The 70959-nt window shown below is 44.0% G+C and overlaps 2 protein-coding genes and 2 long non-coding RNA genes across 6 annotated transcripts; 1 reads left to right on the top strand and 3 right to left on the bottom strand.

The window, feature by feature from the left end:
* The first annotated feature begins 25473 nt into the window (after nt 1-25473).
* Nucleotides 25474-53534, top strand: PAIP2B (poly(A) binding protein interacting protein 2B). Of its 2 annotated transcripts, XR_006741445.1 has the most exons (6): nt 25474-25650; nt 26310-26398; nt 42523-42671; nt 45780-45956; nt 47166-47965; nt 51911-53534. XR_006741445.1 is itself a non-coding variant. In XM_036435665.2 (5 exons), the coding sequence occupies exons 3-5, from the start codon at nt 42534-42536 to the stop codon at nt 47220-47222; spliced, it is 372 nt and encodes a 123-aa protein (XP_036291558.1). In that variant the 5' UTR covers nt 25474-25650; nt 26310-26398; nt 42523-42533; the 3' UTR covers nt 47223-48328. The 2 variants fall into 2 exon arrangements, 1 of the variants encoding a protein (XP_036291558.1); XM_036435665.2 differs by lacking the exon at nt 51911-53534 and having other exon boundaries at nt 47166-48328.
* LOC118717515 lies at nt 41387-42047 on the bottom strand. Its single transcript, XR_004987511.2, has 2 exons — nt 41909-42047; nt 41387-41663 (listed from the first exon to the last, which is right to left on the bottom strand). It is a non-coding gene; the product is annotated as an uncharacterized LOC118717515 (long non-coding RNA).
* Nucleotides 53535-56044: 2510 nt separating the features above from the next.
* On the bottom strand, nt 56045-65345 carry NAGK (N-acetylglucosamine kinase). 2 transcript variants are annotated; one of them, XM_045580884.1, is made up of 11 exons: nt 65182-65345; nt 64805-64963; nt 63316-63400; nt 63092-63190; nt 62194-62335; nt 61450-61560; nt 60565-60677; nt 58812-58899; nt 57827-57924; nt 57010-57088; nt 56045-56374 (listed from the first exon to the last, which is right to left on the bottom strand). In XM_045580884.1, the coding sequence occupies exons 1-11, from the start codon at nt 65208-65210 to the stop codon at nt 56187-56189; spliced, it is 1191 nt and encodes a 396-aa protein (XP_045436840.1). In that variant the 5' UTR covers nt 65211-65345; the 3' UTR covers nt 56045-56186. The 2 variants fall into 2 exon arrangements, with proteins under 2 accessions (XP_045436840.1, XP_036291554.1); XM_036435661.2 differs by lacking the exon at nt 64805-64963 and having other exon boundaries at nt 65182-65328.
* Nucleotides 63531-64739, bottom strand: LOC118717514. The gene is made up of 2 exons (XR_004987510.2): nt 64525-64739; nt 63531-64476 (listed from the first exon to the last, which is right to left on the bottom strand). It is a non-coding gene; the product is annotated as an uncharacterized LOC118717514 (long non-coding RNA).
* Nucleotides 65346-70959: the final 5614 nt, after the last annotated feature.

Here is a 70959-nt window from a genome sequence, read left to right as displayed (position 1 = left end):
AAAATTATTAAAGTGTTGTATCATCACTTCCCTTTCTTGGAGGAAAAATGCCATAACAGTCTCTGCTGGTGCTGACATTTCAATAAAGGAAAGTAAACATTTTAATACAACTTATAAGCTCCCATTCCCAGAAATTGTACATTCAACACTATTAATGTCATTCCAAATTTGGAACCTGGGTACGTAGTGGTGGGTGAAAACAATCCTAAGTATATTGGGGAAAAAAACAATCTTTCAAACAACATACTTTTTTTCCCTGCATTTTTCAAATTTTCTTTAATGAAAGAAAGTTATTACCACAAAATAAGAAAGCTCAAAACTTATTATTTAAGAAATATAAAGTGTCGTCATTGCATTCAAATTATTACCCTTGTGGACGAAAGGGGCCACGTGCTAACCTGACAAACTCAGGGAAGGTCTGCATGGCGGTCTTGCAAACTCAGAGACCCAAAGTAACCACAAAGGGTGGTCTGAAATTAAACTTTATCTAAACGCAGTTATGGTGGGCAGTTACATCCTAGGCCGGTATCTTCACTGACGAGGTCAACCTTTACCTTAATTGAGCCTATCTGTCTTTTTGCATCTGTGATAACATACAGAAACCACAAATTCCTTCACTATCATGTTAATTGTTCCTGCACCCACCTAAGTATGTGTCTATTATTTTACTTTTTATCCAGTCCCAGAGGTTTCCCTGCTTTGCTTTCTCTGGCCTCTCTAGTCTGTCACCAATGGATTTTATGTAACCCCTTTCCTTTAATTACAATGTATAAATACAGATGTAACCCGCCAATCTCCGGAACATTATCCCAATTCGTTGAGGTTCTGCTTTCTGGCATATGTTGACAGTTTGGCTCAAATAAGCTAACAAAAATTCTTTACAGGTTTTCAATGGTTTGTTTACGTTAACACCCTAACATCAAAAACTACCTTTGGCCCTGACAAGTGTGGCTCCATTGGTTGGAGCAACAGCTGGTGCACAGAAGGGCCTAGGGATTGATTCCTGATCAGGGCACAAATCCAGGTTTCTAGTTGGTTCCCCAGTTGTGGGGGCCAGAACGGGAGACAATCAATTGATGTTTCTCTCTCTCTCTCTCTCTCTCTCTCTCTCTCTCTCTCTCTCTCTGTCTAAAAATCAATAAACATATCCTCTGGCGAGGATCTTTTTTTTAAAAGCAAACAAACTATTTTTAAAACAAATACAGCATACTATACAATTCTAGAAATCATAATGAATACAATGTAACTTAAAAAAAACAATCCCAATAAATTCTTTAATTTAAATTATCCTATTTTCATATATCAATACTAAATAAGTTTTTTGGCCACCACAAAACATCCCAGAGAAAAAGGAGAATTACTACATTTTATAGCTTGTTCTCCACTCCCCTCCCTAAAATACCCTTAAAGTTCAAATAAGAAGTCACTATGAATCCTGACAACTAGGGTACCCACGTCATGTAAATATATGCAAAAATAGTTATAAAAGAGATAAATTAAAGGTGCTTTTGACTGTACAAGAGAATTCATAGTAACATTTGGAATTTTAAAGGATGCATTTCCTAATTACTGAACTAAAGAGTGGCATTTCCATTTTCCAATCCCCTAATAAGACTAATAATTACAATATTCTAGTCTCCAACATGCCCCCATTCTTTAAAAAAAACACACACACACATAATCTTCTGATCCTCAGAAGGCGACACACTAAATTCCTTACACCTTTTTCTGAAGACAGCAATCACTTTTCTTAATCCTTAGGCAGCAGTCAGCAAACTGCGGCTCTCGAGCCACAAGCGGCTCTTCGGCCCCTTGAGTTTTTAGCAAAAGCCAGCTTAGGAGTACCCTAATTACGTCAATAACACTAAACCTACCTATATAGTTTAAGTTTTAAAAATTTGACTCTCCAAAGAAATTTCAATCGTTGTACTGTTGATATTTGGCTCTGTTGACTAATGAGTTTGTCGACCACTGCCTTAGGGGATAAGAAATAGGCACTCCTTTTTGACGCAAACTAACCCATGGAGACTTGGAAAAGGGCAAAGCTGGCTGAATCAACATCATCGGAACTTAGAAACCAGCGCCAAGAAGCATGGCATAACTTTAGAGAGGTCCGTTCTGCAAAATGTCTACCATTCTCTCCATTCCCGGCTCCCACCAACTCGCATAAAAGGCCACAAAACACTGGGAGAGGGCGGCACAGTACTGGTATCGCGTTGTCAGAGCAATCTGCTCAGCCTGCTGCAGGCTGAACGGACTCGGGCCACCGGGATGAAAAGAAAGAGCTGTTGCTACTATGAAGGGTCCCCAGGCTGAAACGTGAGTAGAGTCTCAACAAGCATGCAGCTAGGCTGCCTGGGACTCTTGTGACACGCAAATCACTGCAATGAACCCCAGACAGCCCCAGGTCTACAGGCCTGGCGAGGGTCCGGGGCGTGGCCGGCGTTCCCTGGGCGGCCGGACCGCACGGGGGTGGAGGCCCACGCGCTGCTGACACCATCCCAAAATCTGGAGCCTGGGCGTGCAGTTGTGACAGCGAGCCTAAGCCAACGGGGGCGGGAATCCCTCGAAACTTGATGATGACTCAAGACACTATGCATGTCTTCTTTCCTTTATATTTCTGTACTTTGAGAAATTCCTTTTAATGAAAAATCTTAAAATAAGATTTAAAATAAGACAGCTCAAAAACTTGTTTAGGAAACAAAAAAAATGCCAACGTTGCATTTGAATGACTACGCAGCCACCAAAAACTATTTTTGGATGACATACAGAATATTATGCAATTGTACGATGTCATTAAAAAAAAAAAAAAAAAAAAAGAGGAATCTTTTAAAAGAGCTCCTGTTGCTCGGAGCTCTTGTCCCTGAATTAGAAGCGAACAGGAAACCCTTTGACGTAGTCTCATCACCACCCCCCCCGCCCCCACCGCCAAGCCCCAATACCCCTGCAGAATATATATGATCGTTTACTAAATCTTGGGCTCCCAAGATCCAGCCGCCCTGCGCCGCGGCCCCCGAGCCCGTCCCGGTCCGGAGAAGAGTTGCCAGCGCCGTGAAGCCCGGCAACAAGTGCCCGGCGGCGACCCACGGCGGCGTGACCCGCGAGCGCCTCCGCGCACACAGTTTGGCGAGCGCCGAAGCCCGGGGAGTGACGGTCACCCGGAGATGGGGGGCGGGGCGGAGGGATCGGGCCCTGCTGCACCCCGATAAGCCGGGATGTCCGGGCGCAGACCCGCCCGCCGCCCGCCGCGCCCGCAGCCCCGTGGCCAGCGGTCCCTGCGCCCCGGCGAGCGCGCAAGCCCGGGCGGCGCTCACCTTTTCAGCGGGTCCGGAGCCTGCGCCGCCGCGGCCGTCCCGGAGCCGGAGCTGGGCTCCGCGGCCCCGGCGGCCGCCCGGGTGGCAGCCCCGGCAGGAACGCGGTCCCCGGACATCGCCGGCGGCGCGCACTCAGCACCCGCGTCCCGCGCGCCGCCCTGGGCCCCGGGGCGCGAGGCTCCGCCCGGCGGGCGCGGCCGCCCCCGCGGCGGTCAATGGGCGCGGAGCGCGGGAACCGGGGGCGGGGCGGGCGGCCCAGCGCGGACACTGGCTCCGCGGTCCTCGCCCGCCCGGAGAGAGGGCTGTCACCCGGCTTGGAAACGTGTCTCAGGTGGGCGAGGAGGGGAACGGGAAAAGATAATGTTGCAAACAAAAGATGTGCTGGTGTGTAAGACGTTTGGGACCCTTCTGATTTTTTTCGGGACTTCTCTCTTTTTTTCTTTTTAAGACGAATATTCCTCCGTAGTTTATAGGACACCTACGGAGGGCCAGCCACAGTGCTGGGGACACACGGGAGTGAGAAGCATCCTCTGCTTCTGAGGATTTCCCAGTCAGTAGGGAGAAGGAGCAGATAAGAAAGCAGGTGAGTAGGGGAGCCCACAATAAGGCACATTCCGATATCAAAAGCCCTATATTTTGCAGCGCGAGGAGGGGGCGGGTTTTTCAGCCAGAGGTGAACTAAAAGGCTTGTTACCCTGACATGCTGGTGGCCATGATTCACAGTACAGAGCAGAACACATCTCTCTCTCTCTCTCTCTCTCTCTCTCTCTCTCTCTCTCTCTCTCTCTCTTTGCTTAAAGACTAATTAATATGTATGACAGTTAAAATTACCAGTAGCGTCAAAAATACATGCTATGCAATGAAAATAAAGTCTCCATTATCCTCTGTCCTCAGTTTTCTTTTAGGCTAGTTCTGTTAACTGATTTCTTGCATATCCTTTCAGAGACTATATATATATATATATATATATATATATATATATATATATATATATATATATATTCCACTGTAAATAAATTAGTTATCTTTTACCCACACTGTCTTTTGTCTTTGATAATTGTATTTTTACAATGAATCATGTTTTATTTTCATATATTCGCATTAATTGCTTTTTATTTGTTTCTAGATTTCTTTTTTTATCTTAGAAAAGTTGTCACTATCCCCAACTTTTTTCCATGTTTGCTGCTAGTATGTTTGATACCTATCTACATGATTAATCCACATTCAGATAATCTACAATAAAAGTAATATATGGGAGGGTTGGAGAGGGTTGGAAGAGGTTAATGGGGGGGAAAGGAGGACCTATGTAATACTTTCAACAATAAAGATTAAAAGAAAAAAGAAAAAAGGTAATATCTCTCTATATAAAAGCCTAAGTGACCATTATGACCAGATCATAGGCCAGGAGCTATGACACACACTGACCACCAGGGGGAAGATGCTTAATGCAGGAGCTGCCCCCTGGTGGTCAGTGCTCCCACAGCCCACCTCCCTTGGTTGCTCCTCCTGGCTGGTGGGCCCTGATTGGGACTGGGCAAGAGGGCCTGACTGCCGGCCAGGCTGAGGGACTCCACCTGCGCATGAATTTGTGCATCGGGACTCTAGTGTTATAATAAAGAAATAAATTAAGGCAAAGGATATGCATACACAGGTCTCCAAAGAAGATGTGCAAGTGATCAATAAGCATGATCTAAATGACCAATGAATGCCGAAACCGGTTTGGCTCAGTGGATAGAGTGCCAGCCTGCGGACTGAAGGGTTCCAGTCAAGGGCATGTACCTTGGTTGCAGGCACATCCCCAGTGGGGGGTGTGCAGGAGGCGGCTGGTCAATGTTTCTCTCTCATCGATGTTTCTGACTCTATCCCTCTTCCTTCCTCTCTGTGGAAAATCAATAAAATATATTTAACAATAAAAAATAAGTAAAATAACCAATGAAAAGATGTTCAAAGTCAGTAGCTATTAAGAAAATGAAAATCAAGACCATAATTAGATACTGTGTTATACCCACTAGAATGGCTATAATAAAAATTGACAGATAATGATAAGCATTGGAGTCTTAATCCCTTCAAGTTGCTATAAAAAAAAAAAATACCATTGTCTGGGCGGCTTAAACAATAAACATTTATTTCTCACAGTTCTGGAGGCTGGGAAGTCCAAGATCAAGGCGCTAGGCAGATTCAGTGTCTGAGGACTTTCTTCCTGGTTCACAAACAGCTGTCTTCTCCCCACATGGCAGAAGGGGTGAGGGAGTTCTTTGGGATCTCTTTTTATTGTTTTGTGTTTGTTGTTGCTGCTATTGTTGTGATTAATCCTCACCTGAAGATATTTTTCATTGATTTTTAGGGAGAGTAGAAGAGAGAGGGAAAGACAGAGAGAAACATCAATGAGAGAAAAAGAAATCGTTTGGTTGCCTCCCGCATGAGGTTGCTTCTCAGGGCCAGGGCTGGGGAGGAGCTTGCAACCAAGGTACTTGCCCTTGACTGGAATCGAACCCGGAACCCTTTAGTCCCCAGGCCTATGCTCTATCCACTAAGCCAAACTGGCTAGGGATAGGTTCTTTTTTAAAGGGCATCAAGTCCATCCATAAGGTCTCTGCCTTTATGACCTAACCACCTGCAAATATTACCACATGATGGGTTACGTGATGAATTTTAATCTGCAGTAGTTGGCAAGTGTTATGAACTGAATTGTGTTTCCTCAAATTTATGTATTGAGACCCTATCCCCAATGTGACTGTATTTGCAGATAGGGCCATGAGAGAGGTAATGAAAGAAATGAGGTCATAAGGGTGACAGCCTAATCTAATATGACGGATGTCCTTGTAAAAAGAGAAAGAGACGGCAGGGATATGCGCATACAGAAAAGGCTATGTGAGGACACAGAGAGGATGTGATCATCTGGAAGCCAAGGAGAGAAACCTCAGGAGAAACCAAGCCTGCTGACATCTTGAGCTGGGACTTCCTACTTCAGAACTGTGAGAAAATATCTCTCTGATGTTTAATCCACTCGGTCTGTTTGGGCAGTCCTAGCAAACCGACGCAGCAAGAATGTGGAGAAAACGGAACCCTCAGACCCTGCCGGTGGGAATGTAAAATGGTGCAGCCACATTGGGAAACAGTCTGGTAGCTCTTTAGACAGTGAAACATGGAGTTATCCTGTGACTCCAGCAATATACCCTGAAGCACATGCCCACATAAAACTCGTACATGCATGCTTATATTGTAGTAACATTATTAATAGTAGACAAAAAGTGGAAATAACTCTTGCCATCAACCAATGAGTGGATAATGAAATGTGATATATTCATATAATGGAAGAATATTCAGCAATAAAAAGGAATGAAGGACTGACACATGCTATAACAAATGAAACATTGACAACATTATGCTAAGAGGAAAAAAGCCAGTCACTAAGGACCACATTGCACTATTCTGTTTATATGAAATGTCCAAAATGGACAAATGTATAGAAACCATAAAAGATTAGTGGTTGCCAACAATCTACAATAGCCAGAATTTGGAAACAGCCTAGGTGCCCATCAGCAGATGATTGGATCAAAAAACTATGGTACATCTACACAATGGAATACTATGTTGCCATAAAAAAGAAGGAATTCTCATCATTTGCAGCAACCTGGATGGAATTGGAGAACATCATGCTGAGTGAAATAAGCCAATCAATGAAAGAGAAACACCATATGACCTCACTCATTTATGGATAATAAAGAACATTATAAACTGATGAACCAAAAGATAGACATAGAGACAGTAAAGCAACAAGCAGACTGTCAAATTACAGCGGGGAGGGGAGGGAGATTTGGGGGAGATAATAGATCAACCGAAGGACTTGTATACATGCATATAAGTACAACCAATGGACACAAAACTCTGGGGAGGGAGGGTATGTATGGGAGGGAGGGGGGCAAAAAAAAATCAATAAAATATATTAAAAAAAAAAAAAAAAAAAAGATTAGTGGTTGCCGAAACCGGTTTGGATCAATGGATAGAGCATCAGTCTGCGGACTGAAAGGTCCCGGGTTTGATTCTGGTCAAGGGCAAGTACATTGGTTGCAGGCACATCCCCAGTAGGGGGTGTGCAAGAGGCAGCTGATCAATGATTCTCTCTCATCGATGTTTCTAACTCTCTATCCCTCTCTCTTTCTCTCTGTAAAAAATCAATAAAATATATTTAAAAAAAAAAAAAAAAAAAAAGATTAGTGGTTGCCGAAACCGGTTTGGATCAATGGATAGAGCATCAGTCTGCGGACTGAAAGGTCCCGGGTTTGATTCTGGTCAAGGGCAAGTACATTGGTTGCAGGCACATCCCCAGTAGGGGGTGTGCAAGAGGCAGCTGATCAATGATTCTCTCTCATCGATGTTTCTAACTCTCTATCCCTCTCTCTTTCTCTCTGTAAAAAATCAATAAAATATATTTAAAAAAAAAAGATTAGTGGTTGCCTAGGGGTGAGAATAGGATGGAAGGATTGGGAGTTAAAGGCTAAGGGTACATGACTTCTTTTTGGGGTAATGAAATAATGCTCTTAACTGAATTGTGATGGTTGCACAGTTCTGTGAATATACTAAAATGTATTGAATTGTACACTTCCAATGGATGAATTGTATGGTATATGAATTATATCTCAGTAAAGGTGTCAAAATAAAATTAATACCTTGCTTGAGTTGTGGGCTCAGGCCCCAATGATGGCTGTGAATTAGACAGTCAATCAATGATGTTTCTCTCTCATTGATGTTTCTATTTCTCTATCCCTCTCCCTTCCTCTATCTCTAAAAATCAATAAAATCATATTAATAAAAAAAGAAAAGTCTGTACCTATTCTTTCTTAGCAGGAGGACTGGAAGGAACGTAGTTAGGCTATCCGGAAAGAAAACTTGTTCTATGGCTCCATCCCTGTTGTGGGGTGTGTAGGAGGCATCCAATCAATGATTCTCTTCTTCCTTCCTCCCTCCCTCCCTTCCTTCCTTCCTTCCTTCCTTCCTTCCTTCCTTCCTTCCTTCCTTCCTTCCTTGTTAATCTTCACCCAAGGATATTTTCCCATTGATATTTTAGGAAGAGTAGAAGAGAGAGGAAAACAGAGAGAAATATCAATGTGAGAGAAGCACATCAATTGCTTGCCTCCTGCATGGCCCCAGCCAGGGTCCGGGCTAGAGAGGAGCCTGCAACCAAGGTATGTGCCCTTGACCGGAATAAAACCCGGGACTCTTTGGTCCGCAGGCTGACTCTCTATCCACTGAGCCAAACCGGCTAGAGCTCATCAATGATGTTTCTATCTCTCTCCCTCTCCCTTCCTGTCTGAAATAATAAAATAAAATAAAATAAAATAAAATAAAATAAAATAAAATAAAATAAAATAAAATAAATTTTAAAGAATAAGTGTGTAAATGACTCTCAGTGACCATGTTGAAGTTCTTAATTCCCCGGCTCCAGAATTCATGACTTAGAGGAGGGTTGCTAACCAGCTCTCATTTACAGGTGGCAGGTCTATGGCACAAGGCCTAGAAGTGATTTTCCCAAGGTTATGGAGCAAGCCAGAGGGTGAACTGAAAATAGAACTGTACCTCACATTCCCATGCAGGCCATATGATAACTTGTGTACTGTCAGCAAAGAGTTGAGGAATGAATGTCCTGGAGAGGTTAGCATAGTTTTATGGCTAACGGAGTCTTGCTTACCCATTGCCAACGCTAGCTGAAAACAACAAATGACCTACCTAATCCTATAAATAGTAATATCTGGATACTTAAGCAAAAGTTTCAGGAAAAAAAAATTCCTCTTTGACAGTTGCAATTGTTTTTAAATGCATAGCTTCACTGTCATGAAATCACCATTTCTATAATGTTTAAATCACAGAGATTGTTAGCTTTGACCCACCCTTCTAAAAACTACACTTCCAGCAAGCTTACAGGATCTTGCAGAAGTATCTAAACATTTTCAAAAGTGCAGAATTTTCTGGAGTCTTGGGCCTTCAGTGATAACTCTCTGTAAGTTTCCTTACTGAAGTAAAGAACTAGAAAATAGAATGGGATAGTCAGATAGTTAGAGCCCCAGGTCTTAGCCACTAAGTACACAGGCGATGAAGGGATTGCTCAGCTAGCTGCTTATGTTACATCTGAGCTACTATGTTCTTATTTTTAGGAAAACAACAAAAGCTAATACCACTGATCTAGTTCCTTGAACTTACCTAGTCAACAGAAAACTCTAAAAATTGATGTTTTCAGGAGTGCCGCTAATTACATTTCAACTTTCAAGAAAGCGTTCTTTGTGCCCTGGCCAAGTGGCTTGGCTGGTTGGAGCATCTTACACAGAAAGGTTTGATTTCCAGTCAGGGCACATACCTAGGTTTCAGATTCAGTCGCTGGTCAGGTCCTTACAGGAGACACAGATTAATGTTTCTCTCTCTTGCTCTCCCCCCAAACTTCCTCTCTCTCTTTCTATCTCTCTCTAAAATAAATAAATAAATAAATAAATAAATAAATAAATAAATAAATAAATAAAAATTTTAAAAAATCATTTTTTAAAGGGTTCATTGTGATGATTGCTGTGTGGAGTGGGTTAATACTTTTCTCCAGCACTGAGTGGGAGGACCACAAAAAAACCACAGTCTGGACTTCCAGGATGCTGCTTTCCTCCCCTCCGTATAAGAGGCTGCACAACTACTGCTTCTGCTCAGTTCCTCAGTTTTGCCTTGAGTCGTAGGACTTGACCAGAAACGTGTAATCTGTATGCACATCGGAAGAAAGGAAGGGATAGGTTCAGGAACCATTTCCCCGCAAGCTCTCACCTAACTGGTAAGAGTGGTGGAAGCAAGCCAGTCCCCTTTCCATAACATAACATTATATCTGAAAGCATCTTACAGAGGCCACATAAAAAGCAGGAACAATGGAATTACCTGGACAAAATGTAAATCTAACATCGTGGCTATTAGAAATGTTACCTTCTATAAATAGTTTCTTAATATAGTCATAACCCTTATTGTGAGGTGAAGGGATAACCCAAACATCCAAATTTGCATGACATTTTTTTTTTTTTTTTTTTTTTTTTTTTGCTCCTTCAGTCTTTTTTAGCACATATATTTTGGCTACAGCCATTTTTCTTCCTTTAAAAAGGCAGCACAATGATTAGGACTTTCTGGGTTAAATACACATAAATACATAGGCTAAATAAAGCAGGGATAGGAAGTGGATCTAGCTTTATTCAGAATGCCTTTGAGTATTCTTGGCCATTGTATGGTCTAGATTCTGACAATTCACAGGATTTGTCTCTGCTTACCAAAACACACAACCTATGTTTCACACAGAGGACAAAGACATTTGAAGAATTCCATAGGATCAGCAGTGTATCTGGGCTACCCTTCGCTCACTTCTACCCTCTCTTCTCAGTTTGCCCCATACTCTGTTTTGCAGTTATTTTTTATTTTATTTTGAATCTTCTTGTAGCAATTTCTGTGTGCACGGTTCCAACACATGGTTCCAACTGTTTTAATTGATTCATGTATTCATCCATCCATCTATTCGCCAACACTTTTGTCACTATAAGGAACAAAATATCCCCTGCCCTTAGTAAGGGCAGTAGAATGGAGATAATCACAGTGACAAACACAATGTAAGAATACATGAAATGTATTCTTCAGGTAAGCTTTGGGGTCTAAAAGACCTGAGTTTAAATCCAGCTTTGCCATTTACTGAGTGACCTTGGTCTAATTATCGAACCCCATTGAGTTTCCGTTTCACCATCTAGGAAAATGAGTGTGGCAGTTATCTTTCAAGACGGCCAGGGGTGATCCTGTGTCCGTGCCCTTATATAATCCTCTGGCCTTAAATATGGGCTGGACCTAGTGACTTGCTTCTAACAAACAGAATATGTGAAAGTGGTGGGATGTCACTTTCCTGATTAGGATTCAAAAGACTGACTTGCTGGGTTTTCTCTGTTGCCTTCTTAGCTTACATCCTATAATGAAGCCAGCTGCCCTATGTGGCAAAGACTGAAGGAGGTCCCCAGCCAACAGCTCAGGGAGGAACCGAATCCTGCCAACACCATGTGAGTCAACCTGGAAGGAGATCCCTTCCCAGATGAGGTTCACAATGACGACAGCTTCATCTGATACCCTGATTGCAGCCTGTGCAGCAGGGAACCCAGCTAAGCCAGCGCAGACTCCTGACCCACAGAAACAATGACATGATAAATGTTGTTTAAAGTTTTCAGGAGAATTTATTACATAGCAATCTATCCTATATAATAAAAGGCCAATATGCAAATAAACCGAACGGCAGAACGACTGGTTGCTATAATATGATGCACACTAACCATCAGGGGGAAGACGCTCAATGCAGGAGCTGGCCCCTGGTGGTCAGTGCATTCCCACAGGAGGAGCACCGCTCAGTCAGAAGCCGGGCTCACGGCTGGTGAGTGCAGCGGCGGAGGCAAGAGTCTCTCTTGCCTTCACAGCAGTTGGATATCCCCTGAGGGCTCTGGCACTGCAAGAGGGCACAAGCTGGGCTGAGGGATCCCCCTGAGTGCACAAATTTCATGCACCAGGGCTCTAATATATATACATACATATATATATAGTGTGCATCATAGCGACCAGTCGTTCTGCTATTCGGTTGATTTGCATATTAGCTTTTTATTATATAGGGTAGATTGCTATGTAATAAATTCTCCTGAAAATTATATATATATTCCTGAGTGACCAAATGACCCAACTGTTCTGCCAGTTGCTATGACATGCACTGACCACAGGGGGCAGACACTCAATGCAGGAGCTGCCCTCTGGTGGTCAGTGCATTCTCTCAGCTGACCAACAGGCACCAGATGCAGGACGGCTGGCTGGCTGATGTAGCCCAGAGACCACAGGGGAGTGGCAGCGAGCCTACCAAGTGGCAGCAGCAGGCGCAGTGGTCCAGGATGAGCAGGAACATCAGGCAGGAGCAGCAGGCAGTGTTGGACTGCAATTCCAGCCCAATCCCCCCAAGCTACACTGAGGGACCCCAATGGTGCATGAATCTGTGCACAGGGCCTCTAGTAGATAAATAAAACAAGAGGATAACAATTCCTTGCAGAATTATTGTGAAGATGAGAATAGATATGAGGATTAGAATAAGGAGGAGAAGGAGGAGGAGGAGAATGGCCACCACAGGGGATCCCAGCTAATCTTAAGATTCAGAACCTGACATAAATGCTACTGTTGTGAAGAAGACAATTTTAGTGCTTGAGCCCCTGAGGAATACAAGAGGGTTGCAGGGTATCATATTTCTCATTCAGGCCCAGACTCTGTGGGTCTCTGATAGAAAGGGATTTATGAACAAAACTAAAGTAGCAGATTTGTGAGAGTCAGCGAACAACAAGTGGTGTTTGGGGACCTGGATGATAAAGTTTAGCAAAGGATTGGTCATTCTTCCACTTCGGCTCAAATTGGAGCAAGGCAACAGCTATGAAATGAGAACAGAAGGGATAGTACAGCTCAAGGATTTCCTGCCTCGTGAACATGGAGAGCAGCAAGCATTCTTGGCAGGAAGGAAGGGTTCTCATGGAGGACACTGGCAGCAATGTAGGTGACAAGGCCCTTCTGATTCTGCTGAGACTGGCACATAACTGTTTCCAAGCTTGTGGTTGATGAGTAATAAGAAAAAATTACGGGGAGGGAACATAAGCACACTGGATTCTAGGCAGCTTCTGAGAAGGAGCTGAGGACCTACCTCACCATAAGCCAGTGACATTTCGGTTATAGATATCCTAAGGCAGTGGTTGGCAAACTCATTAGTCAGCAGAGCCAAATATCAATAGTATAACAATTGAAATTTCTTTTGAGAGCCAAATTTTTTAAACTTAAACTATATATTGATAGGTAGGTACATTGTTATTAATTTAATTAGGCTACTCCTAAGCTGGCCTTTGCTAAAAACTCAAGGGGCCAAAAAGCCACATATGGCTCGTGAGCTGCATTTTGCCAACCACTGTCCTAAGGGATGTGTAGAGTTCTCACAGGCAAAGATGGGCAAATAGACATTCTAATCTGTGGGAACCAGCACCAGCAAAGAATTCAGACTATGAATGTAGAAAGAAAACTTTCGGGGGAAAGCGAGTAGTCTTGTGTGACTAGAGAAAGTTGCACAAAATAGTCCATGTTTTTCTGTTCTGATTCTGATGTAGTCCCCAGAGCAGTGATTCTCAGACTTTTTGGTGTCAATGTCTCTTCAACACTCTTAAACTTTTGGTGACTTCAAAGAGATTTTAAAGATAATATGTTTTGAGTATTTACACTATTAGAAATTAAAACAGACAAATGTAAAAAATAATTAGTCTGGAATCATACAACATAATAAACTTGTTAATGTAAATAGCATAATTTTATGAAAATTCATTATATTTTCCAAAACAACAAAAATAAATGAAAAGAATAGATACTCCTACATTTTTAAAAATCTTTTTTTTTCTTAATGTCTGGCTTAATAGGAGACAGCTGGATTTTCATATGTGTTTTTGCACTATCACACATCACATGGCCTCTGAAAAACTGTACTACCCCTTTGTGAGAGAATGAGAGTGAAAAAGGCAAATCACGTTTTCCTATTATGAAAATAGTTTCGACCTGCTGGATCCCCTGAAAGAGTTTTGGGGGCCCGCCGAAACCAGTTTGGCTCAATGGATAGAGCGTCAGCTTGGGGACTGAAGGGTCCCGGGTTCGATTCTGGTCAAGGGCATGTACCTTGGTTGCTGGCATATCCTCAGTAGGGGGTGTGCGAGAGGCAGCTGATCGATGACTCTCTCTCATCGATGTTTCTAACTCTCTCTCTCTCTTCCTCTCTGTACAAAATCAATAAAATATATTAAAAAAAAAAAAAAAGAGTTTCGGGGGCCCACACAGTTCCCTGGATCATACTTCGAAAATCACTGCCCTAGAACAAGACTAGTAGATATCCCTAAGAGAAAAAAGCCTGAATTTACAAATGTAGTAATGATGATGATAATAGAAATAACAGTATTAATAGCTGATCTTGATTGGGTGCTTTCTAAGTGCTATTCTAAGCGCTCACTAAAACCTAAGAAGTAGTTGGAATTGTATGTTCCGGAGGAGGACACGAAGGACAAAGAAGGTAAGTAATTTGCCCAAGTTTACACAGCTAGTAAATGGTGGTGACACTGGGCTACACACGCAGGCAGCCTGGCTCCAAAGCCTGTTCTAACCACTGTCCACTCTGCCTCTCTAAGGGACAAAGGCCTGCAGTATAGATGACAAAGGGATGAGTCACCCCACCCGTCTCTCTCCTCTCCCTGCCATTGTAGATGTCAATGCTCCTTTCTCTCTCCCTGCCTGGTTAGCGAACTCATGTTTCTTTTTTACTCTGCAGCAAGTCCTTGTCCATTACCCGCTGTTCATTATTCCCACCACTCCACAGAAATTCCTCTCTCCAAAGGCATCAATGGCCTTATAATTTTCAGATGTAGTGGCCACTTTTCAGTACTCATCCTCCTTGCTCTTTGAGATTTGGCATATAACTGAACGTTTTGAAAAATTAAGATTCCCCCCCCCTCTGTTGGTTATTCTGACACCAGACCCTTCTATTTCTTTTACCACTTATTCAATAATTTATTTTCAGAAGATCCTTTATGAGGTCCTCTTCCTCAGCCTTTCCCTTAAACATCTTCATTCCTCCATGTTCAAGTCTTACTCCCTTCTTTCTTTTCATTCGGTAACTTCTTTGACTGTCACATCATTCACCTTCATAGCTCTATTATTATTATTATTACTAGAGGCCCGATGCATGAAATTCATGCAAAGGCATTGGCCCTTGCAGCCACAGCTTCATCTGGAAGGTCATCCAGAAGGATGGCTGGAAGATCATTTGGCTGTCTGGTCTAATTAGCATATTATGCTTTTATTATTATAGATTATTTTGGTTAATCCTCACCCAAGGATATTTTTCCATTGATTTTTACAAAGAGTGGAAGAGCAGAGGAGAGACACACAGAGAGAAACACCAATGTAAGAGAGACACCCAACTGGGGCCAGGGATCAAGCCTACAACCCATGTATTTGCTCTTGACGGGAATCAAACCCAAGACCCTGAGCCAAACCATGCACCAAGTCAAACCCGCTAGGGCCACCTTTATGGCTTTAATTACTAACCATACACTCTTGACCCCAAAGACATTATTTACAGCCCAGCCCCTGTCGTACCACCATCCTCCATGAGCTAGTCACTTGGAAGTCATCCCAGACTTCTACCTCACTTAGAATCAACCTCATGGTTCTGCTGGATCTACCTCTGAAACATTTCTGAGATGTTCTGATCTAGCTCAGACCCTTCTCCACCTGGATTATTCTTCTAGCCTCATTAGCAGTTCACTTTCTTTTAGTTCTTGCTGCTGAGAGTTCATCCACAAGCAGCTGGGGTTGCTACTCTGCATGACTCTAGGTTCCATCATCATATTGTATCCTATACAAGGTGGGGCAAAAGTAGGTTTATAGTTGTGAATACACGAAACAAGGTGTTTATTTTTTGTTTGTTTGTTGTTAATTCTCACCCAAGGATATTTTTCCATTGATTTTTTTTCTTTTTTTTTAGAGAGTGGAAGGGAGGAAGAGAGAGACTAGTATACAGAGAGAAACATCAATGTGAGACAGACACATCAATTGGTTGCCTCCCACATGTGTCCTGACCAGGGCCAGGGATCAAGCCTGCAACTGAGGCATATATCCTTGACCGCTATCAAAACTGGGACCTTTCAGTCTGGAGGCCAATGGTCTCTCTTCACTGAGCCAAACTGTCTAGGGCCTACCCTATATTATCCGTGCTCCCTGGAGTTGTGCAACACGAGGCTTTGTATTTTATATGTTACTGTTGGAATATGCCTTCTAAATCTCATGTGGGACGAAGTTACTCCACAGAGGAAACCACTTCATGATTCTCTATTGTCTTTAGGATAAAGCCCAAACCCAGACAGAGTTCCAGTTATTATGGCTATGTTACAAACTACTCTAAGCTTAGCAGTGAAAAATAATAACCATTTCATTAGACCTGTGGATTCTGTGGGGTTGTGCAAGAGGCAGCTGATCGATGATTCTCTTTCATCATCGATGTTTCTAACTCTCTAACCCTCTCTCTTCCTCTCTGTAAAAAATTAATAAAATATATATTTTTTAAATAAAATAAAATAAAAATAAATAAAAAGGCAATGTCCTGACCTCACAAAAAAGATAAATAATAAATCAGTAAACAAATAAGTATATGATTTTAGGAAATTAAAAATGCTATGGAGAAAAACAAAGCCGCCAGGCTGGCATGGTTCAGTGTTTGAGCATAGATCTATAATCCAGTAGGTCACGGTTCGATTCCCACACAGGGCATAGGACACGGTTGCGGGCTTGATCCCCAGTTGGGGCATGCAGGAGGCAGCCAATCAAATGATTCTCTCTCATCATTGATGTTTCTATCTCTCTCTTCCTCTCCCTTCCTCACTGAAAATCAATAAAAAATATTTTTTAAAAAAGAAAACAGAGCAGATAAGGAATAGGTAGAGTGACTGGTGGGCATGCAGGAAAGGAATACTCTTTAGATAGAACGATTAAGGACAGTGCTTCTAAGAAGGTGATATTTGAGAGACTTAAATGAAGCAAGGGAGGGAGCCTTGCAAATGTCTAGTAAGCAGGGGTGGGAGCCTTTTTTCTGCCAAGGACCATTTGGATATTGATAATATCATTTGAGGGCCACAGAGAATTATCAATTTAAAAATTACTCTGATATGTTTGGCCAAACATTTAATTAACTCACACCTAATGCCTTGGCAAAACCAGACCAAATGATTTCACGGGCCTTATACCCCAGGCCGATGTTCCCACCCTATTATAAAGAAAGAATATTCTTGGCAAAGGACCCGAAGCAAGAATGAGCTCCATGTGCTAAAGTTCAGCAAGAAGGCCAACGGGGAGCCAAAGCCGGTTTGGCTCAGCGGTAGAGCGTCGGTCTGCAGACTGAAAGGTCCCAGGTTCGATTCTGGTCAAGGGCATGTACATTGGTTGCGGGCACATCCCCGGTAGGGAGTGTGCAAGAAGCAGCTGGTCGATGTTCCTCTCTCATCGACATTTCTAGCTCTCTATCTCTCTCCCTTCCTCTCTGTAAGAAAAAAAATCAATAAAAAAAATATATTTTTTTTAAAAAGAAGAAAAAAAAAAAGGACAACGAGGAGCCCTTTCCCCTCTTCATCCACCCTCACTCCCTGGGGTGTCATCCAGTCCCCTGGGTTTAATTACCATCTGTATACCAATCTTAGCTATGGTGAATTGTGCTGCTATGAACATAGGGGTGCATATATCCTTACTGATTCGTGTTTGTAGTTTCTTGGGATATATTCCTAGAAGTGGGATCACTGGGTCAAATGGGAGATCCATTTGTAGTTTTTTGAGGAAACTCCATACTGTTCTCCACAGTGGCTGCACCAGTCTTCATTCCCACCCAGCAGTGCAGGAGGGTTCCTTTTTATCCTCATCCTCGCCAACACTTGTCATATGTTGATGATAGCCATTCTAGCAGGTGTGAGATGGTACTGCATTGTTGTTTTGATTTGTATCTCTCGGATGATTAGTGACTTGGAGCATGTTTTCATATGTCTCTTGGCCTTCCTTCTGTCTTCTTTCGAAAAGTACCTATTTAGTCCAGTTGCCCATTTATGTGTGTGTGTGTGTGTGTGTGTGTATATATATATATATATATATATATATATATATATATATATATATATATATAATTGATTTTTTACAGAGAGGGAGGGAGAGGGATAGAGTTAGAAACATCGATGAGAGAGAGTCATCAATCAGCTGCCTTTTGCAAGCCCCCCATTGGGGATGTACCCGCAACCAAGGTACATGCCCTTGACCGGAATCGATCCTGGGACCCTTCAGTCCACAGGCTGACGCTCTATCTACTGAACCAAACCGGTTTCAGCAAGTTGCCCATTTTTTGATTGGGTTGTTTATCTTTCTTTTGTTAGGTTGTATGAATTCCCTGTAAATGTTGGAGATTAAACCCTTATCAGTGATATCATTGGCAAATATGTTCTCCCATGCAGTGGGCTTTCTTATGTTTTGTTGATGGTTTCCTTTGCTGTGCAAAAGATTTTTATTTTGATGTAGTCAGCCCCCTGCTGACTCACATTTGACATATAGAATGAGTAACAAGTTTGGGGGGTTGTTTGTGACCACAGCCTGACTTAACCCATCATGACTGATGTACTAGAGCAGTGAATACAAGGCACTCGATGGGTCAATCCCAGAAAACCAGGTTCATTCAGTGAATCCAAAGGGCAAGAACAAAGCCTATAAGGATGTCAAGGTCAAGAATCAAGAGCTGAGGAGAGCTGTACTGGAATAAGAACAGATTGGAGCCTGACCAGCATGGCTCAGTGGTTGAACCATGAAGTCAGGGTTTGATCCCCAGTGTGGGGCATGTAAGAGACAGCTGATCAATGATTCTCTCTCATCATTGATGTTCCTACCTCTCTCTCCATCTCCCTTCCTCCCTGAAATCAATAAAAATATATTTAAAGAAAGACCAGATTGGAAGTAAAACTCAGAGGATGCTTGTTAATTTCTAGGGAAGACATTGAATTAAAGTGAGCCATGTTTATCTTTATTATTGCTCTCCATCTAAACACTCGCTACATCATCACTGTGGTAGGAAAAAGAAGTGGCATATAATGTCTGGATCTTAAGATATTTGTCTGGAAATGACACACATTGCTTCTATTCACATTTCATTAGCCAAATCTAATTACATAGAGTGCAATCTACCATGAGGCTAGAAAAAATACTGGGGTATTTGGTACTGATGAATAGATTCAAATGACAGGCACAAGATCCACTTGTAATGGCTCATTTTCTTGCCACCCCCAGTGCCAGTCCCTTCTGTCACTCCTTGTTCTTGGAAGAAACTTCCATTCCTTCACCCGTATTCACTCGCCCCACCTTGGCTTACAACCTGGCTCCTTCTCTCTACATTGCCTCTAAAATGAACTTCCTGGGATATAATCCCAATTTTTGCCTCTGATTCTGGTCTCTGCCTTCTGGCCTCAGGGAAGAAGGTGCCCTGCCCACATACTATGCCTGGAACCCACCAAAACTAGATTAGTCCTCGTCTATCCCCTTTCTGGCAGCGGTGGTTTAGACACCCAGAGTCCCAGACTTGCAACTGGAGGACAAATACCAAAGCTGTGTCCAAGGAATAGTGCCAAGGCTAAGGAAGTCAGCCAAATCTAGTCATCATGCAAGGAGCCAGAGGCAAGTAACAAGATCCTGGGACAAGGTCAAGTATCTGGGAGACATGAGAGTAAAGACCAGCAGGGAAGATGCTGCAAATAGAAATGCCATAAACATGGTCCCCTATTCACACCTTAGGGTTTTCTAAATAAACGTCCTTAATCAAAGTAATGCTACATATGTTTTACAAAATCAATTGGTTTTGCCAGGCTTTTTTTTAAATTTTTATTATTATTATTATTATTATTATTATTATTTTTTTTAAGCAGGCTTTTAACAAAAATCACTTGTTCCACTGATCTGCCTTTGAAGTAAAATTTTTCAACTTTTTAAAAGTCTATAAATACATTTGTGTTGTTTCAAGGAATTACGTTTGTGGTCATTTGTTTACAGAAGCAGGAGCAAACTAATATACTGTGTCACCTTCAACAAGGTACTTAAATTCTTTGCCAGATTTTTTACCTACAAAATGAGTTGTGGTAAGGATTAAATGAGTTAATAAATGTAAAACATTTAGGACAGTGCCTAGCATATAGTAAGTGCAATAGGTAGGTAGGCAGATAGATGATAGATAGATGTGAGTGTGTGTGTGTGTGAGTGTGTGTGAGTGTGTGTGTGTGTGTGTGTGTGTGTGTGTTAGAGGCCCGGTGCACGGAAATTGTGCAAGAAAAGGCCTTCCTTCCCCTGGCTGCCAGCATCAGCTTCCCTCGTCACCTGGGACCCAGGTTTTCCTAGAAGCTCAGGCTTTGTCTGGAAGGTTGTCCGGCCTAATTAGCATATTATGCTTTTATTATTATAGATTTGCTGTTATTGCTTGCAGCTAACTCACCAAGAGAAGTATGGTGTTGTGCCTTTTCTTTTGTCTTTTCCTAGAGCTTGTAATCCCCTCTTAGTCTTCTATGCATTTGTAGCTAACTCATCCACAGCTAATAAAATTGCCTGTCAATATGACCATACATATCGGTAACATATTCATTCTATTTTTTTAGGGGGAGACATCACTCCTAGAGTCCCATGTTCTCTTCTCCCTGTAAGCAGGTTGCCTGCTGCAAGGTTGTTGGCCCTTCTTTGTTATTCTGGGGATTTCCTTCATTCTTCTCTTCTGTGAGATCTGTTTTCCTTGATTCAGTCTTCCTCTCTCTTGTTTCCCTCCCTCCAGCTTTTTTAAGGCATAATTGTGTCTTCTCTCTCTTGACTTACTTTCTAATTTTGGTGGTGCACATCCTCCAATAGCTTTTATGAAGGGTACCTGAGAGGTAAATTTGTTGAGAACTTCATTGTCTTAAAAATGTTTTTATTCTGCCAAAACCGGTTTGGCTCAATGGATAGAGCATTGGCTTGGAGGCTGAAAGGTCCTGGGTTTGATTCCGGTCAAGGGCATGTACCTTGGTTGCAGGCATATCCCCAGTAGGGGGTGTGCAAGAGGCAGCTGATCGATGACTCTCTCTCATCGATGTTTCTAACTCTCTATCTCTCTCCCTTCCTCTCTGTACAAAATCAATAAAATATATTTTAAAAAATGTTTTTATTCTTCCCTCACACTTAATTGATAGTATGGCTGGGTATAGTTTCTAGTGCCATAGACTGAATGTTGGTATCTTCCCAAAATTCATATGTTGAAACTTAATCCACAGTGTGATGATATTTGGAGGTGGACATTTCCGGCCTTGCTTGGGACCCAGAGGTATGGAAGACCTGTTGTGCACAATAAGTCTCTTCAAGTCTTCTTGGCATGTGTATGGTGTCATCATTATTGACATTTGAATCCATTCCTCATCTGTAGAGTGACCACAGCACAACTCCACCACTTATTAGGTGAATGTTCTTGAGTAGATTACATAATCTTTTTCCCACTTGTTTTCTGTTTGTATAATGGGGATAATAACAGCAATTATGCTGCTGTATTAAAGATTAAATAGGTTAATACACATTAAGTGCTTAAAACAGTGCCTGACACATAGCAAAAATTCAACAAGTATTATTACTGGTGAGAACTTTTTTTAATTTAAAGTTTTAGGCACTTGAGTTCTTCCAATTATACTCAGGTTAATTCATTTATGAGACATATTTTTGGTATTTAATGAATATCCTTCCCTCTGTTCTCTACTTCTAGAACATTTCTCACACATTGTCTCCTATTTTCCATCAAATTTCCTTTTTATTTTGCATCATGGGACATTTCTTCAACTTTATCTTTTAGTTCCTTTGTGACCTTTATATCTATTCTCTTTTAAATAGTAGAATCCCTGATTTTTAGCTAGACATTTCTCTGAAGAAGATATACAAATTTCCAATAAGCACATGAAAAGATGCTCAATATCACTAATAATTAAGATAGTGCAAACCAAAACCACAATGAGATACTATTTTACATTCATTAGAATAGCTGTTGTTTTAAAAAAACAAACAAACAGAAAGTAAGTGTTTGTGAGGAAATGGTAAAATTGGAATACTGCTACACTATTGGTGGGGGATATAAAATATGCAGCTGCTGTGGAAGACTATGGCTGATCCTCCAAAAGTTAAACATGAAATTACCATATGATACAGCAATTCTGCTTCTGGGTATATACCCAAAAGAATTAAAAGCAGGGATCTGAACAGATCATTTGTATACCAATGTTCATAACAGCATTAATCATAGTAGTCAAATTCCATTAATGAATGTTTAAACAAAGCCGGTATATACATATGCATATACTCTTCAGTATATATAAATAGTATGGAAAATTATTCAGCTTTAAAAGAAAATGAAATTATGATATATACTGCAACATGGATGAACCATAAGACCTAGTAAAAGAAACCAGACATAATGGACAGATATTGTATAATTTTGCTATGAGTAGTCAGATTAATAGAGACAGAAAGTACAATGGTGACTTCTAGGTAATGGGGGAAGAGGACATGGTGAGTTATTGTTTAATGAGTACAGAATTTCATTTGGGACGATGAAAATGTTCTGGAGATGCAAGTGGTGATGGTTGCACAACAATGTGAATGCTCTTGTGAACTCTGATGAACTGCATACTTAAAAATGATAAAAATAATAAAATACATGTTATGTGTATTTTACCACAATAAAATTAAAGAGATACTCTTCAAGAATGAAAATTTATCACCATAACATCAATTGGATGTGGGAAAGGGTTGGTAAACTCCTCTTGTCTCCCTCTTGCCAACTGACACCATCCCCTACAACTTCATAACTGACTATTGTCTCCTATCTGTGCCTTTAGACTCCTGTTTTTCTGAATATTACTACCAAGTCTCCACCTGGCTATTTCCTCCTGTCTTTTTTGGCTTTTATAGTTTCTGGTAAGAAGTCTGCTGTTTCCTATTGTCTTTCCCCTATGTATGTAATGTACCTTTTATTCTCCGTCTGTTTTTAAGATTTTCTCTTTATCATTGGTGATATCCAGTAATGAATTTATAAGAGACAGTATTAGTGATAGGGAGGGAAATGACAGTTGTCCACCAACCACATCTCATTGCTATCCTGTAATAAGTCTTCATCATTGAAGAGTATTTCTGGTTGTGAAAGGATATCATATGAACCTGACAACCCTGTGTTTCAAAGCTATGAGATAATGTAAACCCCTATCGCACCATACATCTACAGATCACCTTAGGAAAAGAAGCAATGGAGGATATGAGGAAGTTATCTTGAAGACAGTTTGTTGATGTTTTTTTCTAAAAGAGATGTGTTTCACCTGGCTGGTGTTGCTCAGTGGTTGAGCATCAACCCATGAACCAGGAAGTCAGGATTTGATTCCCGGTCAAGGCACATGCCTGGGTTGTGAGGTGTGAAGTAGGGGTTGTGCAGGAGGCAGCCAATCAATGATTCTCTCTCATTATTATTATTCCTCTCTCTCTGAAATCAATACTAATAAAAGGGTAATATGCTAATTAGACCAGATCAACCAGACATCTTCTGGACATCCAACTTCCTTCCGAACAAAGCCCTGGGGGTCGGGGGGGGGGGGAAGGTCCCCCAAGTCAGAGGTGGTTAGTGGTGATCAGGCTGGTAGGGGAGCAAGCAGTTAGATGTGAGATTAGGCCAGCACAGAGGAGCAAGCAGTTAGAGGCTATCAGGCCAGCAGGGGAGGATAGTTAGGGGGCCATCAGGTTGGCAGGGGAGGGCAGTTTGGAGGCTATCAGGCCGTCAGGGGAGGGTAGTTGGGGGGCGATCAGGTCAGCAGGGAAGGGCAGTTGGGGGGGCAATCAGGCTGGGAAAGGAGCAGTTAGAGGATGATCAGGCAGGCAGGTAGAGGCAGTTAGGGGCAATCCAGAAGGCAGGCGAGTGGTTAGGAGGCAGTGCTCCCAGATTGTGAGAGGGATGTCTGACTGCCGGTTTAGGCCTAATAGGGATTAGGCCTAAACCAACAGTCAGATATCCCCTGAGGGGTCCCAGATTGGAGAGGTTGTAGGCTGGGCTGAGGGATACCCCCCAACCTCCACCCCCACACGAATTTTGTGCACCAGGACTCTAGTAAAAATATTTAAAAAAAAATAATAAGAGATGTGTTTCTTGTAGAACCCATTTAAATTATTTAATCAGATAAAGCTTAAAACAAGAGCAGGCAATCCTGAAAGAATCTATACTTAATAAGACACGTTGGAAATATATGAAGCAATGTGACTAGTGCAATGTCCTGGCCCTGCTTATCAATCACCTTCCTACTCTTCACATTATTCATATCTCTGTTCAATGTTCCTTCCTCAGACAGCTCTTAAACTAATTATTCTACCCAGAATAGCCCATTTCCTCAAACATTCTTTACCTTGCTTTATTTTTCTTTGTAATACTTAATCACAAGATGATATTTTATCACTTATTGGTTACTTGTTTATCATTAGTTTCCTCCACTAGAGAATAAGTACCATCTTCATTGTTTTAGTCATATCAATTACTCAAAGCAAAGATCAGAGCATATGTTCAATAGTACTTGTTGATTGTATGAATTTAATTATGCACGTGTTTATATTATTTATATGAAGTACATATTTAACATTTGTTGCACTATTATGTTATTTAACCTGACATTAACTGTCAATTTCATTTTTATCAATCGTCCACTCATTGTGCAATCACTTACCAAACCTCTACTTGGTGTTATGTACATAGTTAGCATGCGAGGTGGGGAGAGACCAAAAATGTATAAAGTAAGATGTCCATAAAGAAGTCCCCACTTCCCGATCAATAAATGAGAAGTCCTTCGCAAGCAAAGATTGGACACCCTAAATCCAAGGGGGAAATACGATTGCATGCTTTTAAAAACACTCCAGTAGTTAGGTTTGTTTCTGCAAATGCTTCCTTCCACTCCCTTAAATAGCCCAACTCCCCAGTTTTCCGCCAGAACCATTTCCCATCCAACTTTCCTCAAAGCTCCTTCCCTGGAAATTGACAGCTGGGGAAATCCCACTGAGGCCCGCCGCTCCAGTTATACTGTGAGGTGCAACCTGTGGGAGGACTTGCTGGATCCACCAATGGACTAAAGCGGGAGCAGGAGCCTGGGTAAACAAATGCAGAGGTGCTGCTCCTTGGGCTCCTCCCAGCCGGGACGCCCCATGCTTTTGGCCCAATGCCTCATCCAGGACCAGCACAGCGTGCTTCCAGCCAATCAGAGCCCGTGTCTCCCGCAGGGAGGCGCTCCACCTGGAGGGAAAAGAACGAAGGGAGCAAAGGGACAGATGTTACTACCAATCAGAAGCTGGTACTTCTGAGGGAGGGGGCGGGCACCACTTCACACTGAAGCCAATAAGCACCCCACGTGCCCTGTTAGGTGACTGAGCGGCATCCTCTTCGGCCCAATAGGCGAATAGGGCGGTGCCCAGCAACCAATAGCTTGGGTTCGGGGGCGGGGCGAGGAGTCAGTGCGCTTTAAGAGGCAACCTGGCGAGTGGTGGGGCGCTTCTTCGTGGTGTTCTGTGTGGCTCACGCTCCGACCGGGGAGGCCGGGACCGTCCTGGCTGCGGCGATCTCTGCGGCGGTGGCGACGGCTGAGGCTCTCGGGAGAGCGATCGACCGAGTCGGGTCTGAAGGAGGGGCTTCTGGTCAGCTCAGGTGGGCTCGGGCGCCCGGGCTGCTGGGGAGGGGACCCCGCGGGAAGCGTCGCTCTCCAGGTTTTGGGGGGCGCCCTGCGCCTCCCTGTCCGCCGCCCTCGGGCTGCGAGGGGCGGCGCGCGCCTGCCCGAGCTCCATTCGGGAGGGTGAACCGGCAGGTCCACGCCACGTCAACTGCGGTGCCCCTGAGCCCCTTGGAGGCGAGGGGGTTCTTAGTCGGGTTTTTTTGTTTGTTTTTTTTCCTGCAAAGGCGCGCTGTTCATCGTCCACTCCCAACTTCCCTGAGCCCCCTAAGCCTCCCTCGAACTCTCGGACTGAAGTCTCTGGTTCGCGGGTCCCTTTCCTACCGGGCAGATGAAGCAATGCTGCCTCCCTTGTCCCCCTGCCCCGGTGTGGGAAGGGGGGAGATGCGCATTTGGCCCCTCCCCCATTTGCCCCCTCCCCCCCTCTCCGTGCGGGTTTTGCGTTTCTGCTGCTCCTACCTCCCCTTTGGCTCCAAGCCCCTCATTCCTGAGACCTCATTTGCGTTTGGGGATCTACCTTGACCACTTCTCTTCTGCCTTCCCTTCGCGAGTGAGTCCTTTCCCCTCCTCCCCCCACCTCCTACCTTTCATCCTCATCTCTCATGGAAACTTAACATTTTCCACTCGTCCCTCCCAGGCAGCTGGAAAGGTGAGCACCCGAGAAGCAAGAATACACGCTGTACAGGGGGAACTTTACAGTGGGAACTTTCATCGGTTTTGTTAAAGGTAAACCATTCTTGTCTTCCTTAAAAACAAAATAGCATTGGGTCGTTATGTCCTCGCTTAGAGTCTTCGTCCCAATACAGTTGTTTTGGTGACAGTTTCTGAAAATGCAGGTGAGAAGGATTGACCGACAGTGAGGAATTTAAAACGTATTATTATTTTTTTTAAGGAGACAGAATTGGATTCCATTTTTAAACAGCTTCATTGGAGGTGGCAGAGAGTTTGCAGGGTGAGGGCCTGACCATTCTAGTTGATCGTAAATTATAGAACATGCTTTAGCACAATGAGACTTGATCACACGCAGCCTGTGGATGATAATAGCATTGAAACTGTTTAAAAATTATATGCTCTATTCCACTTTCACCGAGAATTTGTATTCACCTTCATAGTGTATCATGTTGGGTTTCAGTCATGTTGATTGCAGCCATATGTTCTAGATGACAGTACAAACTATGATGTGTCTAAATAAAATTATGCCAATACTTTTATGGGGGAAAAAGTAACTCACCGCACTTAGATTTGATTGAGACTTTAGAGTTTTAAAAATGCTAACCTAGGTATTGCAGGGTTTTGTAAATGAGGGTTTTGTTTTGGGAGCTGGGGGAAAGTGAAGTATTGGGATAAGTCTGATGGCTCCTTAGGCTGTGCATGTATGAAAGAGAGAGGGTGCATGTGGAAAAAAGAAAATACATGTGTACAAAGCCTTGTAAATTCTAATAGTGCTTAGTTTCATTGCTTTGCATAAATTGGAATTGTTTTTCCTAGTTCTCAGTGGTGAATTGTAAGCAGTGAATTTAATCATGTCCACACTGTTTTGGTCAGAATTTGGCAAGTTTTTGTGAAAAACTCTTACTGTTTTTCTTATTCTATTTGTAACATAAATATAAAAATACAGTGCTTCCTTGTATTTTGCTATGGTAAAGCTATATATTGTATATAGAGAAATAAGTCCAGTAGAGAAGTAATTCCAGTAAAAGGAATCTTTACTATGAAGAGGCATCATTGTTTGATGGACCATATGTTTGAACCCTATTAATAAATCGCACTAAAAAGAGGAAGATCTTAAAGCTATTTCAACAAATCTCCAGGTGTTTAGAACCATAAAAAGAATTTCTGACAGAATTACTAGCAGTCAACAAAGAAAAGTCCTGAACAAATAACAAACTTGTTGGTGGGTCGCTATTGTGAATTAGTATAAGGCTGCAATTGAAAACCAACATTATTGTTGTACTTTTCCTGTGGATTTGTACTTAAAAATTACTTGTTTGTAAGCTTAAAGGACTAGAGTTAGATTTCTTCATAAAAATCTTGCCTTTAAAGACTTCACAATGTAACGGAAGACCTGTGCACTAAGAATGGAAGGTAGAGGGAGAAGCTGTGCATTACAGGATGTGAACAGGTCCCAGAGAAGCCCTGTGGCCCCTGCCCTGGACTTTCTCAAGTGCCATTTTCCCGAACCTCCTTGTGTATGTCACACACCTTGGCTTCTCTCTGGAGGTGCTGTTCTCTCCTTTTGAAGGCTTTTTCCACAGTCTATGTGCTTAATGAGGTTCTATTTTAAAATCTTCTTAAAGTTTGCCACTGACCTCTACTCCATCCAAATAATTGTGTGTGTGGTTTTTTTTTTATATCTTTCTGTCATTTTTTATTATAAATAATGACAGTGGATTCACATTATTCACAGTAATTATGGTCTGTAAAGTCACCTAGATCACTAAATTAGCAAATAATGAACCATTGCTCTCAGGGGAAGTAATCTTAAATACTAAATACAGTTCATCCTGGTAGATTCTGTTTTCTTATTTTTGAAGAGAGAAAATGAGGTTCAGAAATGTTAAGTGACTTCCCTGAGGCCACCTCCTAATAGGTGCCAGAGTTAGGATTCAAACCCTTTTCTACTGGCTCCAGTGACAAAGCTCCTTGCACTGCGCTGCACTGCCCCCTACCGTTTGGTCCTTTAGTCATCTCAATATGAGAGCTGAAAGAAGGCAGAGAGCCCTGCCTTGTTCTACTTATAGCTGGAAATGTTCACTATTCTGTGCATGTCTGTAAATGACTGAGAAAGTGCCATTGAATATTGATTTTAGGATTACAAATAAATTTTAGCAAGTAGGCGAATTCTTAAATACTGGATCCACAAATAATGAGGATCAACTGTACTTGTAAATGATCCCTGGAGTCTATTTCCTGTTAGCCCTCCTCCCTCAGCTCCCCCTCCTGCTGTCCACTGTAGATTCCTTAGCTTCTTTGAGAGTTCATCCACTTATTCTTTTAATCAACAATTTTTTTATTAAGCATTTACTATAAGTCAGGGTCTTGTCTAGACTGTGGTGAACAAACTAGAGATTAAGCTCCTGTCCTTATAGGTATGTTATTTAAGTAAGAGGGACAGATAGCTAGCAGACTAGAGCTCAGTGGGGAGGTCCAGGTTGGAATTATAGATTAACTTGACCACAGTGAAACCTATTGTGCCCCCTCCCACTTCATATCCCATAGAATACTGACTTCCAGGACATTTCTGTTCTACTCTGTGCATAACACTTCCTTTTGAGCCAAGCCATGTCCTAGATTATTTCCTTAAAGTTCAGTCTGTCTTTAGTTAGGACTCTGAGTCTTGGTCCAGACTTTCATGGTCAAAGAAGTAGGATTGGCCCATTCAGCTTGGCTCAGTGGTTGAGCATCAACCTGTGAACCAGGAGGTCACAGTTCAATTCCCAGTTAGGTCACATGCCCAGGTTTCAGGCTGGAGCCCCAGGGTGGGGAGTGCAGGAGGCAGCTGATTGATGATTTTCTCTCATCTTTGATGTTTCTATCTATCTTCCTTCTCCCTTCCTTTTGAAGTCAATAAAAATATATCTTAAAAAATAAAAAGTAGGATTAGTTTCATGCATTATCTGTCCCACAGACTATAGTATATACAAAAGAACCCAATGGAGAGAGTTTCTTCAGAAGACAAGACTATGGGAGTCCTTAGAGTTTTTTGAATGTCTGTCCAAGTCAAATACCTATCATGTGATCACAGATAATGTTCAATAAAGTTCCTAACAAAGTAATTCACACATGTCACAGTATTCCATAAATCTTCCTTTTGCTCTTGCATGTAATATAGTGCAGTTATTTGTTCATATGGCTGTCTTCCTTCCTAGACTATGAGCTCCATGAGGAAGGATCCAAATCTTCATTCTTCTATCCATGGCACTTAGTTTGGTGCATGTTATATAGTAACTAGTGGCTCGGTGCACAATATTTGTGCCGGGGGAGGTGTCCCTCAGCCTGGCCTGCACCCTCTCCAATCTGGGACCCCTCTCGTAATCCGGAACAGCTGGCTCCTAACCATTTGCCTGCCTGCCTGCCTGATCACCCCTAACCACTCTGCCTGCCGGCCTGCTCACCCCCTACTGCCCCACCTTTCCAGCCTACTTGCCCCCAACTGCTCTCCCCTCCTGGCTGATTGCCCCTAACCACATCTGCCTCGGCTCTGCCACCATGGCTTTGTCTGGAAGGACATCTGGAGGTCTCCCAGTCTAATTCGCATATTTCCCTTTTATTATTATAGATAGATGCACAAGTGTATGACTTGAGGAATTTATAACTATTTCTGAAAGGATAGGAATATATGAAGGTTTCCTAGAGAAGGTATTTCTTAAGCTCATTCTTAAAAGATAAGTAGGAATGTCTTCCAAGTGAATGAAACTTGAGACAGCATGCTAAGCAGAGACCCGCAGGCACAAAGGCACAGAGATATGAAAAGATAATGAAGGTTACTCAACATTCCTTGTTGATTGAAAAAAACAAAACATAAAAAGCAAGCAAACGGAAATCACTTGAGGAAATAACTATGAATGGGCTTAGTTAGAGGGCATGTCACAACTGAGTTAACCATGACCACAGCTGCTCAGTTATCAATGTAAGGTTTAGGGGAGAAACTTTCTCAAGTAGTTGGCAGGATATCAGTAACAGTTTAGAAATACAAGTATTGAATTCTGGGCACTATTATACTACAGTGAAATTATTTACTTCATCATGAAACTTACATGTGTTCCATACTTTTCAAGGTTCTCAAAAATATAATCAAATTTTATTCTGAAAGAGCTTATAAGCTAACAAGAAGAAAGATGGATGAACTGATTTATCATAGGATAAGGAGGAGATATATATATATATATATATATATATATATATATATATATATATGACTAATATGCAAAGTGTCCCCTCAGGAGTTCAACCAGGAGACCAGGAGTTCTATCGCTTGTTATGATTTGTGTTGACCACCAGGGAGCGGAGTGGAATGTGGTGAACCACCAGCAGCAGCAGGGGAGTGCTGAGGGAGTGAGGGAAGGAGGAGGCAGGGAGGCAGGGAGGTGGGCAGGGCAAGGGAAGGAGGAGGTGGAGAACAGGGAACCTGATTGGCCCTGATCGCAGGCCAGGCCTAAGGACCCTGCCTGTGCATGAATTTCATGCACCAGGCTTCTAGTATATGAATAAAATGCTATCTAAATAAGGAGAAAGAAATAGTAATATAGGAAGTGCTGGGAGAAAATTCCTCAAATGAGGTGATAATTGAGCTAGGCATTGATAGGTGAAGAAAAAGGAGTGCACTAAACTGAAATTAGGGATTTTTTTTTTAAAGAATTAATATTTTGTGGAAGGAGAGCTTTAAGAATTATCCATTTTTGCTATCTGTTGTGGGTTTTAATTAAGTTACACTTATTCAAACAGTTTTTCTAAACACAAAATGTGAATAGTTATAATAGAAGAATTTTGTGTCAAAATAAACTTGTTTAACCAAAGGTTTCTGTAATGCTGAACTTCTCTAGAGCCTTTATTATATTGTCCATTGTGTATTATGGATCTCCAAAAGGGGTACATTACATTTTCCCATGGCTTCTCCTATCCCCTACCCCCTCCTCCATCCCTGCAGCATACCTAAACATCTTTTGGAACAGTATTATATGAGACACTAGAGGCCCGGTGCATAAATTTGTGCACCAGTGGGGTCCCTTGGTCTGACCTGAGGGGTCAGGCCAAAACCGGTTCTCTGATATCCCCCAAGAGGTCCTGGATTGCGAGAGGGCACAGGCCAGGCCGGGAGACCCCCATCAGTGCAAATTTGGGCCAGGGAGAGATGCGAGAGGTACGTGTGCAGCCCATCTTGCTCAGTCCTGAAGGGGCAGACCCCAGCAGCAAGCTCTCCTACCAGTCGGAGCATCTTCCCCCTGGTGGTCAGTGCACTTCATAGCAACTGGTCGACCAGTCAACTCATCCCACCGCCCCGTGGTCAGTGCATATCATAGTGAGCGATTGAGGGGCCTTAGCATATCATTATCATATTACACTTTGGTTGAACAGATGACTGTAGCATATTAAGCTTTTATTGTAAGGATAGTTTGAGGAATGGTTCATTAAAATATATTTTTACCAACCCATAATTTATTAGTGCTCTCCATGTGCATTTTAAAATAATCAGTATAATCTTATGAAAAGAGAGACATTTGGAGAGAAAGAATGTATTCTAATCAAGTTATCATCTTGGTCAATAAGTTCCAAGTTTTTAAAAAGTTATATAATCACACACCCCTCTTTAAAACGTATGGCTTATTCATATTTTGAAATTCCCTTGGTGACACCCTGGGGTGTTGCAAAACCAGAATAGAAGTCAATGCTGGGGGTAAAGGCAAAGGTCGTCTTGAAAGTGAGAATCTTCCAACTTGAGAGAATGCTGCTTTTTTTATGCATTCAGATTGGGTCATTTTAGACATACATTTTGCCAACTATGTATTTTATTTAGGAGCATACTGAAAATCCACACCCTCTTCTGACTCTGGATTTTTGGGTTTTGTACGCCAATTTCTCCTTTCAGTAAATTTGATTGTATGAGCATTAGGAACTGAGTCCTTATACTATGTAATTTTAACTCATGTCAATTTTGTGATTAACTCCCGAGAAATTGTTAAAATTAAGGAAGCAGTCCTAGCTAGTTTGGCTCAGTGGATAGAGCATCAGCTTGCTCTTATTGACCAATGGGTCTTGGGTTCGATTCCAGCCAAGGGCATGTACTTGGTTGCAGACTCCTCCCTGGGCCTGGTCAGGGATAGTGCAGGAGGCAACCATTCTGATGTGTTTCTCTCAAATCGATGTTTCTCTCCGTCTTTCCCTCTCACCTCCACTCTCCCTAAAAATCAATGGAAAAATATCCTCTTGGGTGAGGATTAACAAAATTAAGGAAGCAATGATCATGTTTTTGATAGCTCACTGAATTTGAAGTCAGAGGATGGATTTGAAATTTGTCTTTGCCAGCTTTCTATTTGAATGACCTTGGGCACATCTACCTAACCATCAGTTGCCTCCATTTCCCTCTTGATTTTTTGTTTGTTTAATATATTTTTATTGATTTCAGAGAGGAATGAAGAGGAAGAAAGAGATAGAAACATCAATGATGAGAGAGAAGCATTGATCAGTTGCCTCTTGCTTGCTCTCCACTGGAGATCAAGCCCACAACCCAGGCATGTGCCTTCACCCAAAATTGAACTGCATCCTCCTGGTTCATAGGTCAACACACAACCACTGAGCCATGCTGGCTGGGTTTTATATTTCTCAAATTTTAGATTTCTGGACTGAGTCTATTTAATCAAAGTTTTATTTTAAAATAAGTTGCTTGATTTTATTTGCTTATGCTCTATTTGGATTTATATGTTTAGGTCTAGTTAGGTCTAGTTTTCTTTTGTGATATTTTGGTTATTTTTAAAGTGTTGAGTTACCTGTATACTAACCATTAGGATACTCTTTTCATGTCTTTGTGCTCTGAACAATTGCATGGGAATAGCCTGCTTTTTAAAAAATATATATTTTATTGATTTTTTACAGAGAGGAAGGGAAAAGGATAGCAAGTCAGAAACATCGATGAGAGAGAAATATCAATGAACTGCCTCCAGCACACCTCCCACTGGGGATGTACCCGCAACCAAGGTACAGGCCCTTGACCGGAATTGAACCTGGGACCTTTCAGTCTGCAGATTGATGCTCTACCCACTGAGCCAACCGGTTAGGGCTAGCCTGCTTTTTGAAAGTAGGAGTTGTGTGTTCTACAGACTGGTCTTGCCTACCATTTAAAATGCCATTATTTCAAAACTATGTTATGAGTTTTAACATAGAGATTTTAGTATAAATAGGAGCAGAACAGAATGTAGTTATCCAGTAAGAGCTGACTTTAGTTTGATAATGGTGTTCTTGGTTTCATCAAGTGAGGTTTAAAAAGAAAAAAAAAAAAATTAGAATGAAATAATGTTCTTCATAAAGTTACATTTATTTTGTATTGAATTAAGGCTTCCCTACTTTTTTTGGTATTAAAATAGCCTCTTATAAAATAATATTAATTAGAATGTTTTTACAATCATACTTTAAAAATTGTAATCCTAGTTGTTCTCAAAATATTTTTGGGAAAATTTACTGGCCTGTTAAATCCTAAAGATTGAGTATCTCTGATCTAATCAATCTTAGAAATTATTTGCGATATGCAGCCAAGCTTCAGAAGCACTGGTCTAGTCTGTAGACTCTAATTCTACTCCCCTTTTCCTCATTCAAAGTCTTGTCTGAGGGAAAAGGGGAACAAAACAGGAATGTTTCCAAGCAGGGAGTCTGCCCAACCCACCGTCTGCAATAGCAGCTATTCCTTCCATAGTCAATGTGGACCAGCTGATCAACTTGAAAAGTGAGGCTGCTAGGAGAACACAGAAATTAGGTAGCAGACAAGCGAGAAAAACATGTTGAAGCTAATCTCCTCATGAAAAGGTGTGGCTTCCAGAGTTTTCTTTCTCTTCAACTTGAAGCTTCTACATGATGCATAAGTTCCAAACAGGTATCTCTGTCTTCATTTAGAACAAGAAATAAAACAATTGAAAAATATATGCCGGAACCGGTTTGGCTCAGTAGATAGAGCGTTGGCCTGCAGACTGAAGGGTCCCGGGTTCGATTCCGGTCAAGGGCATGTACCTTGGTTGCAGGCACATCCCCGGTAGGGGGTGTGCAAGAGGCAGCTGATCGATGATTCTCTCTCATCGATGTTTCTAACTCTCTATCTCTCTCCCTTCCTCTCTGTAAAAAATCAATAAAATATATTTTAAAATATATTTATATATGTGTGTATGTATGTGTGTTAAATATGTACATATGTGTATATATCTATCTATTATTTTATAACTGTCTCCTGTGTCCAGCTTTATGCCAGGTCTGTGATTTTGGCCTGCATTTTTCATCTGCAGAGAGATGATAAGAATTACTAGTATTACCTCAAACAAAGCAATGACAAGTCATTAAAACAAAAATCCACTTCTGATGTTTTATGCAGCAAATTCTATTCTCCAACATTCCAATAAAATAATTCCAATAATTTCTTTCTTATAAAGTTTCTCTTATTCTCTTAGGTTATTGTTTTAAAAAATCTTAAAAATATCTTTAAAATGCACACATAACTTTCAATTTAATGACAAAGTTCTTTGACATTAAAAAAAATTATTGGACCCTCCTAAAGCAAGGCTAAATAGTAAGTGATGGAGTGATAAATCACAAAATTCTACCTGACCAGTGTCCTCTCAGACACTCAGACATTAATGAGTGAGTGCATATAACTAAGAATGGACAAAACCTGCATCTAGTAGCAGTGCATTTGAAGTAAAATAAAATTTAAAACTGTTATTCACAATATTTAACTTTTTAAAAAATATATATTTTATTGAGTTTTTACAGACAGGAAAAGAGAGGGAAAGAGAGTTAGAAACATCCATCAGCTGTCTCCTGCACACCTCCCACTGGGGATGTGCCCGCAACCAAGGCACATGCCCTTGACCGGAATCGAACCCGGGACCTTTCAGTCCGCAGACCAACGCTCTATCCACTGAGCCAAACCGGCTTCGGCCACAATATTTAACTTTTAAAAAATGATATTAACCAGTTGAATGAAGTTAACAAAACTGCAAGAAACAGAATAGTAGACACAAGTTTTTATATCCATTGCTCAGTAGACTTTTCCCCCAGGTGATTCAGTCGAAAGTCCCAAATCTCATTTAGGTTCAAAGAATGGTTAGTTTTTGCTGTGAACATGTTGCATCTGAAAGTTTGTGGGTGTTTAAAGGATTGCACTGATGAAACAGGTATTCTAGAAATATCCTAGATACATTAAAAGCCCTAAAGTTCCTTATGGATAAGAAACAAAAGTCATTTTTTCAAGCCCTTTTAGGCATGAATCCTTGACCATAGTAGAATTCTAAGTCAAATGCTTGGCAGGCCTTTGCACCTCTATTTTGACTAGGAACAGGGTTAGGTGTTTTCCCATCTTCAGCCAAAATGACAAATGTTATGTTCAGCTGTTTGCAGTGTATATAAGAGGGAAAGTGAGGTGGAGAGGGAATAAGTTTCAAATAGTCCTTAGATTTTATACTATTTTAGAGACACAGACTAGACATAAACTCCTTTCTCTTCTGATAGTCTAATTCTGAAGAACTTCTCAAGCAATGACCCACTTAAAATTGCACATTTGCCTCTAAGTAGATATAAGAAAATGTGTGGCAACTGTTAGTTTGTGTGGCAGAGCTAGTTGTCATTGTTTATTGATTACCTGTATTACTTATTTGTTACTTTGTAATGACTTAGCCCCAAGTTTAGCAGATTAAAACAACATCGTCAGGAATCTGAGAGCAGTGTAGCTGGGTGCCTCTACCTCTGAGTCTCCCATGAAGTTACAGTCAGGCTGTTAACTGAGACGGCTGTCTCATCTGAAGGCTTCACTGGGGGAAGATGAACTTCTAACTCCCTCACATGATGTTAACAGAATTCAGTTCTTGGCCAACCTGGAGCCATTCTGTTCTGTAATCCTTGTATAATCAAGCATTCCCCCCATCTTTGCAAGCATTGGAGTCATTTTCTTTGTTCCCACTATACTACAGTATCACAATGATGTGCATTGGTATGGGTGAGGATTGAGTGAATGTGAAAGGTCAGGGTAGGATGGTTAGAGACACACTGCTCTTAGAGGGCGTGCATGGAGGATGGTGAGCTGGAGAGGAGCTGAGAATAGAGGAGAACGTTACATTAAACTCTGGAAGCCGGAAAGTCAGGGACATTACGGGCAGCAATCCTGTCTTGAGTGTCTTCCCCACGTTGGAAGGCATTCCTCAAATGCCTTACCAATGAATCTCTAGTCTCCAGCAAAGTCTCCCATTCCCACCTCCTTCTAAAGTCCAGGGACACATTAAGCACTGTCACCCAGTAAACCCATAATCCAGTGTTCTTGAACTAACCCAGCAACTTCAATTGCTTTACCATGAATCTGGTACCTTCTTTGTTCCTCCTATAGCTCTTTGTTCCTCTTATAGCAATGTCTGGATGGGTTTTTTAAGTGAGGCAGGACAGTCCTAGCCAGTTTTGCTCAATGGTTAGAGTGTCGGCCTGCAGACTAAAGGGTCCTAGGTTGGATTCCAGTCAAGGGCACATGGTCAGGTTGTGGGCTCCATCCACAGTGGGGGGGGGGGGGGGCATGCAGGAGGCAGCCAATCGATGATTCTCTCCCATCATTGATGTTTTTCTCTTTCCCTCTCCCCTCCTCTCTGAAGTCAATAAAAATATATTTTTTAAAAATGAAGTGAGGCAGAACAGTTCTGAGGCAGTCAGCTGATAGATGTGAAAGTACTTGATAAATTGCTAAACACTATACAAATTAAATTATTGGGTTGCTGCTATTTTAGAGAAACCAAACTTTCTAATTGTGTGGAAAACACAAGTAGAATGGTATAAAGTACACATCGACACTGTGTTGCCAACTATAAGAAAACCACTTTCCCAGTATCAGCAGCCCCATATCTCAATGTTTTCAACTTTACTGAAGTGTGTTAATTTTGGGAACGTCTCCATGTGAGATTATGGTAATTTTCCTCTCCTTTTTTTTTTTTTTTTTTTTTTGCCGGTATCTATAACCTTTATTTTATTTATTTTTCAATCTTTATTGTTGAAAGTATTACATAGGTTGCCCTTTTCCGCCAATAAACCTCTTCCAGCTTGCTCCCATCTTCCCCAAACACTACTCCCCCAATTTTTTTTTTTGAGAGTTAAAATCACCAAAAACATTTAATAGTTCCAAATTTCTATGTATACAATATATACCCAAAATGTGTAATGTAAAATTGTCCAAACCAAAAGGAGAAAATAAATTCACATTAAAAATGTGAAATTTTGAACACATACCTCAATAAATGATAGACTAAACAGACAAAATCAATAAGGGTACAGAAAATGCAAATATGATGAATCAACTTTCCCTGTTAGGCATTCACCTGCAATAGGAATATGTACATTTTTTCAAGTGCATACAGAACATTTATAAAACTGACCATATGATGAGCCATGCAAGCAGGTTCCAATGAATTTCAAAGGATTAAAATAATCTATAATCTATAATCATAATAGAAGTAAACTAGAAATTAGTCACAACATCTGTAATCTAGTAACCCAGATGTATACTTTTAGTCTGACCTCTTGATGTGTATGTAATTGTTATTTGAATTTTCATAGATATATCAACTGTACCACATCTAAAATTGCACTTTCACTATTTTCCCAAATTTCTTCTTCTGCCAGCCTTTTTCATCTTAGTAAAAGATATTAATATCTCCAAGTACCTCATTTCTTAGGGCAGAAACCTAAGATCCTGAGCACTCCTCCCTAACTCCCTTCACCCTACCTTTATTTTTTTTTTTTTAAATCAATCTTTATTGTTCATATTGTTACAAAGGTTCCTCATTTCTTCCCCCCTCCACCAGGTTCCCACCCCACCCTCCGCCCCCTCCCCATCCCCCATTGTCCTCATTCATAGGTGCAGTTTATGTTCAGTCTCTTCCTCCCTCCCTTTCCCCGATAGTAAATCCCTTTTCAGATAGTAAATCAGTTACTTAGCATTTTCTCATATCAATAATACCACCACATGCCCAATGATACATTTCACACAAAAGACATTTCCAAATAGGTCAATCAGCCTCATCCAGGCCCCACCCAAGGCACTCACAGATCAACACCCCAGCTCTATACTAACTCAACACATCCAGATCTAAGCCTTCATCACTTGATTCAGCAGACCCTCAAGTTCCCACAAAAGTTTCCAGCCATGTCTGAGAGGCAGCCGTGGGGCAGGGGCAGGCAAGGAGTGAGCTGTTCCGGGCCTGGCTGCTCCGGGCCTGGCCTCTGTTGCTCTGGTTCATTCCACAACCAGCTGCTCTGGGTCTGGTCACCGCCGCTCCCGACCTAGTTGCTCTGGACCTGGCTGCTGCTGCTCTGGGCCTGGCCACACCAGACCCGGCTGCTCCAGGCCTGGCTGCTCCCAGCCTGGCAACCGCTGCTCCGGGCCTGGCCGTACCAGACCCGGCTGCTCCGGGCCTGGCAGCTTCCAGCCTGGCAGCCGCTGCTCCAGGCCTGGCCGCTCCCAGTCTGGCAGCCGCTGCTCCGGGCCTGGCCGCTCCCAGTCTGGCAGCCGCTGCTCCGGGCCTGGCCGCACCAGACCCGGCTGCTCCGGGCCTGGCAGCTTCCAGCCTGGCAGCCGCTGCTCCGGGCCTGGCCGCTCCCAGCCTGGCAGCCGCTGCTCCGGGCCTGGCTGCTCCCAGTCTGGCAGCTGCTGCTCTGGGCCTGGCCGCACCAGACCCTTCCTCTCCATTTCTCATGAACGAGTGCATCCTGCAATTTGCTCTCTGTAATTCCTCCTTGTTCTTGAATTAGAAGGGTTATTCTTTCTTCCTCTGCCTTCCCTTTTTCCTGATGGTTGTGTAAACGCAGGATTTATTTTTTGGGCAAAGGCAGATGTTTTAGAAAACTAAGCTCTGAGTTTCTATGAGTGACTTCCACATTGATAAGGATAAATCATTGTGCTGGCTGTAAACAACTGCCAGTGAGTCTTTGGAATGATGCAACCTGCATCATTAAAGGATCGGGACCTTTAAGAGTCGCTGTTATTGAGGAATAACCCACTGATATAGAGCAGACTTGCTTTTATCATTGTTATGCTGCAAGTGGAAGTGGTAAAAATAAGGAACTGGTTTTCTCTTGTCTGTAGCCTTAGGGAGGGAATTATTATAGAGCTGGATTTGGAATATAAAAGCAACCTATGTAATGTAGAAACATTGGAAATACTCCAAAAGACAGTAGGGCATTATTAACATAGAAATGAGAAAAAGCAAATAAGGTTATTATATACTGTTGTTATTTTCTTTAGTCTCTACGTAAAATATATAAAACTGATAATTCCTTACTAGGTGCCTGTTTATACCAACAGTGAATTAAATGGATTCTGTCTTAAATGGAATACTTTTTTAAAAAAATACTTTTTAATTGAATTTAGAGAGGAAGGGAGAGAAAGATAGAAATATCAGTGATGAGAGAAAATCATTGATCTGTTGCCTCCTGCATGCCTCTTACTGGGGATTGATCGTGCAACCGAGCATGTGCCCTGACCGGGACTTGAACTGTGACCTTGTGGTTCATGGTCAATGCTAAACCTCTGAGCCATGCTGCTTGGCATAAATGAAATACTTTTAAAACTATCAATAGTTGTTTTACTGCCTATTCTTTATTCTTCACAGTTCTACCTAATGTCTATAACAGGTTAGAAAATTGCAAATATTTTAAAGGGGAGTAAGCAATAATTTTTTAGTCTACTCAGAAGAAGCAAAGAAGAACTTTTTCATGAATGTTGCTAAGATGGGAATGAATTAGGAAATAATTTGTTAAAGGTGCCCCAAGGGGGATAGGGTGTGGATGGTATTTAAATAGAAAGCAAAAGTTGCCCAAGTAATGATTCACCAGTATTTATGGAGTTCTTAATATTCAAGTGAGTTACAAAACATACTAATCTCCAAAAAGCTATAGACAAATATGAAGGCCAGTACAACTGCCACTAAAAAAATTAAGCAAATCAAATATTTTTATTTATAAATTACTTTATGAAAAATTAAAATTATGATAAAAATAATAAAAGTTATTCAAAAGATAAGGAAAAGACATATACTCTGATAGAAAAATGGGCAAAATACTTAATTAGAAAAATTATAAAATAAGAAATATAAAGGGCCAGTAAGTATATCTCAAAATATTCAGCCTTTCATTAAAAATAAATGTAAATGTAAGTAATAAATTGAGATTGGTGGTAGCTTAAAAAAAATAATACTCCTGAATGCAGAGGTGCAGGCACTTATATATTACCAATGGGAATTTAAATTCTTATGACCAGGTAGCAATAAATCAAGAGCCTTAAGAAAAGAAATGTCTGGGGAGGGAGGGTATTAATGGGAGGGAAGGGGGGAATGGTAAGATATGTACACAGATAATAATTTAATTTTTAAAAAAGAAAGAAAAGAAATGAAATTTCTAATATAGCAGTTCTATTCCTAGGAGCTATCCTAAGGAAATCATTTTTTTTAAATAAGCACAAGAAGTTCATCAAACTTTTATAATACAGAAACATTAAAACACCCCAAAGACAATATGGCTATGTTATCATAGGAATGGGAAAAAGCAAATGATGGTGCCTCATGCTGTTTCCATAAGGATGGATACTTGTGTGTGTCTGTGTATCTGAATACACTCAGGGGAAGTTACGAAGGTTATGTGCACCAAACAGTTAATCATTCTTTACTCTGGTTGGTTGAACAACTGGTGACCTTAATTTTCTCTCTTTTGCTTATCAATACAGTAAACATGTATTATTTTTTGAATATGTCCTAAATAAAACCAATCTTGAGAATCAGAATAAGAGACCTTTGCTTACCATGTTCATTTAAGAACACATTTTCTTTACTTATTTAATCTTTAAGGAAACCATGTGATTGTGATTAGGTTGTAGAACCTACAGAATTTGCCTTGAAAAGATTCATCCTCCCTCTCACTCACTAGAAAGGCTAACTAAACATAGACATGGTTTCCTCCCCTCTTCTTTATTTTTTTTTTTAATATAAGAGAACAAAACCATTTCATTTATTTATTTTTCAATAAGTTTAAATCCTTAATGGATACAACATTACACAGACTCTATGTCCAGTGGCCTTGGCAGGAAGGTCACTTTGGAATGTAGCATGACCCGTGCCACTGTTTCCATGAGCACCAGGTACCTCCTTTCCCAGGATTACTGTGGTTTTACTCCATTTGCTGCCAGGAGTCACTGTGGAGATCTTGCTTTTGTACACATAAGCACATCTCTTGTCTAGATAGAATTCAGTTTCATCTCAAGTATAAACACCTTCAATTTTTTTTTTTTTTAGATTTGTTTTTATTATTGGTTTCAGAGAGAGAAAAGGAAAGGGAGAGGGAGATAGAAACATCAATGATGAGAGAGAATGATGTCTCTTGCATTCTCCCCCCCCCTCCCCCCCCAAGGACCAAGCCTGCAACCCAGGCATGTACCCTGATTGGGAACCAAACAATGACCTCCTGGTTCATAGGTTGATACTCAACCACTGAGCCATGCAGGCTCAGACTAAACACCTTCAATTTTAAGAAGAGCTGTGTGCTCCTTCTGGTTCTGTGAGACCCCACTTATAGTCAGAAAAAATGGCCTTCCAGCCGAAACCGGTTTGGCTCAGTGGATAGAGCGTCAGCCTGCGGACTGAAAGGTCCCAGGTTCAATTCCAGTCAGGGGCATGTACCTTGGTTGCGGGCACATCCCCAGTAGGGGGTGTGCAAGAGGCAGCTGATCGATGATTCTCTCTCATCGATGTTTCTAACTCTATGACCCTCTCTCTTCCTCTCTGTAAAAAATCAATAAAATATATTTTAAAAAAAAGAAAAAAAAAGAAAAAATGGCCTTCCAGAGATATTTATTGTTGTAGAAGTCCTGATCTCAGCAGCCTCCGCAGGCTCCAAGATGGCAGAAAGAAGGCATATTTTTCTTTTAACTCTTAAAAAGAACTGTACATCTGTATAGTTGATAATTATAGGATATTATTAGTTTTGTAACAGATACAGATTAGCAGTTTGTGTTCTTCCATAGTTAATAACTTGGACTTAGAACTTCAGAAGCTTCTGGGAGAATCTGGAAATTACAGGTTTTCATTTCCTGAATCTTGTAACATTTTACCTTTTCTTTGGTTTCTGTTTAGGGTCTATCATAATGAATGGATCCAGTGTGGCAAATACATCCCCCAGCGTAAACTCCAAAGAGGACCAGGGGTTAAATGGGCATGATGAGAAGGAAAACCCATTTGCAGAGTACATGTGGATGGAGAATGAAGAGGATTTTAACAGACAGGTAAAGAAAGAAGAGGGAGAACAGTGATGTGTGTGTCTCGGCAGCTATAACACTTTATTGTCAGTCTGTTACAAAAGAAATGGGTTCCTCGGCTTTAGAATAGCTTAAAAATACGTGGAAGCCTGGTCTGAGCTGACCAGGAAACAGCCTCAACTGGTAAGAGACCAGGTAGAACTTTGGAGGAAGAGCATGACATTTTTCTGCCGCAGTAATTAAAAGAGGATCTAGTGTAGGGGTGTCGAACTCAATCAGAGAAGGGGCCAAAATCTAAAATCCAGCCTAAATCGCGGGCTGAATGGTTTACTGAACAGTCATAAACTGTCATTGTGATGGAAACGCAGCGGAGTGCAGTGGTGACAGCGCGGTGCGGGCCACATTGCAAGGCCTGGCGGGACGGATCTAGTGCCATGGTGATCTGGTATAGACTTCTGAGAAACAGCAGACAGGCCAGCCTGGTATGCTGGCATGCCCTAGTCAAGAACCCAGGGATGATGTGAGCCTGAGATAGATATGTGTGTAGTAGGGTGGGGGAAGGCTAGGCTGCTTCAACGAAGATTCAGCAGTGATTCATTGTCTTCTATCTCTCTCCCTTTTAAAAAAAAAAAAAAAAAATTATTTTATTTTATTTTATTGATTTTGTACAGAGAGGAAGGGAGAGAGATAGAGAGTTAGAAACATCGATGAGAGACAGTCATCGATCAGCTGCCTCTTGTACACCCCCTACTGGGGATGTGCCCGCAACCAAGGTACATGCTCTTGACCGGAATCGAACCCGGGACCCTTCAGTCCCCAAGCTGACGCTCTATCCATTGAGCCAAACTGGTCTTGGCCATTGTCTTCTATCTCTTAACATTACTAGTCCAAGGTGAGCCATTCCAGGTAGACAGGTGGGACCACATAGTTCCTTCCACGGTGTTGCTTTGCCACCTCCAGGGCACTTATCAGCTAAGTAACTGAAGGAAAACCGGAAGTCTAGCCACTGGGAAAGGAAGAGAGTCAAAGGCCAAGGCAGGGGATCTCCTTTTAACCAAGTGATGCAGAGTGCTCCCATCCCTTCTGGGGACATCACTTGATGATAACATGGTCATATCCACATGGGAGATGGGAAATACTGTTTTAACTGAACAGCCTGTTGCTGAGGGAAGAAGAAAACAAGTTTTGGGGGTGCTGTCAGCAGTTTCCACTCCAAGTGGCTCCCTGTGTCATGATTTGTGTGAATAGCACATGTACCATGCTTCACTCACCCCTGTGCCCAGGTAACCATTCTGGGGGTTGTGCCTGTGAATAAGGATACATGTAATAAGGGGAACACTTTTGGGGAGAGTCAGGGCAGATCTTTAGGAATTAGGCTAAATCTTGTGGCTTAGAAATATTTTGTAGTTACTGTTAAGTACTTTCTAATTTTCTTGAAATGTTTTTAAATGTTGCTAACTATAATGCTGAAATACAATTTTTGAGTCTTGCTATCAGTGACTTTCCCTTGGAATTCATGAGATGTTCACTGTATTGGCTAGTTTGGGTGATTATTTTTGTTTGACTCCCCCCTGGCAGTGGCATGAGTGAGCTGTGAATCTGTCACCAGGCCAGCTGCAGGAGAAGAGATGGCCCGTGTGAGGCAGGAGGCCTGTTAAAATCACAGTGTGCAGAATGAACTCTTTCATAAGAGTTAATAGTCAATGACTGTAAACAGGTATAAAATATCTTAGATACATGTTGCTTTAATTTATGGCAATCTTTAAGAAATATGGACTTGTTTCAATATTCATAGAATCTTTTTCTTTTTATCTTCATCTGAGGACATGCTTTCATTGATTTTGAGAGAGAGAGAGGAAGGGAGAGAGATAGAGAAACATTGATCAGCTGTCTCCTACACATACGCTGACCGGGAATCAAACCCACAACCTGGATATGTGCTTGGACCAGGAATTGAACCTGCAGCCTTTTGGTATATGGAATGATACTCCAGGCTATTGAGCCACACCAGCCAGGGCTTATATTGTTTCTTGTTTTGGAAGAATCCTACATTGATGAAATCATTTTCTATTGATATGTCAAAAAGTGTTCTTTATATTTTTCTAAGGTTCTGAAAGTATTTTTCACCCTTAAAGGCCTCATTACCAGAAAATTGGGGCAGAAGCTAAGAGTTGGTTTTTATTTAATGTCCACTGGCTAAGTAGTGGTCTAGTTACATAGTTCCTATACCTTTTTCATAGTTGTCAAATGGGAAATTTAGAAAAAATTGCTTCTTAACAAGAATGAGAAAAGAATTTTAAGCTTTAAAAATGATTTTCGAGCCTTAGCTGATTTGCTCAGTGGATCGAGCATAGGCCTGCAGACTGAAGGATCCTGTGTTTGATTCTGGTCACGTGCACATACCTGGTTTAGGGCTCGATCCCCAGGAGGGGGCATCCAGGAGGCAGACGATCAATGATTCTCTCTCATTATTCTTGTTTTTATCTCTCCCTTCCTCTCCCTTCCTCTGAAATCAATAAAAAAATTTTTTTTTTACAAAAAAAAAAGATTTTTGGTACATGCCACATGAATGGAAAATATCTGTTTCACATATTAGAAGTCTTAGATGATCTGTGAAGAACTTCTGCTATTTTGAATAACTGTTTCCTTAGTTGTATTGTTAATGGAACTTAACAATTGAAAAAAGTATATTCTGTCCAGGCAGTCTTTAGGAGCATCTTAATTCTTAGTAGGTCTCATGCAAGATCATTCTTTTTTTTTTTTTTTTTAACCAAGACATTCTTTATATATTTTTATTTATTTATTTATTATTTTTTAATTTTTCTTGATTTTTTACAGAGAGGAAGAGAGAGGGATAGAGAGTTAGAAACATTGATGAGAGTGAATCATTGATCAGCTGCCTCTTGCACACCCCCTACTGGGGATTTGTCCACAACTAAGGTACATGCCCTTGACCAGAATCAAACCTGGGACCCTTCAGTCTGCAGGCCGACGCTCTATCCACTGAGCCAAACCGGTTTCGGCAGATCATTCTTAATTTTGGAGTAAAAACCTCTAACACAAAGAGGTGGATTAAACCTGGGAGGGCGGGTGTCTCTGGGAGGGTGAGTCTGAGCTTGCACCTTTGCCTGGTAGGTGGAGGAGGAGCTGCTGGAGCAGGACTTCTTGGACCGGTGCTTCCAGGAGATGCTGGACGAGGAAGACCAAGACTGGTTTATTCCATCGCGAGACTTGCCTCAGGCCATGGGACAGTTGCAACAACAGTTAAATGGACTATCTGTCAGCAATGGTCATGATTCTGAAGATATTTTGGTAAGAGCCATAAGTAGTTCCACATGTGACATAGTGAGAATATGGGATTTGTAGTCGCAGTCTTACTTTCTGGCACTACTACCTTGGGCAAATCCCTGGAGCTCTCTAAGCTGCTATTCTTCACTTACCATGTGGGCATTAATAATCGGGTGCATTGAAGATGCATTCACCTAATAAAGCGTTGTGAAAACATCAATGTCACAGCATCACCAACTTCCATTTTTCTCAATGGGCTTTTAAAAGTAGAATTGGGATTAAGGATAAAAATTTGAACATAGAAAAGACTAGATAGATAGATAGATAGATAGATATAGATATAGATATAGATATAGATATACACACACACATATCTTTATTGATTTCAGAGGGGAAGGGAGAAGGAAAGAGAGAAACATCAATGATAAGCGAGAATCATTGATCAGTTGCCTCCTGCACATCCCTTACTGGGGATCAAGCCCACAACACAGGCATGCACCCTTGACTGGAATTGAACCTGGACCCTTCAGTCCGCAGGCCAACGTTCTATCCACTGGCAAGATTTGGTTTTAAATTATCATTTGCTGCTGTTCTTTTCTTTTCCTATCCCTCAAATCTGCATTTGTAATTTTGAATGGTGCTATTATAAAAACTGTTCATTTTGGAAGGAACATATTCATTAGAGGCCATTATCCACTTAAAATTAAAAGACTGGATAAGTGAATTCCCTGCCTTCCATGTTTACGTATGGAATTCAGAGTGATTCAGTTCTCACACAACTCATGGTCTGAATGATTGTGCCCCAGAGTTTGCTAAGGTTTGGGTATTCACAAGAGAGCAGGGAACCAAAGAGAGTACAGCAAGATGAAGAATGATATATGTATTGTACATAGGGATTGTGCTAATCAAACTGGTTTGATGGAGTTCTTTGATGTTCATCAGATTAGGGTGCTCAATGAATTGAATTATTTTTGGAGTCACACTTATAAGCCACTAATGAAAGCATCATAAAGGGAGCAGAAATCTGAAGTAGGAAGGAGACAGTGAGGTTGGATATGGCTTAGAATGTCAGGGGCCATTGAGGCCAGCCCAGCAGTAAAGGGCTGAGTTGTAGGAATTCTTTTTTTTCTCTCTTTTGAGGCTGAGGGGAAGGTACTGGTAATAATGGAAGCAGGGAGAAAACAAATTTTACATTTTGCCGTGGAATTTATTGTCTCTTGGTTCTTATTTCAGAGCAAAAGTAACCTGAACCCGGATGCCAAGGAATTTATTCCAGGAGTGAAGTACTGAGCTGACAGAGAAACTCTGAGGAGGACTTGTATATCCCCACATCTGGGGACAGTGCTGCACAAAAAGGCAGAGCTGAAGGGGGTGGGTGGGCTAGGGGTGCACAGTGGGGGAGGGGAATAGTAGTTTAATTTAACACTGTGACTGGAGTAGCTAAATTGCTCAGTCTTACTCTACAAGCCTTTGAGTATTTCTCTTTTGTTCTACTGGCTTTCATTTTGAGCAGATTATTATTATTATTATTATTATTATCATTATTATTATTAGGTTTTTGCCTTTTTGAGTTAAGGAAATTATTGCAATTTTTCTCACCTTCATCAGGAATGTACTACTATGTGTATTTAAACAGAATAAGCTGACCAAGAAAATCTGGGTGTTTACAAACGCCCTCTCACCCTGCTGTATGCTTGCAAGGGCAGTGAGCACCTAGAGAACTACTGAGTCTGTTAAGCTGGATGGGAAGAGGGATGAGTGGAAGAAGCAGGTGTTTTAAGTGACCCATGAGCGCTTTCTGCAAGGAACTGGGATTACCAGTTGTCTGCCGAGCCCATGTCTTCCTGCCTTGAACCTACATTCAAAAAAACACGGACTTGAAGTATTGGTTTACAGTAACTCTTTTTATGGTTGAAGAAAGTTGTGAATTCAAGGGGAAACTGTGATTGTTCTTGCCACTCGAGTCATACAGTTATGGGCGGCCTACTCTTAAGCCTCTGTTTACAGCTACCATCAGACTCATCATTTACAAGGTACAGGAGCACTTGGGTAGATTTGCCTCTTTGTCTTTCATGGTATCTAGTACCATATTCCTCCCCACCCCCACCTATTCTGATTTTAAGAAAAGATACTGTTACCAAAGGTGTGTGAAAGGCATGCTATGCTGGCCATCAGCTTCAGCCTGGAGAAGCCATCCTTGAATCCTGTTAGTGTGTCTTAAGTTTATTTGGACAGTTGTTTTCCCAACCCATCAAAACTCGGTCCTTTTGGTATATTATTTTCCTCGGGAAGGCTTATGCACTTTTATAAGTAAATGTATTTTTTAGGATACTAGGAAGGAGCTCAGTTCACAATTTTGATGCTTCTCCTAGTTTATAGAATTATGCAAAAGAACTTAAAAAAAAAAAAAAAAGCCTAGGAGAGTGAGTCCTACTTGACCCAGGTGACTGTGTGACCCACTGGGATAGTTTCAGCAGGTATAAAATTTTACTGTTCCTACATGCCCAGCTTTGTGAGTTTTGTAGGTTTGGCCTCTGGGTACATTCCTTTTGCCTTTCCTGCCTGTAAGGCACACGTTTGCTGATATTCATAGGGAACTAACCTGGGTACCAGGTGCTGCCTTCATGTGTCAGAGATGTAGATGGCAGAGTCAGTTCTGAAAGTGAGTGCGTCAGTTCCTGGCCATTCTCCCAGGATGAGGACTTCCAGGGTCTGGAGGACAGTGGCTTCTGTGTGACTGCCCCTGTGTTGTGTGATAGGCGTATCAGGAAAAGATCCTGTAACTTAAAATAAAGTCTGTGCAAAATCAGTTTGTGGACGTGGGAGAGAGGTTGGAAGGAAAGGACTAGGACCTGGGAAGCTTAAGGACTTCTCCTTTTTTCTTATGACTTCCTTGTTGATGTTCTGAACAGCCACAGTCTATAGTCATATTTAAAAAGCAAACCCACAGCTTTTTCATGTCTGAGTCTATTGGATGGCATTATTTGAACTGGCTTTCCTTGTTAGGACACATGCCATAGGGAGCTTATATTGCCAGACATGCACGCTCACTCCCAAAGCCTTTACCTCAAAAGGATGGAACTCTCCCTTGTTTGCAGAGAGGCATGTGGACAAAGAAATTTCCTTGTTCCAGCTACAGGGTGGTTTCCTGTAACAAGGAGAGGGCCGTGGAAGTGCAGAACTAGAAGTCTCTCTCTTTTCTGGGGCCGCTTTTCTTTCGTCTCCAGTAGCTTGTCCAAGCTCAGAATTATAAAGGCTATTGGAAAGGTTGTGTGATAGACACATCAGGAAAAGATCTTGTAACTTGAAATAAAGTCTGTGTAAATTAAGTATGTGGATGTGGGAGAGAGGTTGGTAGGAAAGGTTATGATTGCAGAGAGAGACATTTTCTAGGTCTGGGTATTGCTGTCACAAAGAGCACAATGGATTCTTCTGTGCTCCAGTCTGGAAAGTGCTCCTGGGATCCAGATCTAGCCATTTCCTCATCCTGAAGGCTTGCTCCTCTGATGGCAGGACAGGCTATAATGCTAGGCGCAGGCCAAAGGGCTTGTCTTTCCGTAGGAGGCTCCACTTTGTGGAGTGTCACAAGGCATATTTAGACAGGACTACGAAATGTTCCTGACAAGTGAGCAGTGAGTCTGGCTGGATTTTCTAGAGTGTGCTGACTCCAGGATCAGAAAGCAGCTCACAGTATCACCCCTTCTTAAATGTTTAGGCTGATGCTTCCAGTGGCTCCTCTTATAGCTCAACTCTTTGTCTATTTTGTTGTGAGGTGGGAGCACAGCTGTTACCCAGATCACAGGCTCAGCTATAAATGAGTGGCCAGATTATTATGATCTCTGAATACATAATAATCTGGCCACTCAGTGTATATCCCATATAATAAAAGGCTAATATGCAAATTGTCCCCTCAACCAGGAGTTCTACCAGCAGGCAGGCTGGCCAACTGCCCACATCACTTCCCCTTGGCCAGGCTGGCCGGACCCCACCCATGCACCTATTCATGCACCAGGCCTCTAATCCTATATAATTAAAGCCTAATATGTTAAGTGTCCAGATGACTGTTCAACCAACCAAAGCGTAATATTCTAATGATATACTAAGGCCACTCAACTGCTCACTATAATGTGCACTGACAACCAGGGGGCAGACAGTTGACCAGTCGCTATGACATGTATTGATCACCAGGGAACAGATGCTCTGACTGGTAGGTTAGCTTGCTGCTGGGGTCTGGCTGATCAGGACTGAGTGAGATTGGCCAGACATGCCTTACAGCCCGGCCGCAATCCTCTCTGGCTAGCTAACCTCTCTCATCCCTCCTCAGCCCCTATTGTGCACTGTTGGGGGTCCCTCAGCCTGGCCTGCACCCTCTCACACAATCTGGGACTGACCCTTCGGGGGATGTCAGAGAGCTGGTTTTGGCCCAATCCTGCAGGCCAGGCCGAGGGACCCCTCTGGTGCACAAATTCATGCACTGGGCCTCTAGTGTGTGTGTGTGTGAGTGTGTGTGTGGCCAGATTATTATGCATTCAGAGATCATTATAATCTGACCACTCAGTGTAGTCAATTCTTAGCAAAAAAGGTATTTGGGTCTCGTTGGACCTTGACTGGGAAAGGCTGGGTGCCTCTATCTATCTCATAGGAGACGGTCTGGGTGCCAGTCAGGCTGGATTCCGTTATCTTTTAATGGTGAGACTGTTATTTATAAGTGACCACTTTGATATTGAGTTTCAGTCATTATTCTGTTGAAACTTTTTTATTGGCAACTGGAAGTTTAAGAATTTTTATAGAAACAAAACATACATTTTTAATAGTTGCCAATTCTGGTTGGTCTCAGTGTTAGTTTATTAGTGATTCTGATTTTTATGGTCATTGAACTCTTAAAACTCCAAATTGAAAATTATTTTATTTCTTGCTCTTGAAGAAGAAAAACATAAAAATAAAGGAAATGCCTTTTCAGTTTCTCCAGCCCATACATAGATCTACAGCAGAAAACTTGATGGACACAGCCTAGGCCCAAGCACCTGCAACTTTGGGTCTTTGTGATTGCAGCAGGTGATTTTGGGGGTTATGTTAGGTCAAATAAAAAAAAGATCATAAAAGGCTGAGCCTTCGTAGCACCTTGGTTTCCAGTTAAAATAGCTGGGACCTTTTAAATTCAGGTTCTAATGCTAACTCTATGGCTTAAAAGTGTTTTTAGTGAAATACTAAGCATTTCTCAAATTGTGTATTGTTACAATGTCAAAAAAGTGTATTGATTTCGGAGAGGCTTGGAAGTAAGGAGGTCAGTTGGCTATTCTGGCAATGATATGTCAGAGAGGAAAGTCATTTGAAGTGGCCAAAGGAAATAGCTTGATTGAATCTTCTGCTGTTGCAAACACTGTAGAAACACCAGGAGCCCAGGAATCTACCTGCTGTGATTGGAAGGGGCAAGCGGTCTTCCATTAGGGTACCAGCAAATTGATGTTTCTTGGTTTAGGTCAGTGGTCGACAAACTGCGGCTCGAAAGCCTCAGTTTGTCGCAGTTGATGGCTCTGTTGACTAATGAGTTTGCTGACCACTGGTTTAGGTGATGCTGAGACACGGGAACAGGCAAGAAGAGACCATTTAACTAAGACTGGAGATATCCACCTGTTGGGAAAGGCTGTGTATCCCCCAGCATTCCCCTTGGGGATAATGCAATCTGCATTTGTGTAGGAGGTGGGTGGGAAGCACAGGAGAGTTGACCCACATCTGGTGCACATTTGGAACCTTCATTTCCTCCTTCCTCTGCTTGCGGTTCCCGAGTGGATCATTGCCTCCTCGTTGCCCATGGGGATCCTTCGTTCTTCTGGTCCCTCTGTAGTTCACAGAGCACTTCCTTCAGCCACTGCTCCGCTGTGGTGTGAATTTCATTCAGACTTGGTTAGTCACAGTTTTTAAAGTCCCCGCCCCCCTCCTTTGCTTTTAATCTTGTCTTTATTTCTCCCATCTTGAAGCTATAATTGGTGACCAGGAACAGTAGGAGACTTACTGAAGGCAACATTCAGGTTTTTTGCTTGACCTTCTACAACACACACACACCGCTATTCCCAATCTAGTGTTTATGGGAGTCCCAGGAACAGGACAGCCAAGTTCACTGAATTCCACAAGATGTCAGCCAAGAGTCACCACCCCACCCCAGGGGATGAGAAAGAAATCTGCAGAGGGACAGAGGCACCATCTTTATTCCAAAAGAAAAAGCCCCCTTACGTTTTGTTATTACGAGGAAGCTTATTTCTGGGACTACTTCTTACAGGTGGCCTTTTACTTTTAGTAATGCAGACACATCCTAGGCAATTCACCATAAAATGGACAGTGTTTTCACTCTGAACTCAACACTAAGTGATCATCCTGCCCTGTGGATCGTGAACCTCAGGAATGTTTAGTGCTTGGTGGGTGGTTCGGGAGGCAGGGTAATTAAAAAAAAAAAAAAATTATGGAGGCATATTTTACATATAATAAATGCACCCATTTCAAGTGTTAAATTCAGTGATTTTAGTGACTTTCCTGAGTGGCACAGTCATAACTGTCACTGTTTTAGAACATTTTCATCCACCCCAGTAAGATCCTTTATTTATTGCACAGTAATCCCTGCTCCCAGCTTTCCATCACTTGCCTCTTCTGGACATCGGATCAGTGGAATCATACAAAACCTGACCTCTTGCTTCTGGCTTTTTCCACTCGGCATACGTTGCGGTGTGTCCACGGTGTTTAACTTGCGTTGGTCGTGTCTCTTTTCGTTGCCATAGCATTCCATTGGTAGCTGTCCCGCATCCTGTCACCAAGGAGTCCTTGAAACTTGGGTTTCAACCTGCCGTGGCCTAAAGGAGCCCTTAGGACACAGGACTCCTTCCCCCACGTCCAAGGAACCGCTTATGAGAACTAGCTCTGTTATCAGAAGCTCCGAGACCTTGGGAGCCTGAGCTGCTGCAGAAATTTTTATAGACTTGCAACTTTTTTATAAGGAACTCTTTTGCTATCTACCTGTCTGTACTTTTGAAGCATTTGGTAATTCACTTACTCTAAAGTATGAGTATGTGTTGGAGTGGACAAGTGAACCAGCAATAATACTGTGTTGGAGATTTTTCTTTCCTCCCCAGCGGGATGGGGGAGTCTCTGAAATTTCTAAATACAGTAGTATCATCTCCATGACAAGGTGGGACCTTTGTTGAAGATCATGCTGCCTTTGTTGGACAGATGTTGAGGAGGACCGCGTGCAGAGGAGAAAGGAAGTGCAGCTTGTGAAACAAGAAGCCCGGAGCCCGGTGCACGCCCACCTCTGGTGTGGGAGGTGAAGCGCTGATGGTGTCCACCTGCAGCTTAGCCCCTCCAGCAGGCCCGGGTCTTGTCTTTGGACTTTTATCCCTGTTTCACAGTGTTTAAAAGTTGTTTTTGTCCCACACACTCCAATAAACATTACATGATAGTTATTAATAATACTTCTTTGGGGGAGGAGCAGGGCTTTAAAATTAAAATAATTTTTATAAAAATGTAAAAAAATTGAAAAGTTACTTTAAAAATTTTGCTATACAAACCAAATGGCAGCTGTTGAAAATATTAATAAAATGAGAATAAAATGCATTTGCTGGCAACGGAACTCTTTTCCCTAAAGTTGGGTCATTATATATATTGCACTATACAGGTGGTGGTATACATGTGTATGTGTTTGCGAGGTAATTTTGTCTCAAGATTGATCATAGTTTTAGTTGTATAAGTTTCCATTCCAAATAGTATTACATGATAACGTTAAGCATTGCCCTGTATAAATTCCACCTTCTTCACTTCCTTTGTGTTTTTGATCTGACCTTGTTTATTAAGAAAACTGACACACCTCCTTCCTAGGGCCAATGTGACAATTAGACTAAATTTAATTTCAAAATACTTCCTTAATATATGGTAGCAATAGTAGTAATAATATGTACAGCTTTGAACAAAAAATGGTAACAGGAAAACCTCAGGCTTGAAGGGAAACTGGATAGCTATTATTGCTCCTGTTTCTGGACAAAACTGACTTATCTAGAAAACAAGGATTCTGTATCTTTCAATTACTGAACAAGTTTGAGAGCCTGCTAGATCCCAAGCACTGTCCTAGGCACCGGTGCTACTGTGCTAACAACCTATGTGCTGGCACTAAAATTTTAAAAAATCAGTCATTATGTGTTCCTTGCTCTGCTCTAAATCCTCCACTGTCCAGTTGGCACACCAGAGCCTAGACAGTGGTAAGAAAGACGAGGCTCCTATTTTATTTATTTTTAATGTATTTTTATTGATTTTCTTTCAAAGAGGAAAGGAGAGGGATAGTTAGAAACATCGATGAGAGAGAAACATCAATCAGCTGCCTCCTGCACACCCCCTCTACTGGGGATGTGCCCGCAACCAAGGTACATACCCTTGACCCGAATCGAATCTGGGACCCTTCAGTCCACAGGCCAACCTCTATCCACTCAGCCAAACTGGTTAGGGCGAGGCTTCTATTTTAAACGCTTCACCAATAAAGTTTTAGATTCTAAATCCAAAATACCGCTTGATCTTGACATGTAAAAACCTTCTCCAACGCTCACTGCTCACCAACAGTGTTATTAGGACAAAGAGATAAAGCAAAGGCATCTCTAGGGTGTCCCTGTTCTCTTTGTCAGCTCTTTACCAGATGATGCATTAGACTTGCTGAGAGCTGGACCCCAGTGGGTTGAACCACAGCTAGATGCAAAGATGTCTGGCTGTCCCTTCAGAAGGGACTTGGCTTGAGTTCTCATTGCTCAAAGCTCCACCTTACTATCTTGGGCAAGAGCTGATGGAATGAGAGCTGCTGCCATTCTCTTATACACTGTGAAATAAGTGCCATCCGGCTTGGGAAACAAATATCAAGTCCCCTTCAAGGACCTAATTAGAATTCAAAAGCCGTAAGGCAGAGCTCACTCAAATGCAGATCCTGGACCTCTGCAGCAGAAATGACAAAAGGTGTTTAGAATGAATGAAAATTCCCTGTCTCACCCCGGCTGGTTTGAGCATTGGCCTGCAGACTAAAGGATCCGGGTTTAATTCCGGTCAAGGGCACGTATCTTGGTTCAGGCTCCTCTCTGGCCCAGGCCCTGGTCAGGGAATGTGCAGGAGGCAACCAATTTATGTGTTTCTCTAACACTGATGTTTCTGTCTTTCCCTCTCTCTTCTATTCTCCCTAAATAAAAATCAATGGAAAAAATATCCTTGAGTGAGGATTTAAAAAAATTATTTTTAAATAGAAAATTCCCTATTTCATCTTTGACCTATTGAATCAGATACCTTATAGAGGGGGGAGAAAACAGAAATCTAGGTTTAAAACAAGTTCTAGAATAACTGATACATTAAGTTTGAGAAATGTCCAGGACATAATCCATGCCTTCTAACAGCTTACTGAACGCCTAGAGAGGCAGCCACTATTAAGGACTTTAGCCTTCACTAAGCAGTATAGTTGGCAGAACAGGACACTTTTGGGCTTGTCAAACTACATTATCCCAAGGACAGGAATCATGTCTGCTCTCCACTAATGCTCACCTTTCCCGGTGCTACACTACAGATGCAAAGTGTCATGCTGTAACCAGAGCCAGGCTAGTCCCAGAATAGGCAGGCACCTAGTTAAATTCTATCTGGTTGGTCTTGGATCTCAGCCATCCTCAACTTCTCAAAGGACTCAATTTACACAGAAAACTGCAAAATGTGCTGCTCTAAGTACCAATTCTTCCAGAGGAGATTTGCACCCTGTCCCCTAAATTCTACGTGGTACTCTCAGGAGAGGGTGTGGTATGTGGACGGTTCTACCCGGTAATGTTTTGCATGGAGAACATTTAGTTCCACTGAAACGCTCTGGCAGAGATCATTACCCACTTTGACAGAAAGTTGAGGACACGGGTTAACTGGCAGCAGCAGCCGGAGTATACTAACATGGGGGGAGGGTGGCACACAGATAAGCTATAAGGCCAAATGCAGGGCAAGCACTGCAGTCCACAGGCCAAGCCCCTGGGGGTGGGGCTAGACCCATTCCCGAGCCCTCTGGGCCACCTGCAGGCAGGTGCACTGAACGTCCATAGCAAGTGTGCTTCACGACACAATCCAACTGGGGAGTGGGTAAAGTGCATTTATTTTCTATGTTTTTCCTTTAGAAAAGAAAAAGGAAAAGGGGAAAAAAGCCCCCTCCCTCCCAGCACCCATTGTCCACTGGCCACGGGGGGGGGGGGGGGGGGGCGCGGGGCCAGCCCTCTAGAAGGTGTAGGAGAAGAAGGCGGCGGCATTGACACTGTAGTCCATGGGGAGGAGGTGCCCCACGTGCCTGGCCCCGAGGCTGGCCCCGCCCAGGGCAGAGGAGTGATTGAGCTTCATCAGGGTGAAGCTGGAGAAGGAGTTCTGAGCCTGGATCTCTCTGCCCTGGGTCAGCGCCAAGAGGAAACCTGGAGGAAAAGAGGACAGAAGAAAGGAGACCAACAGCCTGTGATGGAGTCCAGGGCGGGGACAGAGCGAGGAAAGAGGCCCATGCCCTGAGGTATTCCTGCACAGGTCCCAGGAGACCCACAAGCCAAATCCCCAACAGGTGGCAAACCAGTGTGTGAGCCCAGTGACGACTGGGGGTACTGGAGCCAGCTGTCCCCAGGGCCTGAAGCCGGAACCCCAAGGTAGCAAGGGCCCTTCAGCTACGTCAGGACGCCTATTGCAACCGGAGTGCCCAAGGCAAGGCGGCACGGGCACAGGAGGCACGAGGGACCTCACCACATGCTGGTCTGAAGCTCTGACTTTAAGTTAGATTTGTCTTTAATTTTTAAATAATGGTGTTATTTAATAAATCCTTTGGAAAAGAATATCTTTTTAAGGATTCACAGAAGCTGGATGGGACCTTGTAAGAGGGCTGCCTGGCAGACTGAAAGCTGAGGGCCTGGAGCTCAGGCATCAGTGGCCTCAGGTCCCAAGTCCTCCCTGGAGCTGAGAGCTCTCCTGAGCCACCCCTTCTCGCACCATCCCTTGCCCTCTTCCCCCCCTTCCTCTCCCCTTCCCCCCCCTGCCCCCCGCCCCGCCCAACACACACACTCACCTTCCTTCAGCAGCTCCCAGCTCTTCCACACAGAGCCCACACACAAAATGGGGAGGCCAAGCTCCCCTTTGAACAAGACCTGGCCAGAGTGCAGAAATGGACAGTGGGGTGACAAGTCTCCGATGCTGAAGGGGGCAATCTTAAAACAAGGGCTCCCTATCCCACTTAACACGCCTCTAGTCAAGAACCAGAGGCGAACTCAAGGGGTTAAAAAAAAAAAAAAAGGAAAATAGGGAGATGCACAAAGGCAAGGGAGAGAGGGGAACGGAAAAAGCATTGAGCAGCAATAGAGGAAGGAGCAAGGAGAGAGGGAATGGGCGGAAACATGACTGAAAGGGGAGCGCAGTACCACATTGAACCAATGCACTACATATAAAGGAAGAGTACGGACCAGCCACAGACGGGAGGTACTGGACCAAAGAACGTGTTTGTGTTATAGACATTATTTCTTCCCAAACCCAAGTTTTCATTTAAAATCATCCAATTCGCCGGCACCGGTTTGGCTCAGTGGATAGAGCGTCGGCCTGCGGACTGAAAGGTCCCGGGTTCGATTCCGGTCAAGGGCATGTACCTTGGTTGCGGGCACATCCCCAGTAGGGGGTGTGCAAGAGGCAGCTGGTCGATGATTCTCTCTCATCGACGTTTCTAACTCTCTATCCCTCTCTCTTTCCCTCTGTGAAAAATCAATAAAATATATAAAAATTAAAAAAAAATAAAAAATAAAATAAAATCATCCAATTCACAGAGTCTGGTGGGACTGGCTCACCCCTCGTGGGAAAGGGCCACACCAGGCCCAGCAGCTCCCACCTCAACTCACCGGGTCAATCTCAGGCAACACTGCCACCACGTGCCTGCCCAGCATCTCCCCAGCCTTCCTGAAGATGTACCGGGAGAGGGGGTCTCCCTGCTGAGCACCTGGGAGAGGGGAGGAAGGAGGAGGGGCGCAGTGAGTACCCAGGGAGCCGCCAGTGCTCAGTTCTCACTCTCTGGTGCAGGGCAGCAACAGCTAGGTCTGTCAGGAGTGATGCCCACCTCAGTGATGCCTCCCAGCTGCCACTGCATCCTTACTTCCCCCACCCCCTACCAGGCACTTCTCCCCAGGAAGGGTGTCCTGGATGGAAGGGGCTCGTTCTAGGCACTTGAGAAGGGATGCCCCCACTAGGGAAGCACACTGGCACCTGGCTCACACTCCGCTTACACGGGGTGATTGAGTCTGTCCCAGAGGGTCTCAGCTCTGGGGACCCAGGACTCTACTTAGCAGCTGGTTGATGCTCCTATCAGGTCTTCCACCCTCCTTCCACAGTCAGTCCCTTCCCAGTTCTGCTCTGAAGGGGTCTCAGGCCTGCAGGATCCGCCAATGCCCTGAGGCTGCAGGAATCCAAGTTAGGGAAGTGTGGACCAGAGTAACGTGCAGACAAATCGGCCCTATGGATCAGCTGCTCTGACACCCAACCAAACATGCCTAACCGCTCCAGGGTCCTCTAGTTCTTTGGGTATCATGGGTTTAAAAAAAAGTTATAGATTTGCTCAAAGGACAACTGCTTCATCAATTTCTCAGAAACGGACATACAGCCTGCACAAGCCATGAGAGCTGACAAGAGGAACAGGTCGTATAAAACAATGTCAGCACAACTGTGTGTCCTTCTGCCTCACCCCAAGGCCTATGGTGGCAGAGAACTGAGGTCACTTGGACCAAGGAAAGTCAAACTGGCTTCCAGTTCCCATCTGAACCCTACTCCAGTATGGCCCCCTTCCCACCTGGGAAGTCTTATGGGGGAACCAAGCCAGAAAAAACCTTGTACCTTCTGCAATTTTCCGGCAAAACCCAGCAAACCTGGATTTATCAAAGTCCCTGTACAGGTGTGGGAGGATTCCTAGCCGATCTGGCACCTGAGAGGCAGAGAAATGGTACAAGAGAGTCATCAGAAGCAAAGGAAAATCCTCAGTCTGCCCATCCAAGCTGACCTTCCTCATGTCTCTACTGTTGGAAAAGGTGGAACATTTGTTCTTTTAAGCTCTAGAGTAGGGGTGTCGAACTCAATCAGAGAAGGGGCCAAAATCTAAAATCCAGCCTAAATCGCGGGCCGAATGGTTTACTGAACAGTCATAAACTGACAATGTTAACCAGAAATGTGAATTTAAAATGAGTGGAACAATCTTTTCCTTAACAGTGCTGTTAACCAACTCACATGCTATCAAGGATTTGGCCCGCGGGCCTTGTGTTTGACACATGTGCTCTAGAGAATGCAAGGATTTGAGGTTTCTCATTTAAGAAAAGTTCTTTGTTCTCCCAACACAAGCTCCATTGCTCCTTACGGATTAGTCTGGACAGAGCACAGATCTCTGCTCACCAAAGTGTGCTCTGCAGTTCCCTGAGGTGCTGGTGAACAGATTCATTTGATCAAAGGAATCTAAAGACTACTGCACACTGTAACTCTCCCTTAGACATTCACAGTGCACATTAGCAAGTTAAAGGCTCTGAGAAGTCCTGAACCAAGAAATCTATTTGTTTCCCCCAAATTTATTTGGCCACAGAAGGTCCTTCTTCTATCCCAACAAAGTTAAAACATGAGTTATACCTCTGAAAGTCCTGAGGAACCAGTGATTCCCCAGACACATCACTAAGATGGAGAAAGAGGGGCTAAAATTTGAGCTCCTACAGCAATGTATTACTCATGTGATAAAGACTACTTATTCGCTCTTTATAATGACTTTATGAAAATGACCAAAGGATGAGAGGGGGAGTGGTGGACATATCACTGGGATTTAGATCCAATTGTTGAGTCAGAATACCTTACCTCCACTTCCTATAGCAGTTGCTATTCCTACTCCTCAGCTTGGCCCAGGCCAGTTTCTCTATAATCATCAACCTATGAGCCTTGGAAATACAGGTCCTACCTCCTGTATTTCTAATCTCGTTCCCTGACCCCATCCCCAGCTCACCTAAGTGGCCCTCATTCAGAGAAATGTCTATTACATCAACATTCTCTTCCTTCTCTTCTCCCCACCTTTTACCTCTGGCTCAGATAAACTCAGCTGTTTCCAAAACCACTACAAATAAGCACAGCTGAGACAAGGAGAAGCAATCCCTGATAGCCTGGGTAGGAGGCCACACCTCCCTAAGAACTCTCCCATCCACCTCCTAAAGCCTGTCCTCCCTGACCCACATGGGCCGAAACAGCCCACTGTCTCACATCTCTGTTCAGACTTTACCCACCCGTCTGTGGGCACTGTTTCCTGACCTCACTCTGCACTGCTCCTCCCAGCTTAGAGTGCCATCTGCCTTCACCTCCCAGCAGGGTCTAGCTGCCCAAGAATGCAGTGTGGCTAACCGCCTATCCCTAAGCTACTCCTTCCTCATGCCTGATACTCCCTGGAATGTACCGCCATATCGATCCAACTCCTGTCCTCACTTATGACTTCTCTAACCTCTAGCTCTGACCATGACTCACCCGACTTCCCTTTGGCTCACCCAGTCCCTCTCTTGCATCGCTCCTGCTCGGTCTCCCACTGCTCTGCCCAGGTATGCGGGTCTGCCAGGGGCAGGGGGAGTACCTGGAAGTAGTTGAACATGGCCTGTTTGACGTAGCCAATGTCGTGAGGAGCTGCCTCTAGGTTGTCGATGGAGTCGAAGACGATTTTCACTGCCTGGTGTGCGATCCAGTAGGCTGTGGAGAGCAGACAGGGCTAGAAGAGGGGGAAATCTCCCCTAGCTCACAGAGAAGGAACCTCGGACCTCGACAGGGTTAGCAGTCAGCATGTATACAACAGCAAGTTAGGTGTTCCGATTTCCTGACAGGGGGCCTCTAATTAAACTGTATCTGACGGATCACATAAGGGAAGGCTGGGAGGGGAAGACAGAACAGATGTCACACCAGCTGCTAGGAACTGGGCCCCAAGGGCCCCTATGAAAACGTACACCTGCTGCCTATAAAAGATGTGATAGCGGGAGAAGCATCTATACCCCTTTCCCATTAGCAGAAACTACCGTGTTTCCCCGAAAATAAGACATCCTCCGAAAATAAGACCTAGCGCATGGAAAGATAAGACAACCCCTGAAAATAAGACCTAGCGCAACTTTGGGAGAAAAAATTAATGTAAGACACTGTCTTATTTTCGGGGAAACAGGGCCTTAACCTTCCTACGGTAGTGTCAACCCCTCCCCAGGGCTACAAAGCCATCACGCGTCGTCAACAGCTAATATGCTGAGGCATGAACCTGAGTCCTGGATGCAAATCTCTGCTGAAGAGCAAGGCAGCCGCTTGTCCAGCATGTGCATCTCTATGCTGCCACTGTTTTGTACTCAGGACCATCCGATTCAGGAGCTGTGCCTGGAAAGCCCCAAGGGGTCAGCAGGTTGAGGGCAAGAGAGAAGCCTGGAGAGCTACAGGAAGGGAAGGGCCTGGGACCCCGAGCCAAGCCCAGGCGGTGTGAGCTCACCTGAGCCCTCGTCCCCCATCATGTGGCCCCAGCCGCCGCAGCCGCTCTCAGAGCCATCGGGGTTGACGAGCCTGCAGCAGGAGCCTGTGCCAGAGATGAGCACGATCCCACCTGGGGAAAGGGCACGGGGGCTCAGGGTGGCCAACGCTCTGCGCATAGCAAGCCCACGCCTTCCAACCGAATAAAGGACCAAACCCAGCCTCGCAGAGAAAACCGAGCTAGCTTCCTGCTGAAGGTGAGGGGACTGGCTCTCAGAGAAACTCCAATCTGGGGACAGAGAGAATATGAGCCTGTGTCGCCAGCCAGCCTTCAAGTGACTACCTGCTTTACTGAGTACCTACTATATGCCCAGGATGGTGCTAGATCCTGTTCACGGTTATGCTCAATAGCCTAAACCACCTAATCAATATGCCAATCTTGTGGTACCAATGCTTTTTATATTCCTATCAGAGCTCCTCTTTTTTAGTTTTTTAGTTTTTCTCAGCATTTACTGCTTTCCTCAGCCAGCCTCAGGACCTGCTTCCTTTGGGATGGAGTCTTATGCAATGCTGCTCATCAAGATACCCTCTTGGCCTCTCTCCTGTCCAGTCTTTGCACTGGCAGGCCTTAAGCTAATTAAAGGGAGGGTTGGATATGAAGGAGGTTGCCTTTCAGATATTTGCAAGACAAATTCTCCCAGCTACATCTAAGAAGCTTTCTCAAGAAAAACAGTTCTCAACCTCACCCCTCCCTCCACCTCCTCACCATCCGGCGAAGCTGTGGCAATGGAGCCAGCGGCATCGGTGGTGATTACGTAGCTTTCACTCAGGCGGGGAAATCGGTCCCTCAGCTCCTCCATCAGGACCCTCACCGTGTCTTCCTGCTCCCCACCGCTCAGGGATAGGCCCTAGGCCACGGGGGAGGTGAGCAAGCAGCAAGGTGTAGACACATCTCCTTTCTCCACCCCCACCCCTGCTGCTACCTGCCCCCTGTTCTCTACATCTGGGCCCTGCTTATCCAACCCCAGGCTTCCTTCCACCCCACATGCTAACCCCTTGGAAGGTTGTGGACTGGGAATGGACAGAGAGGGGATTCAACGAAGCCAAGTTTGGAGCTTAGGATGACAGCAGTGCCCTTAACAGAGAAATTAGGCAGAGGAGCAAGTTGAGGAGAGACAAGCTTGGTGGGAACACATGGGTTGGCTGTGCCAGCAAGAGCATCTCACTGAGGACATCTCCCGGGAGAAGCCAGGCCTGAGAGAGGCCTGAGCTGGGAAGAGCTCACTTAGTGAGCGCTTATGGGCGAGGCGCTCCACTCCGCTAACCACTTCAGAATATGTCATGGCATTTCCTTTCCCAGCACCTCGGAGGCAGCTACTGTTGTCTGCACTTTCCAAACGAGGGAAATGAGGCTCACAGAGATGCTGAGTGACAAACCAAGGTCACAGTGGCTCTCCAAAGCCTGGTGCTCTTCCAGTTGTTATGGCTTGTGGATAACCACTGAAGCCACAAGAATAGATAGAGCGTGCGAGTTTCTAGACCAGAGAATAGGCCTCCAAGGTCTTTATCTCTGCAGTCCAGGTCATCAGACTCATCTAGCTCAAACCCGCTTTCCCAGTGTTACCGTGACTTTCTGTATCTCCCAGGCTTTACCCCAGACTCACCAAGCTTCGAAGGGGCATCAGAGGATCCACTCCTGCTTTCTGCTTGGCCCTGCTCACCATCTCGTTGATCCTCTCCACACACCTGTCTGTCCCGATCAGCTAGCCCCAATCAAGGGAAGGAGGCGTTACAAAGGCCCGCACCCCTGTGCGGCCCCTCCAGGCTGCTACCAGGAATCACAGAGAATGAATAAAACCATAGCCAAGCCCCTCAGTGTGGCCTTTACCCAGTGGTTTGTGCTGGGTCCATCCGCTTCTGCCAGGATCTGCCCATCCTCTGAGAGTAAAAGGACCTTGGATTGTGTTCCTCCCCTATGGGAACACAAGTCTTCTCAGAAAAACCTGAAGGCACAGCTAAGCTTGTGGAGTCCCTGCCACCGAGCCCGTGTGACAGAGACGGATTCAGTAAACCCAGTCACCATCCCCACCCCCACCTCTGTGGTTTGGTGGCTGTTTGTGCTCCTGGACTATAAGGGAGTCCTGCTCAGCTTCCCTCGGGGATAGCTTACTCATCCTGCAAGACCCTCCCTATACCTCAGCCAGTCCTTGAAACCTCTGGTGTGTGGCCCACTCACACAGCTCCCATATAACTTCTAAGGATTCCTCTGTATTGAGTGTGGTCAGTGTTCTTCGTGTGCCTCTCACTAGACTACAAGTTCCAGATCATTTATCCTCATCCCTAGCACAGGCAACACTCACTAAGTGTGATCAAGGGAATGGCACATCTCTCTGCTTCTCTCAAAAGCAGACCCAGCCCCTTTCCAGACCCAGCCCCGGCTGCCAAGGTCTTTAAGACACCCTGGTGAGAAACACTGACCGGGTGGTGCTTACTACTTTATACCCGGGGAAATGGAAGTTTGGAGGGAGGTCCGTGGTGGTGTGCTGTATGTTTCTATACCGACCAGGACTTTTGAGACTATCAGAAGAGGACACTGAAGACCTGCTGACTAAACTGAAAATGACAAGACGTTTCAAGGGGAAGTGAATGCCTGAGATTCAATACGGGAAAGAATCTTTTGACAAACATGGGGGTGGGGGAAGGGTCATATCTTATAACAGGGATGAATCCAAACTCTCGCACTTAAGTCTTTTGGGGGGTCATTTCGTTGTTGTTTGTTTTTAAAAAAAGGGCAATAGTTACAGGATGGGGAAGATCAACTTTAACAATGCATGTGAAAAGAACATGTTGGGGTCCCATGAGTCAGCAGAGATGTGGCTGCCATGTAAGTAATCCAAATTCAGATTCAAAAGTGCTCTGGCTGAGACAGCAGCCGTCTCTGTTATTCTCTGATTTGATGAACCCAGATTCAGAGACTGTTGTCACTGGCAGGAGACTTGGCAATCATCTCCTTCATCTCGCTTCTCACTTTATGCACCAGTTACTGATCCTGGAAAGAGCCCTGTTATTCTTGCATTTTTCCTGCTCAAAAGATTACCCAATATAGGGTAAATGTCTTGCCCATATTAATACCGAGGGGAAAAGCTATTACAAAAAGTCCAGGAGACAATCTTCTGAGCAGGAAAATCGCAAGGATAATAGGGCTCTTTCCAGGATCAGGAGCCTGGAGCGCTGACCAGAAAAAAGGAGTTTCAGGGATCAGCACTCTGGCTCCAGCAGCCCCAGCTCCCAAGTACCCTCTGGCAAAGATCTCCGTCCGGGTTTCCACCACACTCTTCCTCCCAATCCCCCCAGGCCAGCAACTTCACCCCTGACACCTGTTCTGCCAAACTCTCCGTGGGGTGGGGAATGGAGAAAGGGGGGCATCTCCAGTCGGGAACAGAGGAGTGGGTCCTTCTTGGGAGAAAGGGGCGTGATCCCGCCGTGAAACACAAAGGAGGGCCGCCCGGGGTGTGGCCGTGGCGCCGGCAGAGCCCCTGCAAGACACGCACCCGAGCGAGCACAGGCACCGCCGCGCACGCCCAGACCCTGCTCTGCAAGGCCCCGCAGCCCCGCAGCCCCGAGTGGCCGGTCTCGGGGGCGGGAGGCCACCGGCCGGTCCACGGCCCTCCTTCCGCCCCGCCCTCGGGCTGGGGCAGGTCCGGGCCGCTTCCAGGACGCCCCTCCCAGGCTCCCTCCACCCGGCCGCACTCACCCCTCCACACCCCCGTAGAGCGCGGCCATGCCGAGGTAACCGCCGCCGCCGATCGCGCCGTCTGCTCCCCGCCCGCCCGCCGCCCGGCACCCGGCACCGCCCACGTCACGTGAGCGCCCGCGGGGGGCGTGGCGCCGCCGCCGGAGCCCAGGACCGCCCTGCCCGAGGGACTCCGGGGCGGACGAGGGCGCTCCTCCGCGGCCCCCGCAGGCTCCCCCCCAGCGCCGGGCCCCGGCTTCCAGAGATCGGCCCCGGCCCCAGCGGAGGAGCCAGAGAGGGTGTCCCGGGCGGACCCGCCCCTCGGCCCCGGAAGTGCTGGCGGCCCCGCCTCGCGCGTGCGCACTGCCCGAGAGCCACGTAGACGCCCGGCTGAGTTGCCGCACGTGTGTGAATACGTATCCCCTAAGGATCTAGAAGCGGCTGGGGAAGGAGGGGAGCCTGGAGGCTGGCCTTGGCCTTGAACTTGGTCTTGGCCTTGACCTTGACCTTGGCCTGGGCCTTGGCCCAGAGAAGGGGCTTTTAGCTTTTACTGCCCATCCAGTTTGGTTCTTGGAAGGTGGGAAAGGGGAATGTGAGGAAAAGAGTGAAGATAGGCAATATATAAAATAGACACATTTTAAGCAAGCTGCTCCAATTATTAATATTATGAAGGTTGAGGCAAGAGAAAAGAGTTCACTCTTAATTCTAATACCCTGGGAACGTAAGTTTGAGTTTTCCAATCCCGCATCCATGCCTGGATATACATCTGGACTTCAGGTAATCCTCTCCCCCTGAAGGACTCCCATACGTATCCACATGACATCCATTAGCCAGACCACTGGGTGTGACTGGACCTGACAGCATCTTCTGGACCACCTGGCATCCGTCCTCCCGACTGCCTGACATCTGTTTGACAACCATGTGGACCAGATCTAGGGTTCAGAATGCAGGACTGATAATTCTCAAGAAAAAATAAATAAATATATATATATATTAATATATATATATATTTTTATTTATTTATTTATTTATTTATTTATTTTTTACTATAAGAACTTTTAACTTTCTCCTTTGGAATACTTCTGGGGTTTTGCTTAGCTGTGTTCCTAGCTGCAAACTCCAAGACCTTTGATAAATATAACTTACTTGTGAAGACTCCAGGCTCTTTTTGAGTTCATTTGACAGGGGTATTTGTGGGGATGTAGACTTCCAGACAAAGTAGCAGGTACAGCTTTACAAGCCTTTTGTTGCCCTCCAGCCACCACCCTTCGAAGGGGGGAAAACTAGCCAGGTCAAGCTAGGGCTCCTGCTTCTGAGCTCTCGACGGGCAGCTCCGCTGGGCAGGAGGGTGGTCAGCTGCCTTTGGCATCTCTTTGGGAACATTAGTCTCGGGGCTGGTCCTTCGCAGAGCAGTTCTCAAGCCAGCCTCTTCCCAAACCCCAATGTGTCTGTCATCTTACTGAGAAATCCTGCACCAGGAGCCTCTTTCCCTGATAGCCATCTGGGTCTGCTTATGCTTTGGCATAAACATTTGACATGTATGTGAGTTTCAAATGGGAAGAGAGGGGGTCTTTACCTAATTTATTACTTATTTTGGAATGCTGAAACCCTACAGGGTAACCCCCAGGAGTCATTAAAAACTAAGTCCCTATGTCATAGAGACTACCAGAGAGACGGGTAGGGCTGTTTTATGCATATTTATATTCTTTTTCACCCATTGCACATCAGAGCTGGAAGGTGCTTGATCCAGCACATATGCATTTTTAGAATAATGACACTAACAGATTCTGGTGGGATTGAACTGGGCATGATTTTTGAAGAGAGGAGATTGTAGGTGAGTTTTGAAAGATCTGTGTCTTCTCATGCACTAGAGCCGGGGTAGGCAAACTGCGGCTCGAGAGCCACATGCGGCTCTTTGGTCCCTTGAGTGTGGCTCTTCCACAAAACACCACAGCCTGGGCGAGTCTATTTTGAAGAAGTGGCATTAGAAGAAGTTTAAGTTTTAGAAATTTGGCTCTCAAAAGAAATGTCAATGGCTGTACTGTTGATATTTGGCTCAGTTGACTAATGAGTTTGCCGACCACTGCACTAGAGCAATGAGTCTTGAGACTTGTAGGTCTGACAATATTCCAGTTTGCCTTTGCATTGCTTGTTTGAGAAGGAAGCCAAAGAGAAAGTGTCAAGTTTTGAAGACCAGGATTGAGTTCACCATTTACCAGCTGGTGATCTTGGGTGAATCACACATACTTGCTGCTGCTTCTGCTCATCTACAAAACGGAGAGGATAAGCGTCTGCCTAGTCAGGCTAACATGGGTTTTTAATACCAAGAATTTGGGAAACTGCCCTAACCGGTTTGGCTCAGTGGATAGAGCGTCTAGCTGTGGACTGAAAAGTCCCCGGTTCGATTCCGGTCAAGGGTAGCTGATGGATATTTCTAACTATCTCTTTTCCTACCTCTCTGTAAAATAATAAGATATATTTTTAAAAAAGAGTTTGGGAACCTGTTAAGCACTATGGAGAGCTTTAATGTTTAGATGCGTTATTGATCAGTGTGTGCTGTCCAACACAGCAGCCACATGCGACTATCAATCACCTGAAGTGTGGCTAGTCCAAAATGAGATGTGCTATGTGTGCAAAATACTCACAGGACTTCAAAGATGTAGCACCAAAACAGAATGTAAAAACAGCTCCAATGATTTTTATGTGAATTGCATACTGAAATGATAATATTTTTGAGATAGTGGGTTAAAATGATGTATTATTAAAACCAATTTTGCCAGGCTATCTTTACCTTTTATAAACATAACTACTAGAAAATTTTAGATGACACATGTGACACGTATTTGTGGCTCACCGGTTTCTGTTTCACAGTGGAGGCCTATGTCTTGTCTCCTATGCATCCAGACCAGAATATTTCAGTCCCTGAACAAAAGTATACAAGAGAGCTTTCTAGAACTAAGATATATAACATAGTATTATTATGAATAGTGTTATTATTAATCTTTCATTCAGTGCCATTTCTTCTTTAAATCAGTCCTATGCCATTATTTAGTTCATAAACAGGCACTCATTTGCTCCCTTCTAACAACACGATGAGAAAGAGATTTCTAACCACATATTACAAGTGGGGGAAACGAAGGCTCCAAAACCAAAGTAACTAGTCGCAGCTCACACAAATAATAGTTGCTGCTCATTATGGGTATGGTCGTTCCTGTAACGGGAAGGAAATAAAGATGTTGCAATGCAGACAGGTGTTAGCCTCCAGATAGCTCTGTAAGCGTGTAATGTCCTCTCTGCAGTGTGGACACCCCAGCAGCTGCTCCTGTGATGCTCGCGAGGTTAGTAAAGTCCTCTAAGCATCTGGAAGTCTTGTTCTTTGTCCCCCTGCCTCCAGGGAGGCCATATTTCCATGTGGGTAGGGGAGCAGGTAAGAGAGACTGGGGAAAAACTTCCCTTCCAAATCTACTCATGATTTGGGGGCAGAGGCCTTCGACAGGTTATGCTGACTTGGTTCCTGAATGCTCTTTTTACTCAGCACTGTATTTGTAGGGCAGGATAGGAGATCGATCCACCAGTAGTTTTGCGAGTGTTTGCAAACTATAAAGCGCTGTACCCCAACCGAAAGAGTGGTAAATGCCCTGCTGTGGACAAAGAGGACAGCCAGCAAACTCTATGGCAGAGACGATTTGCAGACGTTGGACTTTTGAAGAAAATAGAAGTGAAAATTAAACTGGGCAAGCAAGAGTTGGACTAGAAGTTCAGGGACCTCACAGGGATCCAGCCCTAATCCATCCTGCATGGGGAAGTTGCCGGCGCCTGAATGGCCTTGCTGCTGTGCTTTAGGATATTTACCAGGCAGGCTTGTGACAGCGAGCTGAAGGGAGGGAAGAACCTGGCCCAGGAAGACATTAGAAGGCTGGGGCAATGGTCCAGGCGAGAAACAAACAAGGAAGTGAGAAGGGACAGGGAAGAGCAGAAGTCACGGGGATGGAGCCAAGGCGGGTCATGTTGGCCTCTCACTCTGTGGATCTGGGGTCAGAGCAGGGACAGGGGCTGGAGCTGGCTTTCGCACGGTGACGAGAGAGGCGTGAGGGGCTGCCTCCCTGAGGTGGAGTGGGATTCTGGGGCTGCTAACTACAAGGCAAGGCAAGGTCTCTCCCGCACCTGCAGGACTGCCAGGAGAAACCCGGAAAGGGCAGGGGTTGCATGGGGGCCCCAGAGTCTGCAAGCAGGTGCAGGTCACTGGCTATCCACAGTGTGCCCTGCAAGTCTCCTCTGCCTTGAGCTGAAGTGGTTCTGAAAGGTGTGTGGCCTTCCTTTATGCTCAGACCTCTGGTGGGGGACAGCCAAGCAGGTGACTGCCAGTGGGGGATGGGCAGGGACCTCTCTCAGAGCAGGTCCCCACCTGTTCCGGCAAAGCCGCCGCCCAGGGAAGGGACCAGTGCAAGGGCAGTTCCAGAATCAGAGAGGCCTTAGCCAGGAGGGCTGCCTGAAGGAGGGGGTATTCAGGACAGACACCTCTGAGGCTTTGCCCCCTGGAGCTGAGCCTGGCTAGGGCCCCCTTAGCAAGCACTAAGTATCTGTCTGCCTTTAGGCAAATGGTAAGCAGCCCAGCCTTGGACCAGGTCAGGGCCTCTGGGGGAGGCCATGCTGAGAGAAGGGACAGTCCCTGGAGCCTGGGGAAGGGAGGGGGATAAAGAAAGCAGAGGCTAGCCGAAACCAGTTTGGCTCAGTGGATAGAGCGTTGGCCTGCAGACTGAAAGGTCCTGGGTTCGATTCCAGTCAAGGGCATGTACCTTGGTTGTGGTCACATCTCCGGCAGGGGGTGTGCAGGAGGCAGCTGGTCGATGTTTCTCTCTCATCCATGTTTCTAGATCTCTATCTCTCTCCCTTCCTCTCTGTAAAAAAATCAATAAAATATATTTTAAAAAAAGAAAGCAGAAACTAGGAACCTACTCCAGGGCAGTCAGCTGTCCTGACTGGCTCTGCCATGCTCTACCAAGATCCAAAAAGATTCCCCTACCTCCTGTGCCCCCTCCTTCCAGAATCCTCAGGGTTTGTGGCCCCATCCCCAGCTTATCCATCCCAACGGCCACAGCTGCATCTTGGTGTGAGAGAGGGCACCCGCTCCCACTGAGCCTCACTCTCTCAGGACCCTCCTGAGGGTGGGCCCTGTCTGACACCAGCATGGGGAGGTGACAGGGAGGGAGCAGCACCCAGTGCACCAGCTCTGAGCTTCCCCACGCGCCTAGCCCGGGGGTTCGGCCAGCCTGGGGTGGGCACCCCTGGGTCTCACAGATGGGCCGGGCCGGCAGCCAAGGTGTTAATCCCGGAGCGCAATAAGAAGCCCAGAAGTCACGAGGGGGCAGTAAATGCGTACAGTGAGGACTGTGGACTCTGGGAGCGAACAGGAAACCAGGGCAGACAGGGCTTGGCATGGGCTGGAGCACTCGGGCAGCTTCCGGGAGGAGGGATGGAAGACTGGCAGGGACGGAATGGGCAGAGAGAAGGGGCCGGGAGAGCTCTGTGAGTGAAGCAAGGGCTGGGGAGGAGGCTCTGTGTGGTAAGGTGACCAGACGTCCCGCTTTTGGCGGGACAGTTCTGATTTTTAACAATTTGTCCCGCGTCCGATGGCAGCATTTTAAAAAAGTCCCGATTTTTGGAAAGACACGGGACAAATTGTTAAATATCAGAACTGTCCCGCCAAAATAGGAATGTCTAGTCACCTTACTATGTGGGAAAGGGGGTCAGGCGGAGCGGGGCTCTTTAGGGTTCCAGAGCCATGACTCAGAGTGTCAT

Source organism: Pipistrellus kuhlii, unplaced genomic scaffold (genome assembly GCF_014108245.1).
Source record: "Pipistrellus kuhlii isolate mPipKuh1 unplaced genomic scaffold, mPipKuh1.p scaffold_m20_p_13, whole genome shotgun sequence".
Classification (NCBI taxonomy): Eukaryota; Metazoa; Chordata; class Mammalia; order Chiroptera; family Vespertilionidae; genus Pipistrellus; species Pipistrellus kuhlii.
Note: the sequence above shows the minus strand (reverse complement) of the source record. Positions and strands in the feature narration are given on the sequence as shown.

Coding starts and splice junctions, on each gene's coding strand:
- PAIP2B (XM_036435665.2), top strand. CDS start 42,534: ATGAATGGATCCAGTGTGGCAAATACATCCCCCAGCGTAAACTCCAAA. Junction 42,672..45,779: donor AAGAGGATTTTAACAGACAG/GTAAAGAAAGAA, acceptor TTTGCCTGGTAG/GTGGAGGAGGAGCTGCTGGA. Junction 45,957..47,165: donor ATGATTCTGAAGATATTTTG/GTAAGAGCCATA, acceptor TTCTTATTTCAG/AGCAAAAGTAACCTGAACCC.
- NAGK (XM_045580884.1), bottom strand. CDS start 65,210: ATGGCCGCGCTCTACGGGGGTGTGGAGGG. Junction 63,191..63,315: donor GACCCAGCACAAACCACTGG/GTAAAGGCCACA, acceptor GATTGGGGCTAG/CTGATCGGGACAGACAGGTG. Junction 56,375..57,009: donor CTGGGAGCTGCTGAAGGAAG/GTGAGTGTGTGT, acceptor CTTTTCCTCCAG/GTTTCCTCTTGGCGCTGACC.